At 34.8% G+C, this 72,089-nt stretch overlaps 1 protein-coding gene, 1 non-coding gene and 1 pseudogene across 4 annotated transcripts; 1 reads left to right on the forward strand and 2 right to left on the reverse strand.

Moving 5' to 3' along the window:
* The first annotated feature begins 15,954 nt into the window (after positions 1-15,954).
* On the forward strand, positions 15,955-31,347 carry LOC107630500 (myosin-17). 3 transcript variants are annotated; one of them, XM_088509626.1, is made up of 40 exons: positions 15,955-16,148; positions 16,306-16,366; positions 17,454-17,582; positions 17,942-18,085; positions 18,174-18,319; positions 18,390-18,546; positions 18,716-18,774; positions 19,242-19,401; positions 19,513-19,662; positions 19,747-19,883; positions 19,984-20,130; positions 21,219-21,320; positions 21,393-21,450; positions 21,534-21,635; positions 21,898-21,935; positions 22,125-22,251; positions 22,357-22,527; positions 23,682-23,813; positions 23,929-24,038; positions 24,159-24,219; positions 24,753-24,930; positions 25,248-25,453; positions 25,604-25,723; positions 25,825-25,923; positions 26,007-26,228; positions 26,714-26,853; positions 27,481-27,598; positions 27,667-27,717; positions 27,827-27,904; positions 28,030-28,200; positions 28,307-28,462; positions 28,560-28,763; positions 29,500-29,637; positions 29,720-29,790; positions 29,895-29,994; positions 30,072-30,128; positions 30,235-30,291; positions 30,382-30,462; positions 30,615-30,697; positions 30,791-31,347. In XM_088509626.1, the coding sequence occupies exons 2-40, from the start codon at positions 16,364-16,366 to the stop codon at positions 30,912-30,914; spliced, it is 4,587 nt and encodes a 1,528-aa protein (XP_088365752.1). In that variant the 5' UTR covers positions 15,955-16,148; positions 16,306-16,363; the 3' UTR covers positions 30,915-31,347. The 3 variants fall into 3 exon arrangements, 2 of the variants coding, with proteins under 2 accessions (XP_088365752.1, XP_016189132.1); XR_002359341.2 differs by having other exon boundaries at positions 15,980-16,366; positions 30,598-30,697; XM_016333646.3 differs by having other exon boundaries at positions 15,980-16,366.
* A 17,633-nt stretch (positions 31,348-48,980) lies between these two features.
* LOC148570535 (uncharacterized) lies at positions 48,981-51,521 on the reverse strand (annotated as a pseudogene).
* Positions 51,522-60,598: 9,077 nt separating this feature from the next.
* On the reverse strand, positions 60,599-60,706 carry LOC148570536 (small nucleolar RNA R71). The gene has a single exon (XR_015908464.1). It is a non-coding gene; the product is annotated as a small nucleolar RNA R71 (small nucleolar RNA).
* Between the last annotated feature and the right edge of the window lie 11,383 nt (positions 60,707-72,089).

Here is a 72,089-nt window from a genome sequence, read left to right on the forward strand (position 1 = left end):
TTGTTTGTTTTGCTTGAGTGTGTATTGTTTTGGTTTGCTTAACTTTTTAACTCTGCTTATCTGCTACTTGTTCTACTTGCTATAATTGCTTCTCTACCTGTGTTTTCCTTGCTTGAATTGTATGTGTATGTTTTCTGAGAAACTCCTCTTGGCAGAGGTGTGAGGGGAGTTGTTCCACTGGTGATTCAGAGGATTGAATGAGACAGAAAGTGAAGTGTTAAGTTAAAGTTAGATTTAGAACTTGAAAACTTTAGATAACTTACTTAATTTCTGGTTTAGTTGAATCTACACGCTTAAATATGAGTTTTGGAGTTCTAGGAATACCTATGGCTTTGCCGAGACCTTTTATATTAACTATGTAGGCACATTTACCATGCTGAGAACCTCCGGTTCTCATTCCATACATATTTCTGTTGTTTTTCAGATGCAGGTCGAGAGGCACCACGTTGAGCGTCTGGAGACCTTCCTTACAAGCGAAGAATTATCTTTTGGACTGTCATATTTTGTTTTAGGATATGTATATATATTTGTAGAATCTTTGCATGTGTATTTTGTGTTTTGTCCTTCCTAGAGGTTGACTTGGAGATACAGGTGTTTATTTTGTAATTTGTGTTTTATTTTGGGGTTGTATATATATATATATATATACTCTGGCCGGCCTTAACTTCGTAGGTTGAGTCTAGAGCTTGATACTTGTGTTTTGGAACTCTGATATGTATATTATGTTTTTAGCTTTCTTTTTATCTTACTTATCTGTTTTACGAATATCCATGTGAGTGTGACACAATTTTCTGTTTATCATTTTTGTTTAGCTTATTCTTCAAGGCTCCTAGATATGATTTCTTTCAACTATATTTATGTACGTATCTTTTATTTTAGAGGTTGTAATACCTTGCCACCTCTGCTTTACGACTTAAGCGTAAGGCTCTGTGTGGTAGGGTTTTACAAAACTCATGGTCAAAGGGATGAAAATTCATAGTGAAAAGGGAAAACAAAAACAAAAACTATTAAGAAACAAAGAGATAAAATCCTAACTACTAACTCAAACAAGCAAACAAACAAAGAGCAAACTATTCACAATATTAACATATATACAATAACCAATAACAACCACACATTGCAATTTCCCGACAATGGCGCCAAAAACTTGATTATAGGATTTATGCTGATCTAGAATTTCTCAATGATGTTCATGAACGGTGCATCTGATCTAATAATTTATCATACATTTCCCACTTTTTTAGATGGTGCTGCTTTGATTTGGTTTTTTAGCTTACCTACAGGTTCTATATCTAGCTTTGATGAGTTTGCAGACCTATTCATCAATAATTTTGCAACTTCAAAAATTTATGTGCATGACTCGAACTATCTCAGCATCATAAAGCAAGGACAACACATGAAAGCCTTAAAGACTACATGTTGAGGTTCACCAAGGTGGCCATGGAGATACCAAACCTTAACCCAGAGGTATACTTTCATGCACTAAAGAGTGGACTACACCTTGAAAAGTTTTAGAAAACTATAGCAGTGACAAAGCCAAAAATACTAACTGAATTCTGTGAAAAAGTAGCAAATCAAATAAAGATAGAAGAGCTCCGACAAATCTGGAGAGCAGAGAAACCAAATCCTAGCCGAGAAGAAGATAAATGAAACAAACATCAAAACAACAAGGATGAAATGAAGCCATTCAAATTAACTCCTAAGTTCGACATGTACACACCCTTCAACACAAAAAGGAAGACATCATCAATGACATCCTGCACTTTAAATTGATCAAACCTCCAAACAAGGCTAGAACCTACCATGACCAGCGTTATAGCAAAGCTGACTCGTCAAAGCCTTTTGGACAAATACATTGACGAACAGCGAAGAAACACATCAAAACTCGGCCAACCCTCAAACACAAATAAAAATCATAAAGATATAAGAAATAAGGTAACCAAAACCCTAATCAACCCCGTGGTATTATTAATTGCATTTCTAATGGTTTCGCAAGTGGAGGCAAAAATAAATCTGCCAAGAAGAGGTCATATAGGTCCATGATGTCAGTAACTAAATCTGAGCTAATCTCAACCACCAAATTAACAATTCCAAAGATAACATTCAAACCTTCAGACTTCAAAGTAGTGGATAAAAATCTCGAGGACCCTGTAGTCATCTCGCTTCAAGTAGGATATCTATTGGTGAAAAAAGTCCTTTTAGACCTAGGAAGCAATGCGGATGTGCCATGCTACTCCACATACCAAAAAATAAAGTTACGTGATAATTCTCTTTAATACATGGTCATATATGGTTGAAAACAACACTAGGTAAATACCCAAATTGTAAAACCCTAGATATACAATACTTAGTTGTTAACTGTCAAAGCCCATATAATATTATTCTAGGGCGGCCTTCTTTAAATACATTTGATGCTGTTGTTTCTACTGTACACTTGGGCGTCAAATTTTATACGCCAGATGACACAGTTGTCACAGTCCATGCTGACCAGAAGAAAAATTGACAATGTTATAATGCGAACCTCAAGATAAACCCCCAAAGGCAACCAAACAGGCAGTCCATAAAACTTTCAACTAGAGCTGGACTCTAAATCAGATATACAAGATCGACCTATACTAACAGATACTTCGACCAAAGTGATACTGGTAGAGGATGAAAATAAATACACTGATATAGGAGATGTACTAAATGAACCAGGAAAAGAATAACTATAGATTGGAAACACAACAAAACACCCAAAGATCATCGGACGAGATGTATATGTTTTGCAAACTTTAGAAGGCAATACTCTAACTAGTACATGGAGCATCTCTTACCCAAAGATATATTACAGCTAAGTTCATAAGTCGAGACACGGTGATGTACTCTTTTTTCAACTACTTGGATTTTATCTCATATTGGGTTTTACTGGGAGAGGTTTTAGCAAGGCACACCTTCCACACCTTCAATCCCTCTATTAAATAATACTTTCTATTTTACTATATTATTATTATTATTATTATTATTATTATTATTATTATTATTATTCCTCTTCATGTCTCTTTAATGTTACAAATACAAACCAACCTATAAGAAAAAGGATAACCCATGCTTATCGGCATCATATATGCTATTACCCCCAACCAAATTTCAAATCAACATATTACGTCAGTCGTATGATAATTGCTATAAAATAACCTACTCTCCCAAATTAGTCAAACAACTTAGCGGCAATCAATACTACCTATTTGACTTATTAAAAATGGTCCTCATCGATTACTACTAATCATACCTATTCAATCCTGCAATTTCAAGAATAACACACATCAATTACCTTATCTTTTATAATATCTATACTTATCTATAGATATTCGCAAAAGAAAATCATCGTTTACTTCTCTACATTTTTATTCTTATCATTATTTCTATATATTTTCTAATTTGGCGAAACTCATACTGACCTATAAGTTGAAACAACAACTCTCTTTTTCGCAACATATTTTAGAATAACAAAACAATCATCATGCTAACAATCAAAACACGATGTTCATCCAAATCACTTCAAATATTAAAATTGTTCTCAAACAAACAAACATGCCATATTTGACCGAGTTAAACTCAGGTCATAAGTCTACCAAAATACTACAATTAAAACTCATCCAATAGCATCTATTTAAACAGAAACAAAAAATATATTCTTTCATATAGAACAAACATTAGGGGACTACCACATTTTCATCCCGACCTTCTTGATCTTGATCATCATCAACCAGCTAACTATTAATGATCATCTTGCATGGGTCCATGGCAGCAAAATCCACAGTCAGTGCAATAAACCTCGCCTGCTCCATAGCTCTATCAAATCTAGAGGTAAACATTTCTAATCCATGGTTTTTCTTGCCATTCTCCAAACCCTTCTTTTCTATAGTCAACTCCATCGCTCTTGTCTTCAAATTGACTTTATCTTCATCCATCTTTTTCAACTTTTTCTCTAATAGTAACATCTTCTCCCTCAAACCTTTCATTTTCTCATCTTTCAATCCTATCTGCTCCAAAGTGATCCAGAGTTTTTTGTTTTCTTTTTATAAATTCTACCACATAAGTTGCTCCTTACTTTCCTTGTCAAAAGCATATCTTTGCATGTCTCAATTCTTGAGTTCAACCAATAGACAGCAACCGACCTCACATAACCTACAAATAAAAAGCAATTGCCTTTACAGTCTCATTACAACATAATAAACAACTTAATACATTATAAACAATACTTACATGCAAGTATTGAGCTATACCAACATCACCCATATCATGAACTAGTTTCACATCAATAGGGCATTGTCCATATTCATCAGCCATCAACATAAAAGAAAAGTGCTCAAACTGAATGGATGAAGGATCATTATATCCTTTATACCTATGAAGTTCCTTTTGATTTTTGGTAAATCTTTTCATTTCTACAAAACTGACCTCTTTTTCTGTAATTTTAGAATAAGCTAGATCCACAATTTTATCCTTATGAATATCAATCTCCACTTTTTTCTTTTCAAGCAATATTTTTCTTTTGAGCTATAGGCTGATCAACTTCAGCCCATCCCTCTACCTTCACATTTTTAGTAGATTCTTCTCTCTCCACATTCTTTGATCTAGAATGCACAAAGATTGCTGGCAGTGACTTTCGGCACTTTTTTCCATTCATAACATAACGCAACATTTATTCAATTTCAAATACTCAAAGCGTTCGAAGCAATATCATTTTTCACACTAATTATCTATATAGTTGGTCACAACATCCCCCATCCGTATCCCACTCTAGCAATTCGATAACATATAATAACCTAGAAGATGTTACATTATTCACTAGAAATTCTGCAATCACTTCATCTTTATACATCATCTTCTCCATGCCTATGATTTTTTGAGGAGTTAGGAACTAATAAATAAATTTTTTTTAATAAATACTTATCTATATAGAACAAAAATTCTTCTTTCAGTGACTTTACTTTCACATACATAACTTTAAACCCCTTGAATGATGACTTATACAAACTAAAAATTGTCTTATTAAGAGTACTAGCAAAATTTACCCATACCCCTCTTTCACACCCTTAGCCTAGAAAAGAGCAAAAAACAGCTCTAAAGAGGGCTCCACCTCCAAATGTTCTATCATAATTTCAAAACCCCCTCCCCCCCCCCGAATGCTCATGCATTTAGGTGCAACTACGATGATGCATAATTCAGTTGGATAAGAACACCGCATTCAAACGGAGTGAAAGGAGACTTCACCCCTAGTTCCACAAACAAGCAGGTATACGCATAAAAAAACTCATAACCCTCATTCCTATGATATACTCTATTAGATACATTACATGAAAATAATTTAACTTTGATATCTTCACCTCTTCTAACCCACTTATAACTACCTAGTCGTCTGAAAATTTTCTTATCATTAAACCAAGACACATAATCCCTCACAGACAAACCTACCCACGAGTAAGAATCACCACTATTGGAAACAAACTCCTTGTCTACCACTTTATCGTCCTTACCCTTTCCTTTTTTCTTTCCCATTATAACAGTTACTAAACAAAAAATAGAGAAGAAGAAGATAAAGCAAAACAGAAGGTTATGAACTCCACTAATCTTTCCTATTCATATTTTCTGAAATCTCCAAAACCTAAGAGTCCTAAGCGTTGGAAAATTGGAGGATAATAAACCCAAAATCCACTCCAGCCCAGCAAAACATACAACCCCTGAAATCAACGATCACGATGATCACTGTTTCACCTACAGATGCTATCACACCATTGATCTATTCCCCACTAACATAGGAAAAGTAATCGGCCTTGGTAACTATAACAGGTAACTACAAGTAATAATTACGGTTATCTTTTTATTTCTTGTTAATTTCAAATATAACTTATTTTCTACAATTATCTCTTACTTCCAAAAAATTCTATCATTGTATTTCTATTGAGACAAATTGACCTTAGGGATGTATCATTCTATTAAATAACCGATTTATAGGTCGGGATATTTCATGAAATCTCAACCTGCTCCATAGAAATGCTCTCCTAGGTCAAGGTTGGGGTTATGATTCGTTAGATAGAACACGGTTATACCATCCCTACAAATCAATTATTTTGATAAGAAACGTGTTTATTATTATGATAGAAAAAGATTAGATAAGAACTAAGAAACAGAATTCTACCGAAAGAGGAGGTTGTTACAAGTAACCTTTGCACTACACTAAGTGACTAAAAGATTTGGTCAAATAAATTAACCGCACCATGATACAACTTAAACCTAATTCACTCTATATAAACAGTCGTTCAAAACAAAGAGAGGTATGCTATTTACTCTGAATAACACTACACTCATCTCTTACTCATACTTATTTGAGCATTAGAATAACTTTGTAAGTGCACACCACCGCTGTTTCTCTCAAAGTCGATGTATACCTCTTTCACTTTAGGCGAAAGAGAGCTTATTCTCTAAATAGGACGAGTTATACCTACTGTCAGACTTACTACGCAAAAATAGAGTGAAAATAAAATAATTATGTAAAATTTCTGTGGGATATATGGGCTTTTTATTTAAATAAATAAATGCTTTTAAACATTTACAAAAATAGAAAAAGTTGCATATTTATGCTATAAATACCATTTCGCAATATCAATTGTGTTGACAAGTTATATAACACTTCGCATTACGGGGTTGCTAATGAGATGTTATTTATTTATTTATTTATTTATTTTATACCAAAGGGAGCCATTTTCGTAACCAAGTTGTGGTTTGGGACAATTTTTGTTGAATTCAAATTGCAATAGTGTATCACAAACTCATACCCAAATGAGCATATAATAGAAAATATATGTTTTTATTTGGGGTGGGGGATGGAGTGAAACAAATATTTAAGTAACTATACTCGTCTTAAATATTTATGTGTTGTCTTATTTTTTTATTTTATTATTTATGAGTATTTTAATTTTCGCTCCATAAATAAACTTACGAGTGTATATCTACCTTGTACCCGCTTCATTCTGTCCCACCTTGGAACCTAATTGATTTATAATTTTTTTTAGAAAAATTGATAACATAAAATTAAACAAATTAAACTGAACTAATCTGTTCCAAACATGATTAAATACTTTATAAGCGTAATTAAGTATAAAGATAATATTAAATTATTCACAACTACATATAGTATACAGAAATAAGTAAATCTTACTCATAAATAATACACACATATACACATACGAGGCGGGGCAGGGTGGGTAATGGGATGGGCGACCATTATCTATACCACTCTATACCTAAACAAAAATAAATAGGTTTTACCTAAATACATCTCATACCTAGTCAACTGTTGAAAATACCCACCCGTTAGTTTGGGTCTATCCGAATTTTTATCCCTAAGTTTAGTTGAGAATTAGTACAAATTTTGTAATCCTAGCGACACTCCCTATAAAGAGAAGAGGTTAAAAATTTTGTGATGCATGAACAATGGCATAATTAGATGAAAAATTATAACACTGATAATTCTGACTATAAAAAAATTAAAATTAACTTGTAATTATAACTTATAAGAGATGAATTCCAATAAACAAATATGATCATAATTTTAAGAAATTATTTATGCTTTCTTCTTTTTCTTTTTTATAAATAGAAGTGGTTTATGCAAGAAGGAGTGGAATGGATGAGAGAAGAGAGAATTTGGAAAAGGAATTAGGAGATTGGAGGTGGTGGAGACGAGTATTGAAAATTAGGAATGAGATGTGGTTAGAGTTTGGGAGTGATTAGGTTAGGTTAGAAAGGTAATTTAGAAATTTTAATAGTTTTTTAGAGTTTAAATATTTTTATCTACTAAAACCAATCTTTCATGGTTATAAGTTAGTTTTAATTCTTTTATGGTCAAATTTATTAGTGTTATAATCATTTATGGTTGGTTTTGGTACTTTTTTTATATATATATATATATATATATATACATACATGTAATAGGCTAATGAGTTTGTATTAATAGAATAATCTTACCAAGCTAAAGAAATTAGAGTTAATAAATTTGGGTCATCTTAGTGATTAACGAATATATCAAATTGTGTATAGGTATCTAGATAAGTTTACTAGTCGAGGATTTCGGTACAAGATATTTTGGATTGAAAATTATATACACGTTTCAATGATGTTCAATTATCATTGCCGAAATTCAGAGTAATGAAGTATAGAGTTATATATCCAAGTTGAAGATGTGGTGGGTAGCTCAAGTGGTTTCATTCTCAGTGTTGGTGTTGAATATTCTGATATTTACATTCAAATGCATGGTTTAATCTAATCAGATGATCATCAACATTATGGCATTTATGCAACTTAGGTCTAAGAGCAGTCCTTTTGAAATGATATTGTTATTGAAATACTTGTTAATTTTTTATCTAATAAGGATGGAAAAGTTCTACAAATAGATTCTTCGAGTGATAGTGATGATGAAGAGGTTGTTCTAGAGACTCAGACAATCTTTGTTCCAAGAATGATAAAAGCTTTGGCAATACCACCACTTCAATCTGCCCACTATGGTGGCCAAAATATAGAGATTCCAAGTCATTATCTCTCATTCAACTTAGAGGCAATGCATTTCAAAAAAGATATTATCGTACAAAGTATTTCTTTAAATAAAGTAAAACTAAACTTGAGGTTGGGTTAAAATTTTCTAACAAATTGGTCATATTACTTGCTGTCAAGAACTACAACTTTTGTCAAGCAGCTAAATTCAAGATGGAATTGAGTCAGATCATATTCGAAAGTATAACAACTCACATATGTGTTAGTCAACATCTATGCCCCAAGATCATTGATAACAATGTCATATGCAAAGCAATCTAAGAATGGTGAAAACTTATGTGATATTGTAATGGTTCCAATAAGGTGCTACAAAGGTCTATCGAGGCAACTTATAAGTATGACTTACAACTTACAAGAATTTTCTCTTCAATCTCTGAAACCTCACCAGGTCTCCTCGTTGGACGATCTTGTAATCGGAGGGGCGTAGAACTTCTCTCAGCTAAGCTAAAATAGACACTAATTAGGATTGAGAATAAATATTCAAATAAATAAAAAACTTATTTGTTGGGATGGACTCGAAAAGACACGATTTGTGGTTAAATTCTCCTAGTAATTTTGGCATAGTCAAGTTGTAAAAGAAGAAAAACACTGACACCAATAGTGATAAACCTAGGGGCAGGGGAAACAAAATTTTGAGAAGAAAAAACGTTAGTTTCTGCAATTAACCTGCATCACTACCTATAAGTATGAGGTACCATTGTTACTACCTAATCACTTAGCTTGGAAAATGGCTAGCACCAAACCAATATACACAAAACGCTAATGCCTATGCAAAGTGGCACCTCATGATCGAAGAATCATCATTGTACTACGCACCCTTAGTCGACAAAGACAACAAAATCTTCTCTCTCCTCTGCATCGGCAACATCCGTTGCAAGGTCAAATTCCTCGATCTTCAAGACCTAATCTTGGAATCTCAACTATATAGCATCAAAAATCTCAATTTCGAGCTTGTCAACCTCTAGTTTTAGAGTGGGTTCATCCTCCTCGCCGATTAGAGTGGTTGCTACTTCAAGATTATTCTTAGGAAGTTTTCTTCTTTTGTTTGTTTTTATATGTCTTGTGCTTTTCTATTTTTTGTTTTCTTTTACTTTTTATTCTCTTCTTAAGTTTTTTGTCATTTAAAAAATAGAAGAATCATTTTGTCAAAAAAATTAAAAAGAATGAATTTAAACAAAGAATCATTTCTTCTTATCCTATATGTTGCAGTGGTGAAAGGTTCAGGAAGAGAAATTGGAAGAGCTTCACACTGAAGAGTTGTGACCAAAGAGCTACGAGCTTTCTCTTTCAATTTGAAAATGAAATCACATTAACATTCTAACTAACTGATACAAATACAAGCCTAATTATAAATACACCCTAACTACTACATAACAACCTCATAACTAATTGTGCCATGTCAGCATCACTAAGCTAACTAATTCTACTAATACAGCTACTCATCATCCTAACTAATTTCACCCTCTCTCAAGTAACACCCCATCTTAAGCTAGAATCGATGTTGTCTATCATTCCAAGCTTGCTTTGACAAGAGTGAAACTGATTAGGTGCCAATGCCTTGGTTAGAATGTCGGCCACTTGATTGGTGGTAGAGATAGGTAGTAGATTGGTGACTTGTTCTAGCCATTTGTCTCTTACGATGTGACAATCCATCTTTATATGTTTGGTTTTCTCATGGAATACTGGATTAGCAGCAATGTGCAGTGCTGATTAGCTATCACAGTAAATTCCAATGGGTTTACTTAGCTTCACCTTCAAATCTTGCAGCACATGAGCGATCCATTGTGCCTCGCGAGTGGCCATGGCTGAAGCTCTATATTTAACTTCACAAGAGGAACTGGCAACTGTACTTTGTTTCTTACTTTTTTAGGATATGATCGAAGCACCAATGAAGAAGCAATACCCTGAAATTGATCTTCTTATGTTCGGACACGTACCCCAATCACTGTAGTTAAAACCAGTGGGTGTGAGATCTGTGCCAACTGCAAACATCAATCCCTTTGTTTGTGTGACTTTCAAGTATGTTAGAACTTTCAACCCTGCCTCAAAGTGCATGTCTGTGGGGCATTCCAGGTACTGACTTAACTTTCCAATAGCATATCTAATCTCTGGCCTAGTGTTGGTCAAATAGAGTAGCTTTCCAACCAATCTTCTGTATTTTGAGTTTGATGACAGTAGTGTCCTTGAAATTTTGGTCAATTTGCTGGTGTAGTCCATGGGGTGTCAAAGCTGGTTTAGCATTGAGCAACTCATATTCTTTTAAGAGATCAAAACAGTACTTCTTTTGATGCATTGGAATCCCCCTCTTGCTGCGACACACCTCCAAACCAAGAAAGAAGTTTAATTCACCAATATCTTTGATTTTGAACAAATGATGCAGGTGTTGTTTGATGAAGTTGATTTCGACAATGTCATTACCTGCAACAACGAAGTCATCTACATAAACCAAGATTACTGTAAAGCCATAATTAGTCGATTTGGTGAAGAGACTGTAGTCACTTCGAGACTGATGATAACCAATTGAGAGGAGGGTGGAAGTGAGCTTGGTGTTCCACTGACAGCTGGCCTGTTTCAGGCCATAGAGAGAACGGTTTAATTTGTAAACCAAGTGTGAATCAAAGAGGGAAAGTCCTGGAAGAGGCCATGCAAGAAGGCTGTGTTGACATCTAATTAGTGCACAATCCAACCCTTCATAGCAGCAATAGAGATCAGGATTCGAAGGGTGGTTATTTTTACAACAGGGCTGAAGGTTTCAAAATAGTGCCCCCCAGTAGTTTAAGTGAAGCCTTGCGCCACTAATCTGGCTTTGTATCTCTCAATGGTTCCATCTGCATTGAGTTTGAGTTTGAACACCCATTTGCACCCCACAGTCTTTTTTCCAACTGGAAGAGGTGTTAGAGTCTAAGTTTGATTTTCTTTTAGAGCATTTAATTCCACATTAATTGTTTATCTCCATTTTGGGTCAATGACAACCTCAGCATAGCACTTGGGTTCAGTGTGTATTGGCTGTGAGGTTGTTTGATTGATGTATTCAGTAGAGGACTCAAATAATGGTATAAGAGGCAAAGGTGAATCTAGTATTACTGACTCAAACAATAATAGGGTGGAATGCTCAAAGAAATTATGTTTTAAGTCATGAATCAGTTCAAATTGATGTTCAAATAATTTTTCATGAAAAAATTGTGTTGAATGAGTTTTGTTAAACTCTGGTATAGCTGATGAAATGGATGAAGTTACCATGCATTGAAAATCAGCAAGATATGTTGGTTTTTTTGTTTCTCTAGTAGATCTTCTTAGTGGTTGTGTGATGTGAGGTTGTATTGATGTATGACTTTGTTGCAGTGGTGGAGGAAAATTAGAATGAGATGTTGATGTATGATCTAAGGATGTTGGAATGGATGTTCTAGATGTAGATGAATTTAGTTGTGCATGTTGCCTTTCAATGGCAATGCAGATAGGGTCAGCAAATGCATAGAGATCATGAATGCAAAAATCTGGATGAAACTCATTATTAACCTTTTCATGCTGTACAGTTTCTTGAATTACAGAAGATAATAAAAATTCATAGAACACATTATTTCTTGAGATAAAGATATCTCAACTACTGAGATCATAAAGTAGATTCCCTTTAACTCCTTCTTTAATGCCAAGATAAACACATATTTTTGCTCTTTTGTCTAATTTGCTTCTATTTCTATAGTTCACCAGTGTGGATACATACATCAAACACCTAAAAATTCTGGAGCAAGAGATATCTGGTATTTTATCATACAAAATTTGATAAAGGGAAAAATTGTGTAAAATACTGTTGGAAATTCTTTTTATCAAATGAATTGACTGTACCACAGCATAATTCTAGAATTTCTTTGGCAAGTTGGAGTGAAACATCAGTGATCTTGTGATTTTCAAGATGTGCTGATGTTTTTTTCTCAAGTATACCATTTTGTTGAGGTGTCTAAACACATAATTTTTTATGTATAATCCCTTTTGAAGCATAGAAAGCATTTAGTTTAAATCAGGTCCATTATCTGTTCTAATCTTCTTATTGATGGCGCCAAATTGAGTTTCAATCAATTTGACAAAATTTTGAACTAATACAGCAGCTTCACCTTTTCCTTTCATGAAATAGGTCCAACTGAACCTGCTTTTATTTTCTACTACAATCAAGAAGTACTTAAAACCAAGAATTAAAACAGTATTTATTGGGCTCCAAATGTCAATATGTACAATGTCAAATATGTGTTTGCTTTGAGTAATTCTTGGTACAAAGGGACTTCTCTTTTGCTTGGCATAGTGACAAGAATCACATGTCTTATTACAGTACGAAAATTGTAAATCAGTGTATGTCTTTTGCATTTCTTTTATTCTATGATTTTGCAAATGCCCTAACCTAATATGCCATAATGCAGAATGATCAAGAGATGATGACTGAAGTGTTATTACATTGATGCATGCTGAATGTGGTGTAGCTTGAACAGGTTAAAGATTCTCAAATGCATATAGTCCATTTCTCTGATTAGCTACACCAATTGTCTTCAAGGTTTTCTTTTCCTGAATTGCAAAACCATTTTCATAAAAAAGTAGTTGACATTTAAAGTCTGAGGTTAATTTTAAAACAGAAATTAAATTGAATTTAAAAGTTGGAATATAGAAAACATGAAACAGTTATAAATTGTTATGAAAAATGACGGTTCCTGCCAGGTTTGCAACTATTTTTGTTCCATATGGCATGTTGATAATGACAGGGTTAATTTTGTAGATTCTTTGGAAAGACTTGTGTGAGTAGGCCACATGATTTGTAGCTCCTGAGTCAATGACCCAAAAAGTTGGGCTAAAAACTGATAATGATATGATGTATGATATACCTTTGTTGGATGGGTAAGGTAGTGGTGCATATCTAATTAATGCTATGCCTTGGTGTGTGAAACATTACCCATGTTCAATTGTCTTTCTTGTTGTAAGACAGAGGCAAACACTGACTCTAGCTTGGGCATAGGCCTCATTAGCATGATCTAAGATCTTATAGTGGAGAATCAATCACTCAAACCTCTTAAGAACTTTACCACTTGGGATTCCTCTTTATAACCCCTCATGATGCTAAGCTCACAAGTACAGATATCCATGCATCTCGAGCAGTTTGGAAAAGGTCGAAAATTTTCTAATTCTTCCCAAATCGTCTTCAATTGTGTATAGTAGTCTGTCACGGATAGCTCTCATTGCTTACTTGCAAACATTTCCTCTTCAAGTTCAGCAATTTTGTACATATCTCCTTGGCATAGTAGCGTTGGTTCAGTTCTTTCCATAGTTCCTCTACTGAGTTGATCCAAAGGACACTCTTTGTTATGTTAGACTCAATGAATGATTGATCCATTATACCACGTATGTATTGCATCTGTTCCATACGTCATACAAGGGATCTTCTTCACCCGGTCGCTGTAGTGAACCATCAATGAACTTGATCTTGTTTTTTTCTCTTAATGCTCTCCACATTGCTCTCTCCCATACTTGGTAGTTGTTTTGTTCCAACATAATAGGAATTAAAACTGTGCCTGAGCTTTCTATTGAAGGCAAGAAAAAAGGGCTTATTGGATCTAACAACGGATTTTGCTGATTTCTATTTGAATTTGTCTGCATTTGACTTAGATGACTTAAGAGACTCGCCAGTGTCTGCAAATCAATCGTTGGATTTTTCTCTGATGTCATTCTTCAATCGGATTCGATCTTCTTCCTAAGATTTGCTAGTCGAAAATGTTCACTTGAAATTTTGATTCTTGTTCAAGTGACACAAATCTCATTAGTCACTATTGTGTGAATCTCAAAGAAAGAGAAAAGAAAAATAGAAGAAAGAAGAATTAAGAAAGAAAATTGTGAGAGAAAGTGGAATCGAGAAAGAAAGAAAAATTGAGAAATCGATAAAACTTTTAGAATTAAGAAGTGACCAGAATCACTGTAATTTCTGTTAGTTCAACTTTCGAAGCTCAATTCTTTCAGATTTCTTCCCTCCATGCTCACCGCACCATATTGAAGTGGTGAAGGGTTCAAGAAAAAAAAATTAGAAGAGTTTCACGCTAAAGAATTATGATCAAAGAGCTACCAACTTTCTTTTTCATTCTGAAAATAAAATCACATTAACATTCTAATACAATTACAAGCTTAACTATAAATACAACTTAGCTACTGCATAACAACCTCATAACTAAGGTAGCGTTTGGTGGAAAGACAGAGACGGAAAGACTGAGACTGAGAGACAGAGACTAAGAGACAGGGATTGAAATAAATCTCAGTATTCTGTTTGGTGCAAAATGGGAGACAGGAATTGAAACAAGAATGAAACTCTAATTTAATTTGCACAAAGGGTAAAATTGGAATTAATTAATTGAAATGAAAGTATTTTAGGTATAAAATGTTATTAAAGTTTCAGTCTCCATCTCTAAAAATTTCAGTCCCCTGTGTCCCTACTTTTTGGAGGTACTGAAATACTGAAATTTTAGAGACAGAGACAGAAATTTTAGTACCAGTCTCTGAACTAACAAATACGATACTGAATCTCAGTCTCTCAATTTCTGTCTCAGTACCTCAAAACAAACGCTACCTAAGTGTGCCATATTAGCATCACTAAACTAACTAATTCTACTAATACGGCTTACTCATCATCCTAACTAATTTCACCCTCTCTCAAATAACACTATATATTTTCCATATTATAAATTATACTAAAACATAATAAAATTAACGAAAATTACCGATAATATTTCAATATAAAAAAATTAGCCTCAATTTTGACCTCCTTTTCTTAATTCATGTGATGTAATCTGTGCACAATTTGAAATTACGTTACAATTTCACGATGAGCTGCTGGTTTGCTACGTGTCTTTGTAAACCTTGTGTTAGTGAGTTATGACATGGTTTTGTCGTACTTTTTCGTTCTCTAAGACCAAGACTGAGACCTTTTTCTTGTCAGAGTTACAAAATTGTGACTTCAAATACTTATATTATAAAATACATTTTTTCCCTCTTCCTATAAATGAATACATCACTAACTCACTATTTTTTTTTTTATCAAAAATAAAAAATTCAAACTCACAATTTTTTAATTGAATATAGAAAGATTATACCATTTAAGTTATAATTTACTGGCTACTCATTATTCCTTAATAAATAAATATTTAAATTAATCAACATCTCAAATGTAAAAAAATCAACCACTATAAAACAAGACAACCACAATTTCGCTGTTTATTATTTTGTGTATTTTCATTTTGCATGTCATTAAATGCCCAGCCCATGCCATCTCACAATCACAACAAATTGATTTTCGACGCAAGTAATTTTTTTGTTTTCAAAATAAAATAATTAAATAACTAATGATTTAAAATTAAAAAATTATAAAGATAGCAAAGGAGAAAGACGCAGCGGCAGCAACAAAACAGAGGCTGCAGAAGCTTGAAGTCTTGAAACTTTTGCGAGTGTGTTCCAGTGACCAAATTATGACCGAATTAAAAAACTGACATAAAAACTAGACTCTCTCTGATACCCTTTCTCTTTCTATAACCTTGGTTTATATCCCTCTGATTAATTATTAATTATATTATTATTTACTCGTTATTGTTATCGTCTAGTTCCACCGCTTCAAAATTTTCACCTTCTTCTCCTTCTCTCTCAATTCGATTCCCTTCACTTCTCCGATCTGACTCGCCGAGTTCCGTTTCTCAGCTGGATTCGGTTCGGCCTCGGATGAGTTGACTCGGAAGATCGCTCCGCGTTTATCGCCATGGTAACTCGTCTTTTTTCTTCTGATCACGTGCCGAATATTTTGATTGGTTGTTGAATTTGCTTTGACTATTGGAGCTGCGGCGTTGAAAATCTTGGACCCGCAGATTATATTTAATTTTGAACTGTTCTTTTTATTATTATTATTATTATTATTATTATTATTATTATTATTATTATTATTATTATTATATGTGTGAGCTTGGGATGTGTGTGTGATTCTGTTTCATAACTAGATGCTTCGACATTCGCGTGTTTCCGGCGAATTTTTGAACTTTATTTTTAATTGAAGAAATGAAGGAAAATTGTGATACTGGATAATTGGATATATTTGCATTGCTAAGTGATCGATGATCGTGTGCGATGTTAGATTGTAGTGACTGGTGAATACATATAGATATGAGAGATGGTACTTTTTGTATATAGTTGAGTATTGTTAGAAAGATTAGTAATTCGAAATAGAATTGAGAGTTCGAAACCTGAGCTTAGACTTTTCCACCTAATCCTACTAATCCAAATGAAGTCGTTGGCGTTGGAGGGAAACTAAAACTTAGAGTAAACAAGTTATATTAACAATTTCACCAACAAGAAGTAACCATTTGAAATGAACTAGTGTTTCATGTGTGATATGGATATAATTTGATGATCAAGATGCAGTTTCAATTTTCCTGAAAGTTACACGTATAAAGCCATAAAGGTGGGCAATAAATTTTATATCTTATATTCCAGTCAGACTAAATTTTAAAAGCTAGTTCATGTTAGAATGAAATCCTAATCACTTATGAAATATCAAGGTTATCTAGGACTCAGAGGGCAATATTGGATTTTATCATCCTTGCCCCCCAGTGCCCAGGATTAGACAACTACTTAATCCATACAAATTTATGTAGGTCTTCTAGGAATATTAAGCTTAACAGGAAATAATATTATATTATTATATAATGTTTTAAATTTTTCAATATCTAATTTATAGCTTGTATCTAATTCTTTTGAAATTAGTATGTTTCTACTGGTTGATGCTGTGGAATGGCAGCACTGGTTCTCTTGATTTATATATCCGCTTGCAGTGTCTAATGTGTTTGCTGTTGCAGTCTGCATCAGTGAACATCATTGTAGGGTCTCATGTCTGGGTTGAAGATCCCACAGAAGCATGGATTGATGGAGAAGTTTCTAAGATCAGTGGCGAAGAAGTGCATGTTCGCTTGACAAATGGGAAAACGGTTAGTCAAATCACCTATACTCGGTGTGTGAAAATTGTCCAGCAGATTTTTTACTTTATAATTTTATATACTGTTTTTATGTTATTGTATCTTTATATTCAGTACTAATCTGGCTGGGTTAGATCACTTTCAGGATTTGTGTTTTAGGCAAGGGCTTTCTTGAATTGCTTAAATGTCTCATTTGCTATATCATCTAATCAATTGTGCCTTGGCTATTTACTTTATTTCTTTAGTTACAGAAATCCTAACTTATCCGTATATAATTAATATGACTATGTTTTTGTTGTTTAACCCTGTAAATAGAGAAATCAGCATACGGCTTTCAATGATAATTTAAAATGCCGAAAATCTGGTTTCAGGCTGTCAAAACTATCTCCAAGGTTTTTCCCAAGGATAATGAAGCTCCTCCTGGAGGTGTAGATGACATGACAAAACTCTCATACTTGCATGAGCCAGGAGTTCTACATAACTTGGCAACCAGATACGAACTCAATGAAATCTATGTAAGATACACATATTTCCATTATTCTGTTTAGTGCTGAAATAGTTTGTATAACCAACCAACCTGCTTCTCCTCTAACATTGTTGTAGACTTATACTGGCAATATCTTGATTGCGGTGAACCCATTTCAAAGGTTACCGCATCTATATGATACACATATGATGGAACAATATAAAGGTGCTACATTTGGAGAGTTGAGTCCCCATGTTTTTGCAGTTGCAGAAGTTGCATACAGGTAACTAAAGATGCTTGTGTCATTGGCTTTCTGTTACATGGTTTACTTATTTCATGTTTAAATTTGTTAGGGCGATGATCAATGAAGGAAAAAGTAACTCAATCCTGGTTAGTGGTGAGAGTGGCGCTGGTAAGACAGAGACAACAAAGATGCTTATGCGATATCTTGCTTACCTTGGGGGCCGTTCTGGAGTAGAAGGGCGTACAGTTGAACAACAAGTTCTAGAAGTATGATGAAGCCTCAATTTTTCTCTGATATTCCATCTTTTGCATGTCTCTCAGGATGTTCAACCTGAATTAATATTTCCTTCTTGCAAACTTTATTAATTATATAGGGATTCTTGTAAGCATGGAAACTGTTTCATTACTTTTGTTTCTGTATTTTGTTTACTGGCAGTCTAATCCAGTTCTTGAAGCATTTGGCAATGCAAAAACAGTTAGGAACAATAATTCAAGGTGAGACTATTTAACACTCTGTGGTATTTTCAAATAAACTATGTCAAAAAAAAAAAAAAAAAGAATTTATGGGAGGTGATTCTGATTGTTTTACTTTAACAAGTGAAGAGACATTGTATATTTTTCATAATTTTTTACTCTGTTCAAACCATGGTCACTAATGGTAGGCGAATAAGATGGTTCGGATAAGTTCATCAGTAGTTTATATTAGAATTTAGGGTTCTGCTTGTTAGTATTATGTTGCACAATACTATACAGTTGCATAGGGCAGGCAGCCTCATGCTTTAGCTCCCACAATGTGCTGTGTGCAGGGAAGGTTTTGACCTATTATGTGGGTGAAATAGGCATCCTTACCTTGCCCTGTTTGGAAACCATGTGAAATATAATAATATAAGTAAAAGTGGATTATATATTTTTTCTTGTTCATAAATCATATTCTATATAACAGCCCTGATATTGACATGCAGTCGTTTTGGTAAATTTGTTGAGATCCAATTTGACAACAAGGGAAGGATATCTGGTGCAGCTATAAGAACTTACTTGCTCGAAAGGTCCCGTGTTTGTCAAATCTCAGATCCTGAGAGAAACTACCATTGCTTTTATCTTCTTTGTGCAGCTCCAACTGAGGTTAAAATCCTCTTGCTTGATGTTGAAACATGCACCCTTTTGCGTTTTCCCCAGTGATTGGATCATATCTTTTTAGGAGTCCTATTTAGTGATTTAACTCTTTTTTTGTAGGTAAAAGAGAAGTATAAGTTGGGAAATCCTAGTTCATTCCATTACTTAAATCAATCCAAATGCTATGAACTGGATGGAGTTGATGATACCAATGAGTATATTGCAACTCGTAGGGCAATGGATGTTGTTGGAATCAGTGAGGAAGAGCAAGTTAGTCCTCTTGAACCATTTTTGTTAATGCAATGAAAAATTTCCATTGGAGGTTGATTTATTGATGTTAGCTATATGTTTCAGGAGGCAATTTTTAGGGTTGTTGCAGCAATACTGCACCTTGGAAATGTTGAATTTTCAAAAGGAGAGGAGATTGATTCGTCTGTCATCAAAGATGAGAAGTCTAGGTTCCATCTTATTACAACTGCCGAACTTCTCCAGTACGCCTCCAATATACTAATTTTGTGAATTTTATATTCATTTATGTACTGTGGACTCATTGATATATTCTGGACAGTTTAACATATATAATTATTGTAGGTGTGATGCTAAGAGCTTGGAGGATGCACTGATCAAGCGTGTCATGATAACACCCGAGGAAGTCATTACGAGAACCCTGGATCCTGTTGCAGCTGTTGGTAGCAGGGATGCATTAGCTAAAACCATTTATTCTCGTTTGTTTGATTGGTAATGAACTGTGAAGACTGTTTCTATTTGTCTGTGTGCAATGTAGTCTCATATAGATCCAGTCTCTGTGTGCAAGAAATAGGGAATTTTTTTTAATTATTTAATGTAAGAGAACTACTACAATTAGCTATAACTCAAGTCATTACATTTTACAGTCATTAAACAGTTCTTTTCTTGCATAAGGACTAAATTTTCCTGAATGTGTTTGAATAGAGTATTTAAAATTTTGAAGAATTTAAAATATTATGTAGTTAAATTGTCATAATTCAATTACATGCAATTTTAAAATGGTGAATTCTAGTATGCATATGTTTATGATGGCTATAGTGACTATGCAAGTATTTTAAAAAATTAAAGTCACATTTTTTTTCCATTTTGGTAACACTTTTTTTTTAGCAACACTTTTTAAAAAGTGCTGCTAAATAATAACAAATGTTACTTTAATTTTAGCAACACTTTTTGAAACATTATAGCCATTATAGCATAGACATACTAGAATCACCCTTTTAAAATATCTTGTTTGTATGTGCAACAAGAAAATGTGAAATGGGATATACATGTGGCAAGTTTCAGAACAATTATCTCCTTCTTACAACCAATCAAATTTTAAAGGAAGAGAAGATAAACAAAATAAAAATTTTGAGAATTCCCTCTCTTATGAGGGTGCCTTAAGTTCTTTGTTTTGAACTAAGCAAAATACCTCATAAAAATGCTTGGGATTTGTAAAATTCTTTTTATCAACATCTAAACAAATGATATCCTGTTAAAGGATTTAAAATACTCTTAATAAATACATTCCCTCCTTTAAATTCTTTATCCGAATGCACTCTCATTTTAAATTTGTTTATCTATTATGAATATGGCTGATTAGATACAAGTGTAACGTAAAAGAATGAAATAATTTTTCTAATTGTTGGAATAAACTCGCAATAGCTCATTGAACTTTTTTGTTATTGGTTGTTCATGAGGAACATAAGGTTATGTGAATGGATCAATACTATCTTTGTATTTTATTAAACAAAAAAAATCAATGGCTTCTCTAAATTTCACTTCTAGATTCTTATTTGACTTCTCACTGTTGTTTTTAGGCTTGTGGAGAAGATTAATAATTCAATTGGGCAAGATCCAATTTCAAAGTCTATCATTGGAGTTCTTGATATCTATGGGTTTGAAAGTTTTAAGTTCAATAGGTAAGCTAGCTTTCATCTGGGCGTATATTGTTTGTATATGGTCTTGCATCTGATAAGTTTGTTCCCTTGAAGTTTTGAGCAGTTCTGTATCAATTTTACTAATGAAAAGCTGCAACAACATTTTAATCAGGTTTGGCATTCTCAAACCTATTATGTTATGCAATGCAATTCATTCCTTCTCTCGATATATCTCCCCCTGACTTAATGTTGCAGCATGTCTTTAAAATGGAACAAGAAGAATACAGCAAGGAAGAGATTGACTGGAGCTACATAGAGTTTGTTGACAACCAAGATGTTTTGGATCTAATTGAGAAGGTATTTTACATTTTACCACTGCTTACTGCACTGTTATTTTCTTTTATACTGTTTGAAGTATGTAGTTTGTTTATTACCAGTTAACATATAGTAATAATGTATTTTTTTGAAAAAAAAATATATTGTAAATTCATGGCATATCAAATATTACATAAGTGTTTCTGTAATTTTTCCTCAATGGCATACTTCACGTAAATACCATCTGTGTTACTCCCTCACAGGAAGTTCATGCAATGATGCTTGCGTTTTTTAATCTTTGCAGAAACCTGGAGGAATAATTGCACTCCTCGATGAGGCCTGGTATGTGGCTGATAGTAATATCTTTGGTTTTCTAAATATACTTTCTGTACTCACTTCATTTAGTATCTTAGTTTTATACTTTAGTGCTATTCCCAATTTGTTGTCACTAGGATATGTAGGGAACATGCATCAGGTATTGCCTGGACATTGTAGTTTTGTTGGACTCATATCAGTTTGGCTTTGACACAGTATGTTCCCTAAGTCCACACATGAAACATTTGCTCAGAAGTTGTACCAGACATTCAACAAAAACAAGCGTTTTATCAAACCAAAACTTTCAAGGACTAGTTTTACCATATCTCATTATGCAGGAGAGGTATGTAAGCTTGTCCTTTTTCTTGATAAACTTTGTGACATGTAGTTGTAACTTTTGGTTCAACATTTTTTCTCCAAATTTTTTACTTCTATTTTTATTTTCCAGGTGACATATCTGGCTGATATGTTTCTTGACAAAAACAAGGATTATGTGGTTGCAGAACATCAGGATCTGCTGACAGCCTCAAGATGCTCATTTGTGGCAGGTCTATTCCCCCCTTCTTCACAGGAGTCTTCAAAATCATCCAAGTTCTCCTCAATTGGGTCTCGCTTTAAGGTATTGTTTTACTTGTTACTTCCTTTTTTTGAGATCTTTCTTGAAGCAAGTAAAGTTTAACTTATTTCAGCATTTGCCGCTTACTTTTGGAGAAACTCTATTCCCACATTTGGTAATTGTTGTAGAAGGACACAGATAGAGAAATAAGCAAAATGTGTTTGTCATGAGACAATGTTTGCCCAATTTTTCATTCACCCAAAGACTAGGAATAGAGAGACAAGGACGGAGACTCGATTTTTTTTCTTGTCTCTGTTTCTTGTCTTCGTAATTTCTATCCTGAGACACTTATCAAATATGAACTATGATTCCCTTGCATTAGGGTGAAAGAATAAATAGATAGGGATCTTATGTTCAGTGTCACGGCCATGTTCATCTAGAATAGATTAAAACTTACGTAGTTAGTTGAAAAACATAGAAAGAAGGATTAGAAGATATCTTCTTAAAATGAGCACAAGTATTGTTGACACTAGAACATCTCAATGAAGGGGATTTTAATCTCTTTGACTAGATGCACTAAGTTATTTATGTAAAACACCAGGAGTGATGCCATAATAAAAAACTATATCCTAAAGTATGTACGTTGGCTTGATTTTAAGCAAATACTTGAAACTTGAGCAAATATTGCATTTTACTATCAATCTTTTGCTTTTATGTTGGCAAAATGTATTAATTTAATTTTCACATGACCTCCATAGATGCAGTTGGCCCTTCCTTATTATAACAATGATCATGAAATAAACATGTCATTGCAGTCCTAACAGTTTAATCTTTTAAGTCAACTCAGTTTCTATAACTGCAATTCTGACAGAGAACTGAGAGATCATATTCCAATATTAACTACCAGTCCAAGATATTCATGATTGTAACTTAGATGGTGGATTTTATTTCTGTTGGTTGTCTGAAGTTTCATTAGCACGTACTGAGATCAAACTTTGATTCTACATGCCGTCAACTCTGTATTTTTATTTTTATTTTTAAAGTTCTGGTTTCCCTCATTAAAGAAAGTAACCATGATGATGTAGGGTAGGTGTGCATTCCATTGTTAACCTCATCTGAATCATGATAATAAAATCCTTGACATCCCTGTTGTAAGTATCTGGAAAATTTTGCTCTTATGTTCTGTGACAAGTGACACATGTTTCTGAAAAGTGCAGCTACAACTTCAGTCATTGATGGAAACCCTAAGTTCAACCGAACCTCACTATATCAGATGTGTGAAGCCAAACAATGTCCTCAAGCCTGCTATTTTTGAAAATCTGAACATTATTCAACAATTACGCTGTGGTGTGAGTATATGGTGTATATTTGTCAATATTAGCTTTCCTTTTAATTAACATGCAAGGAGAAACTTCAATGGCAGCCATTTACAGTTGGTGATTGTTTATTTGTTATTTGCTTTAGGGTGTCCTCGAGGCTATTAGAATCAGCTGTGCAGGATATCCTACTAGACGGACCTTTTATGAGTTTCTTAATCGATTTGGTGTTCTTGCCCCTGAAGTTCTAGATGGAAAGTAAATTAAACCTCCTAGTTTCTCTCTTTTTTTTTTCTATCTCCAAATTGGCAAATGGGTTTCTACATTGTATTTCAAGAAACTTGTCTTATTTTTCTGTTTCTAATTTTTCTTTTTCAGCTTTGATGACAAGGTTGCATGTCAAAGGATCCTTGATAAAATGGGTATGAAAGGTTATCAGGTAATTAACTACTACTTGAAAAATGAGTTTCTTAGCCAAGCTATACTATGCTAAATAAATGATAATATTCACATATATGTCGATCATTGAATTGATCTATAACCAATACATGGTAGTTTGGGTTCCCAGGAAAACTTTTCTGGATAACAGAGCATGGGTATGATATTGCAGCATCTGGAGTGCCCAAATGTTTTGATATTCTTATGGAACCTGTTGGAATAACTTTTCACTATATCATGTTGTATACTTGTCCAGGATTGATGGTTGGATAGAGATGTATAAAGTTAATTGCATGATAGAACAGTTCTTATGTCATCTACTTCATTGAAAGTTTTGGTTCGGATATTTCTCCATAATTTCTCACTTTATTCTTATGGCACTTGAATTTCTATTTGAATTTTTTTTTTTTTTGTTATCCTTATTTCTTGAAGATTAATTTTTGTATCTGGTAAGTTAGTGAACACAAGGAAGTTTATATAGGCAAATGGATTTGTAAACTCCAAAATCACGCAAGAGTTACTGTGGTCTGACAGATAGGCAAGACCAAGGTTTTCCTGAGAGCTGGTCAAATGGCCGAGTTGGATGCAAGAAGAGCAGAAGTTCTTGGAAATGCAGCCAGAATCATTCAGAGACAAATAAGAACTCATGTTGCACGGAAGGAATTCTTTGAATTGCGTCAAGCTGCAGTTTGTTTGCAATCTAATTTGCGAGGTATCATTGAGTTGTCATGCATGTACAATATTAATGTTGTGAATTATGTAAATGTGTTTAGTGTCGTTAGGTTCTTTAATCCTTTATTCTTAAAATTGATTCTTCTTTCTTACTCGGTGAACCTACATTTCATATTTCATCTTTCATCAAATCATCATGAATATTCTCTTTGGGCTTTCAAGAAGTTATCCTGCATTTGAATATTTGGGTTTTCTCCCTAAAGCATATTCCTTTCAACCTATGGGTTTATCTATATGAATATTATGAATATACTTCTATTTCAATATATTCTCATGGTTATTTTCAATAACAAATAGGTATATTGTCTCGGAAGCTATATGAGCAGTTGCGTCGCAACGCAGCAGCTTTGAAAATAGAGAAGAACTTTAAAGGATTCCTTGCCAGGAAATCTTACATAACAGCCCGATCATCCGCAATCACATTGCAGACAGGTTTAAGGGCTATGAAGGCTCGCAAGGAGTTTAGATTTCGGAAGCAAACTAAGGCTGCTATTCTTATCCAGGTGTTCTTGCTGACCTTTCGCATTGTTTATTGACTAAAATTATCATGCAACTTTTTTATTTGTCCTTGCCTTAGTGGTCTCTTGCGATATCTCTTCAGTCTCATTTCATTTTTTTCCTTTTTTTTTTCTGGTGATGAAAAATCTCTTCAGGCTCATTTAAGAGGGCATATTGCACATTCTTACTATAAAGGACTGCAAAAGGCAGCAATTGTTACCCAATGTGGTTGGAGAAGAAGGGTTGCTAGGAGGGAACTTAGAAAGCTTAAAATGGTTTGAATTGTGCTCTTGTTTTTTATGGTGGTTGATTAGTCCTATACATTGTTTTACAAGATGTTACTGTGGTGAATAACAATTTACATAACTTCATTTAGGCTGCAAGAGAAACAGGGGCCCTTCAAGATGCAAAGAACAAACTAGAAAAGCGTGTTGAAGAACTCACATGGCGTTTACAAATTGAGAAGCGATTAAGGGTAACCACATTATATGATATAATATGAAATTGTGATTTTTGTCACCCATAAGAACGTGCCAATCTTGTTTTATTTGATAACAGACTGATTTGGAGGAGGAAAAAGCACAAGACATTGCCAAGTTAAAAGATGCTGTGCGTTCAATGCAAATTCAAGTAGAAGAAGCAAATGCCATGGTCCTCAAAGAGCGTGAGGCAGCTCGGAAAGCCATTGAAGAAGTGCCTCCAGTTATTAAGGAGACTCCTGTTATAATTCAAGATACTCTGAAGATGAATTCCTTGATAGCTGAAGTCAGTAAGTTGAAGGTAACCAATCTTTGATTATGCAATTAACACTTTATATACTTATCATTTTACTTGTCATGAGTGTCCAGAATGTTCCTCATGAGTTTCTTTTTTTAAAGGAAAATGGATGCTTTCTTTAAGAAAGCCAGCAATCTATCAATTGTTAATTGCTTTTCCTCCATGCTGCTAACTTCTTTTTCTGATTGATCGTCTTGTTTTTCCTGAATTCCTTGATCTCATTCACCTCCCACCAAATTTATTGATTATAGTCAGATGGTTCATCCTGCCATGGGTGAATTCAACTAAAATTGGAATCATCTAGCTTCTATTGTTACACTTAGTTTCTATTTGCTTGGATGCGATGGATTTAAACTCTTGAGCTAGAGAAAAGGGACAGAAGCTGTTATCACTGATTTATATTAGGAACCTTAAAATTTATTATATTGGCCAGAAATGACTGGGAATGTATTCAGTGTCCTGATCTAATCTCTTCACGTTTCATACAGGAATCACTGCTATTGGAGAGGAAGGATAAAGAAGAGGCAAGAAAGGCTCAGTCTGAAGCTGAAGCTAGAAACGTCGAGCTGGTTAAGAAAGTTGATGATTACCAGGGCAAGGTGGTTCAACTCCAAGAAATGATTCAAAGGTTAGTAAAATTCTTTAGGTGTAAAGTTCTATATAGTTACTATTGCTTCTTTACTAATTACTTGCAGCTTACACTTCTTCCTGAGAAGAAAAGCCCATTTGGTTGTGTAAAGTTCCCATTCTATACTTTCCATAAATTGCATTGAAAATTCGGAGATGGATTTCCATTGTCTAGCTGGGTCAAGATAAGCATCTTGGCGCCTGGTTTCATATGTCATCACATTTCTTCCATGATAATATCATTCATTGGCCTCTGGAGTTAAGAAAGTATAAGAGAAAGGGGAAGTCATCTTTCCATTTACTTTTGGCCTTTTAGGGGTGTATACATTTTTGGTGCCATGAAGGTTCATCATTATTCCCTGTCCAATTTCATAGTTATCAGTTCTCAATTCTAGAAATTCCAATGGCCAAACTGCATCTCATTTTTCCAAAGAGTGACTGTTCTAAAAATTATTACTAGCATGTTTAGGATTTTGTTTGTTGTAGATCTTTGCTTTTATCTACTTCTTTCTTGGTATGCGTCTGGATGCATTATGCCCTTCTAGCTCTTTCCATTCACAATAATCCTCCAAGGAGTAGTCTTATACATGCATTTAAGTTTTCTTCAAAAACACACTCTATGATATAGGTTGGAGGACAAAATCTCGAATGCAGAATCAGAAAATCAAGTGCTTCGTCAGCAAGCTCTAGCTGCATCTCCAACTGGAAAATCTCTATCTGCAAGATCAAAGACAACAATTATTCAAGTAAGAAACAAAATGATGTCATTTTGCTTGCGATATGAAGATTTAATATTTTTGTGCACAATATGCAGAGGACACCAGAAAATGGGAAAGCCATAAATGGTGGTGGAAAAATTGGATCGGTGAGATGAACTGTTTGCTTTGATGGATATATCTTTGTCTTCTTTCCTTCTCCTTTTTGTCCTTCTCTCTTTCTTTGGTAACTTGTAACATGTTTTCCATGTGTTTCAGGATTTGACTCTTGTATCAAATATACGTGAACCTGAATCTGAGGGAAAACCACAAAAACATCTAAATGAGAAACAGCAAGTGAGTGGCTAGCTAGATACAACTAAAAATATGTACATGTGATATCTATATAAGATTATCTTTGCAAATTTCAGTCCTTTTCTCCATTGTGTCTCCATACTTCTTAAAATTTGACTCTTTTTCAGGAAAACCAGGAGCTGTTGATCAAATGTATCTCACAAGATTTGGGATTTTCTAGGGGCAAACCTGTTGCTGCTTGTCTTATATATAAATGTCTTCTTCACTGGAGATCATTTGAAGCTGAACGAACAAGTGTCTTTGACCGTATCATTCAATCAATTGCTTCAGTTGTTGAGGTAGCTTGCTCATTTCTTGAATGATGCAGTGCCTTTGCAAGTACTTCTATCTATTTCTGGAAACACTTGAAATATTTAACTAACAGTAGCTTCTGCATTATTGAAGGCTCAGGATGATAATAACATAATAGCATATTGGTTGTCTAATACATCTACTTTGTTGTCACTACTTCAATGCACTCTCAAAGCAAGTGGAGCAGCTAGCTTAACACCCCAACGGCGGAGAACGGCATCGTCTTCTATGTTCGGAAGAATGTCTCAAGTATGAAGTAACGGCATATCCTTTGTGGAACTACTTTTGCCTGAATATTTTGTCGTCTTTTCTCTTTTTGTTATTCTTTTCTCCTCCACAATTACAGGGGCTAAGAGCGTCTCCCCAAAGTGCCGTGTCAGTTCAAAATAATAGAGGGGTTGGCAGATTGGATGATTTGCAGCAAGTGGAAGCAAAATATCCAGCACTTCTGTTTAAGCAACAGCTCACTGCTTTCCTGGAAAAAGTATATGGAATGATAAGAGACAATCTGAAAAAAGAGATATCGCCGTTACTTGGATTGTGCATCCAGGTAGATTGTTAATAATAATTTATATGAAACATGAAAACAACCACCAGTCAGTTATTGTTACATTTATAATCAAACTTCATTAACGATATAATCAAAACTAGATTCACACATATAATCAGCAATATGATCATACTTGTTTAACATATATATAATCAAACTTCATAAACAATATAACCAAGCTAAATTCATATTTATAATCAAAATACCAATAAATATTCTAAAATAGTAGTGGCTGATTGTTTATCATGGAAATGGTTGATTATTCCACTTTGAAAATGTTTATTTACTCAGATGCTAAAACTTTGATACTTCTGCTGTGAAAGTTTGATTTTTTTTTTTAATTATTTATTATTCTACTAGAAAAATATGGGTGAAACGTGAATAAATATATACATACAAATATGGGTGATACTTCATCATCATCATCATCATCATCTTCATCTTCATCTTCATCTTCTCTGGTTACTATTTGTAGCAATATGAAATCAAATGAAGTGGACAATTGAATATCATGTTATTTGACTTTTAGTGGTAATCCAAACATGAGAAGAGAAAATTCAATCCTAGACTGACTTCTTTGCATATCTTGAAAACGAAAATTTATTTTATAATGCTTAAAGTATTAGTTACATGCATGCAATGCAAGTAGTGAAAGATGTGGCTAATATTTCCAATTATTTGAGTAACTTATCCAGGTTTTTTATTTATCTTTTTATCATGATGAAAACAACTGTAGGCTCCAAGGACCTCACGGCAAAGTTTAGTGAAAGGACGTGCACGTGCTAATGCAGTTGCTCAACAAGCTTTAATTGCTCACTGGCAAAGTATTGTGAACGGCTTAAACAATGCTCTAAAGATAATGAAAGAAAATTATGTGGGTTCTAAAGCTTGACGATTAAATTACACAGTTTCATTGCCCGAGTAAAATCTTAATTAATCAAGTTTTGGCTTTATAGGTGCCCCCTTTCTTGGTCCGTAAGGTGTTCACTCAGATATTCTCTTTCATTAATGTTCAATTATTCAACAGGTAAGCTCCCTCCACTGTATATGTATGTGTATCTTCATATTACATGTCAAATTGCTGCAACAAGAATGCTAACATTTTGATGTATTTAATTTGATCACTGCCAGTCTTTTGTTGCGTCGTGAGTGTTGTTCATTCAGCAATGGAGAGTATGTAAAGGCAGGATTGGGTGAATTAGAGAGATGGTGTATTGAGGCCACTGATGAGGTGGGCACCAATCAAACCATTTGAGACCATTCCTTCTATTCCATATTTATATCATAACCTGAATTTGTCATGCACAGTATGTTGGCTCAGCCTGGGAGGAACTGAAACATATTGGGCAGGCTGTCGGATTCCTAGTAAGTCAGTTTTACGGAATCTTGAATTCAGATTCAAACAAACAAACAAACAAACAAACAAACAAAAATCAATATTTCTCATCTTCCATTCAATTTTTAATCTCAGGTGTTGCATCAGAAACCCAAAAAGACATTTAATGAAGTAACAAAGGAGCTCTGCCCAGTGAGTGTCCTCTTTCCAATTTATAGCTACCTGTAAATTGATATACCCCAATTCGATTCTCTTCCTACTTATGATATTTTGGTCTCGCAGGTTCTCAGTATACAACAGTTATACAGAATCAGTACTATGTACTGGGACGACAAATACGGCACACATAGTGTGTCTTCAGAAGTAAGTTAAGATTGAGTTTAGTGAGACTGCCATGTTTATAACATTTTAATTTCTAGCTGAATGCACAACTTTTTCCCAATTCTTAAGTAGAAACTAGAAACGCAACTAAATGAGATAAATATCAATGCGGAGCAGCTCACCTTGTTATGCAGGTTATTACGAACATGAGAGCCATCATGTCTGAGGACACCAACAATGCTGTCAGCAGTTCTTTCCTATTAGATGATGATTCCAGGTATGACATATAACAACAATTTACCATTTCGTTGCCTATCTTCTTATTATTGGTAATAACTTTTATCTCAAACCATTGAATACGTGGATGCAGCATTCCATTTTCAGTGGATGACATTTCCAAATCAATGCAGCAAATAGAAGTAGCAGATGTGGAGCCACCTCCAATGATCCGTGATAACTCGGGATTTGGGTTCTTACTGGCACGCTCTAAGTGAAATACAAAAAGCCAGTTATTCTTATTGCCTCTGGTGCTCTAGCTAGTGGCTGTTGTCCTACAATGCACTATACAAAAGTTGCGAGTGCTGATACTTTTGTGCATACATATATATAGCATTGTTGTGTGTAAATTATATTTATTTCACCAACCCTGGCTTCTATTATTGGTTTGTTGCCGGGGTTGATTCTTTTTTTTAAAAAAAAAAAAACCTGCACGTTTCATCAACAGCAGGTTTATTTTTTATTTTATTATTTTATTTTTGAGAAAGCCATGTCACAATTGAGGTGACATGGCTACATAAGTAGAGGCTGGTCTGGGATACCTGCCTAATTTCTGATTCTTGATGGTATTTCAAGTTATAAGTGAGTGTAACTAGTTACTCTAATAATTTTGGAGGGCATTTTTGTTTATCATTACTTTTGTTCTGCACAGGTGCAATTTTTTTTTATTAACTATTTTTATGGCCGAGTTAAATCATAGTTGACTCTGGAACTGTACAGATGATATATCTTGTTGAAGGATTTTGGAGAACCAACATTCAGGGGACTACGGACTACCACACTTTTCAGTTTCAAATTTTGCTATTTTCACATGTGACTTATAGTTTGTCTGTATTTATGTCTTGGTGAGTTTTTTTCTTCATGCTTTACCTAATTATCTCATTTGTCAGTCTCCCTTTGCAATTTTACTTCCGGTAAATACCAATGAATACCTGTAAGTATCCCAAAATTACACTTCATTCTATTATGGGATTTTTTTATTATTATTTTTTGTGAAATTACATTAATCTCGAAAGATTAAATGATATTTATACGTGAGGATAATGTCATTAGTGGCTAGTTAGAATGGTAGTTCTCTGGTTAGAATAGATGAAAGTAATTAGTTTTTCAGTTAGTGCTAAGCTGAAAAGTTTGTTGCGTTGCAATTTTGGGAGGGCATTTCAGTTAGAAGCTAGACATTAGTTTATAGATATTTAAACATTAATGAGAATAGAGTTTTTCCGTAGGCAGTATATAAAATAGAGGTGACTTGCAAGCTTTCTTAGGCTTAGAAGTAGCTCGAAGAAAGAGGGGAATGGTGTTAAAGTATTGCCTCTATCTACTTAAGGAGTATGGATTACTTGAAGTAAAATCAGTACCAACTCCAATGGATTACACAACTCAGCATTAAAAGAATTCAGGACTTCTTTATGCTCAACATTTGAAGATAGAAGGTTGGAAGACTCTTGTATTTGACCAATACTAGACCTAATATTGGATATACAGTTAGAAGATTAAGTCAATTCATTGCCTATTCCACAACAAAATTGCTATTTGTACACCAAAATCAATGTGTATTTGTATTCCAACATGTATTTTACACTAGTGGCTGACTTTAGTGGCTGATTTTTGTGTACACGTAGCATAACTCATTCCACAAACAAGCATTTTAGAGCTGCAATTAAACTGTTAAGGTACCTCAAAGGGGCACTGGCTCTTGGATTGATATTTTCATCTCAAAGACCCAAACAGATTTAGAGCCAACTGGTTTTTCAGATAGTGATTGGGAAATATGCCCAAATAATATAAGGTCTTTATCATGCTATTTTTTCTTCTTAGGAGCCTCAGTTGTTTCTTGGAGTAAGAAACAAAACATTGTAGCAAGCTCAGCGTGTAAAGCATAATAAAAGGCATCAGTTATAAGAGAAGCTCAATGGATCATCCATATTCTGCAAGAAGTAAGCATCAAGCTGGAGAAGCCGACTACTATATACTGTGACAGCCAGTCTACACTACATATTGCCGCCAATCCAGTTTTGTACGAAAGAACAAACACAGAGAGATGGACTGCCACATAAGTGAGGGATAAATGGCAAGAGTAGGTCAGAAAGCTTTTGCCAGTTTCAATGGTTAATCAAACCACAGACATGCTAACCAAAGCATTGGCCCATGGCCCCAAGTATGTTTTAGAAGTGTCATAGCAAACTGGGAATGGTGAATGGATGTATCTGATTCAAGCTTGAGACGGGGGTATCACATTATTGGCTTGTTAGAATGATCGTTCTATGGTTACAATAGATGAAAGTGGCTAGTTATTTAGTTAGTGCCCGAGCTGACAAGTTCGTCACATTGCAGCTTTGGACGGGATTTTTGTTAGAAACTAGAAGTTGGTTAGTAGATACGTACACATAGTAGAATGAGAATAGATTGCTATGAAGTATATAGGATACGTTTCAGTGTCCCACTTGATTAGAGAGAAAAGAGACCAGAAACTTTGAACACCCTCACATCTTCTCATCCCTTCCGTCATATCATCTAAAGATTCAATTTGGTTCCTCATTCTCAGCACCATTTAATTTGTCATGTTTTGCACTAATTTTTATCTATTATATTCTTTACAAAGCCACATTTCACAAAAGATAGGAGATTAATGTTACATTTTGATGAAATACAGAGTATCGAGTCGAGTGTTTTCTAAGCTTTATGAAAGGTTAGCATATATTTTTATAACCTAAAGTTGATTGTCGATCAGCAGAAGACGGTACGAGAAAATGCCACGTAAACGATTCACTTTGACAACTATAAAATAAAGAGAAAAATATCAAATGCTTATCCGAAAGATTCTAACGCTGATAAATTGGTACTTTTTGTTATTGACAAAATGATTCTGGAAAGATTTTAAAATTTGGCAAAAAGTGACTAACTTTCAATTACAATTAAGTTACCTGGAGTTAAGGTTTAGGAGTAATGTGTCAGTTAACAATTATCATAATTACAAAAATTACTTATTTTCAATTTTTACAATTTAAAAAACATCCCAATTTCGATTTTCTAAAAATCCTAGTTTTCTTTTTTCTCTTCTTCTTCCTTAATTCCCTCACTGCATATTCCCAGCAATTTCCTTTTCCTTTTCCCTTCGTCACTCATTCTGCTTTCCTTTCCTTCGGTCCCTTTAGGTTCATCTCTATCTCTTTCTGTTGCTACATCCTCGGCCGAGATCTGAGCAATCGGACTCTGGATGAGTAGGATGATACCTTTGGAACGAGAGCTTCTGGTTCTTCACTTGCTTGTTTTGGTTTTGATTTTGATTCTTTAGACTTTGGATCTGATAATTGTTATTACCACTGCTATGAATCCTTATTAGAATTCCAAGCAGAACTTTCTGCGTGGCCAAGGATGACAGATTTGAGGGCAGGGTTGGGAATCACTGTGGAGAAATCAGCGGTGGTTCCATCAGAGAGTTGAGGGGTAAAGTTGAGATCTTTGCATGATTGTATACATTCGTTCGAAGGAGTTGTTAAGGTGTTAATGTTGGTGTTATTAAGATAAGGAATTTGAAAGAACATGGATTCCATATTTCCATGGTTTTCTGAAACTTTTCAGAATTAGGGAGATAACAGGAAATAATAACAACATAATAAGGAGCAAGTTTTGATTTTTGAGAAAGGGATTGATTGAGTTTGGGTGAAAGAATGAGGATGGAAGTGGATTTTGGCCTTTAAAGGGGGTTTTGGATTAGGGTTTTCGTTGACACGTCACCTCCTAAACCTTAACTCCAGTAACTCAATTAACGATTGTCACTTTTGTCAAATTTTAAAATTTTTCGGGGAGCATTTTGTCAATAACAAAGATTAGGTATCATTTTGTCAGTGTCAGAATCTTTCGGATATCAATTTGGTATTTATCTCTAAAATAAAATGATTGAAATTCATAACAAATTCAAGATACATCTCTCATATTTTCAAAGCAGCTATGGGTATAATTGTCAAAATGAGTTCTTCATATATATTTAATATGAAAAAAGAGAAAAATTTAGACTAGATAGAAAACAATCTGTCGTTTAGGTCAAAATGCTCTGCTAGGGTTTTGTTTTCTTAATAGTGTCTGTGTCGTGTAGATCAACGCTTCATTATTAATTTGGTGAACTGTAATTATGATTAGTCTTTCTACCACGTCTCTCATACCTTGCATGGTAAACACAAGAAGCACAATGCAGGAAAATCCTATAGAGAGTGACAAAGAGAGGGAAGGGCTGATCTCGTTGGAGAAAGAAGACATAAGGAAGGGAGCCATTGCATGTGCGATAGCCTGATGGCAAACTATTTGTAGCAAAATCATTCTCTGTGGGGACAATGGCGGGGTGCTTTGAAAGCCATCTGAGGGAAATAACCAATTTCCCTTTTTTTTATAAGAATTTGGACGTCATGAGGATCAAGAAGCGGTCTCCATGGCTATTCAAGGATTATGCTTTGCATGTTTGGCACCGAAGAAAAGGAGTAATGATGGAAGACCACGAATTCAATAGCATCTCGGTATGGGTGCAATTTTGGGGCCTCCAAGAGAACTTCAAAACTCTGGAGGTTGCCAAGAAGCTGGGAAGAGGGATTCGCAAGGTGGTGGAAGTGGGCTTTTTCAATGTGAAGGGGAGGGAGACACGGAGAACGAAGGATAGGGTGGAGGTGCATGATGACAGAATTGTTAGACTCCCTGCCAGCCTGTTTGGAATGCATCTGATTTGAAATCATAGATAAATTGAATTCTATTCCTTGCTTTGGAATAGAAAAAAAACATGAAGTTGAATTCCGGTGAGAATTCCAATTCTCATTTTACTCTCATTTACAAATCAGACCTATTTTGGTCTAATTTAAAAATCAATTCTCACCTAAATCTCACTTAAACTGTGCAATATCAAAAATACCCCTATCCAAATTATAATATTCCATAATCCCTTCACTTTCTTAAACCATATTTTGCTTATTTGTTGGAGGATTGAAGCTGCACACCGTGAAGCCCTGTTCGTGTTCGTCAGGGTTGTTCTCTACTTTCACCATTCTCTGACAAGGTGCAAGCTCTTTGTTGCAGTGCCGTGAAGCCTTCCTCTTCGAGCAACGCAAACTCTTCACTTTGTCAATTGCTAGGAGCTGGAATTAGAGGTAAGGGAATGTTGATTACTTTGGCAAAAATTTGTTACCCATACTCTAGATTTGTGTATTTGTTTAATGTGCACAATTTGTTTGATGAAATGTCTAATTTGATTTCTAGTTCCATAAATTGTCATGATTTTTTGGCTTGTTATTCCTAATGGTCATAATCTTCAATCTTTGTTTTTATTTTGAGCACGCGATTCCAATCTGTTTGATGACTGATCACTTCTTCATGCTCATACCCACAACAACTTATGATTTTATTTTTAGCCCGCGGTTCTCATGTATAATTGGTTTTGTTGCTACTATTTGGTGATTGTTATAGTGTGGTGTATTATTTTATGTAAATCACAGGCTATTTCATTATAGATTATTTTGTTGCTCCCATGTTAAATTGGATAGGACTCAATTAAAAAATCGTTCTCGATAAAAGATATTTTGACACATGGATTACAAATTTGGATGGAATGGCTATTTTGTTTTGAGCCTTTTACTGTTAATTAATTTTCAAGGCTTTTGTATGGGTTTGTGATTGTGATGTCATCCCTTTCATGCGATGGTTCTTTTGGGTATAAGAGGAAACTAAGTTTCTTTCTTTAAACATGTATCCTTTTCCTATCCAATGCAATGTCATTCCGTTTCTTTATTATCATCAACATACCGTTTCTTTATTACTTTGATATTATGTAGGTATCTAATATGATAGAATCTGAAATAAATGCAATTTTAGCCATAGTTATTTTTGCGGGCTATTTGGCTTGTATGCGATATATGATTCGGCAAATGTCTTGTATTGAAAGATCAATCACCCAATCTCAATGTCATAGTAGAGAACAAATACGTCGAGAATTGATTGCTCAATTAGAAACACATTATAACTCACGTTCTATAATACGTATGAGTTATGATGCTTTCACTAGATTAGTTGCAATACTTCATCAATGAGGGCTTCTTAGAGATAACCAATATAGTATTGTTGAAGAGCAAGTGGCAAAGTTTTTACATATTTTAAGTGGTCATTCAAGTACTCAGGCAGAAGGTTTTTTCTTTCGTCGGTCTACTGAGACTATTAGTCGATATTTTCACCAAGTCAGAGGATCAATTTTTAGTTCAAGTGAACGGCTCAACTGTCCCACCCGAAATATTCAATAGTGGAGGAAGATTTTATCCTTACTTCAAGGTATATTTTTTGTATAAATATAAACTTTTTAATAAATTTTTATACTAACACATGGTCGTAACTATTAATTTATGTTGAAACTTTAGAATTGTATTGGTGCTTTGGATGGAACACATATCCGAGTTAAGGTTCCTAAAGAAGATGTGTCAAGGTATAGAGGAAGAAAAGATTTTCCTACCATGAATGTATTGGCAGCTTGCACATTTGATTTGAAATTTACTTATGTCTTACCTGGGTGGGAGGGCTCTGCTTCAGATTCAAGAATTTTAGAAAATGCAATTCATAATGAAGATAATCTAAATGTTCCTCAAAGTATTTTGTCATTTTTCCAAATATAAATTTGTTGTTATTGTATGTTTTTAAAAAGCTTATAATATTTACATATGTATTTTACAATTTGTTTTAGGTAAATTTTACCTAGCTGATGCTGGTTATATGTTGAGGTCGGGGTTCATCACTCCATATCGAAGTACTCGATATCATTTAAGGGAATATTCTCAACATCCTCCTGAAAATCCAAAAGAGCTGTTTAACTTAAGACATTCTTCATTGCACAATGCAATTGAAAGAGCTTTTGGTGTCTTGAAGAATAGATTTCCAATCCTGTCAGAGATGTCTAGATATAATGTAGACACAGTCAGTGAAATCATCATAGCTTGTTGTATTTTGCATAATTTCTTAATGGATTTTGATCCTGATGAAGAAATTATTGCACAAGTTGATAGAGATCTAATGAATAATGTACCTGAAGATAGAGCAAGTCGTGAAAACATCACTAGAGGGGAAGATCGATGAATGGGAGAGATTTTGAGGGATACTATAGCCGCGAAAATGTGGAATAATTATATTCGTAGACAACATTAATTTCTTATTATTTTGTGTACGTGTGAACATTTGTTTATTCTGGTTGCTTTGAATTGAACATGAGTTTATGTATTAGTTAAATTTAAATATATCATATACTCTTGTTATTTGTGAAATAAGTTAAATACTTCAATTTTATGTAATGTATTTGTTTAATAAATTGTTGTTTATTATTTTAATTTAGATTTATTGTAATAATTGTACTTCTACTTTTTTTACTTGTGATATAACAATAGGTGGTGATATGGATTTTGAAAAAGTTAGTGATATTGAAGGAAAAAATGAGTGTGATACCTACTTTAAATGGACCATGGAAATGGATGGCTTAATGCTTGAAGTTCTTAAGGAGCAAAAGAATAAGGGTCAAAAGGAAGATAGAGCTTTTTCGGCTGAATCTTATAGAAAGGTGGTGGAGGAAATTAATGAGAAATTTTCTGTGAGCATTAATAAGAGTAAAGTTCTAAATCGTTTGAAGACTCTCAAGGAACAAATGGTTTTAGCAAAAGAAATTAATCAAAAGAGCGGGGTAGGATGGAATGATACAACCAAAATATTTGAAGCTACACTTGATGTGTGAAAATCTTTATGCTCAGTATGTATATTTTCTTTATATATATATATATATATATTTGTCTATTTTAATATTAATATTATTTATTTTATTTGATATTTTGATATGAATTATTTTATTGATTTTTGTATAGGCAAATCCTAAGTTTAAAGCTATTAGAGGAAAACATCTTTATCACTTGGAAATTCTTAAAGAGATTTATGATAAAGATATAGCAAATGGAATGCGGGTTGAGACCGGTAAACAAAAAGTGAGAAGATGGGAAAAGGAAGATATATACGTTAATATTGATGACATTGATGAAATGCAAGCAAACAATGAGGTGCATTTGGAGAATTTTAATCCCTTTGATTATGAAAGTATGCCAGCAAGCCTAACCTCACAAACTCCACCATCATCTATTCCATCGGTGTCTAATACCTCATCTGCTAAAGGTAAAAAAAGAAAAGTGGCAATAATAGACGAGTATTTCCAAGATATGAAAGACATGACTATGGCAATGAAAGATATTGCAAATGCTATCATAAGTTCGCATCCTGAAGTTTGGAAGACATCTGATATGAGGGAAGCTTTAACTAAATTAGGTTTGCAAGGCCGCTCATTTTTTGAAGCTCTTGAATGGCTTGTTACTCATCCTACTCTTCTTGGAGTATTTTTTGGCTTACCAGAAGAGCTTCGTCTTGAATGGTTGAGGGGAAAATTAGATTTTGAGTTTTAGAAATTTGTGGCAATGTTTTTAGATTTACACTAATGTTCCTTTTTTATGTTATACTTACTATGATGAAATCTCTACTGTTTAGACTTTTATGTTATGTTTAGCGTGATGGAAACTCAAAACTTCTATGAGGGTCATGTGAGGTTGATTTATTGATATAGATTATGAGTATTTTGTTTTAAATTAAACTTTGTTATGTTTATGGCTTATGGGGTTATCTCATTTTTAATTTTATTGTTTTTTAACAAAAACATGATCATATCAAATGAGTGTCATAATCACACACAAATAAGATTATAGGAAAAAAAATGAAAAAGTTATGAGGAGATGATTTTTTTTAAAAATAATTTAAATTTTTCATTTTTAAAAAAATTTCACCTATCATGATTTCATGGGTGAGATGGATCTAATTGGTGAGGTTGTGTTAGACCAATTTTACTTATAAGTGATTTATATAATTATATTATCTAATTTAATTGATAAATAAAATTATACTTAATATTTATTGAGGGGTAAAAATGTCTTAGAGAAATAAGTAATTCATCAAGTCATTCCAAACAATGGAATTCAATTCTATCTCATTAAATGAGTTAGTTGTTCCAAACTATGGAATTGAATTCTAATTCCATCATTTAAAGGTGTCCAAACAGGCTGTGGGTTGCGGGTCCAGATAAAACCCTGTTGGATGTGATTGTTAGGTATGAAAGGCAAGGGACTATTTGTACTACAGTGCCCAAGTAGGCCATGATCACAAGACTTGTCCTACTTCCATGGAAGACTCTAAGGAGAATCAGATGAGAAAAGATAAAATCGGTAAGTGGGTGAGAGCAGATTAAATTGGTGTGAAGGTTGAGCCAAATGACAATAGCAGAAACACGGGAGAGACTGCAGACCAAGTGATAAGAAAATAAGAATGAAGAACGAATAGATAACAAAAGATACGGACGAATTAAAGGGAATAACAAAAGATACGGACAAATTAAAGGGAATAGCAAAAGACACAGACGAAATTGGAAGGAATAAGAAAAGACACAGCGAAAACACAAAGATAGATAAAGGAGTTTTCTTATTAGAACTTTAAGAAACCTATTCTTAACAACATAGGTCACAGGAAGGGTTTTTTCTATTAGACCTTCAAAGAACCTATTCTTGACAACTTAGATCAAAGGGCTGAAAATCGCAAGAACTAACACTACAGAATTACCTTAGGTTGAATCCTTCAAATTTCTTCATGTAAAGTAAAAAAAAATCATTCACCTCATTTGAATACACATTGAAAAACTTGCATAAGAAACCATAAAAATTTATTCATAAAAAATTGTGTAGATTGTCTCACAAAAAGTGTTTAAATAGACCTCTAACAGATTAGCCTAAAAGAAAAGGTAACTTAATCTGAATTTTCTAAAAATAAGATAACTAATTTAAATCAGATTTGATCTTATTGAATTAGATTAGATTTAATTTAAATTTAAAATTTTAAAGATATGATAACCAATTTAAATCATATGTGATCTTATTAGATTAGATCAGATTTGATTTAAATTTAAAACACGTAAAAATACTACAAAACAAAACAAAAACAAATCAAATCTTTTGATAACCCTAACAATAAATCAAATTTAATTCTAATAAACTAAATTCGAATTTATGTCTTCCCAATGGACTTGAAAGAAAATTTTGAACTTCTTGTTGTCCTCCCTTAGCTCAATGAGCCTTATAATTGTTGCTATTTCAGCACTATTATTTTTTAGACGAATTCTTGATCTCCTTGATATCCAAAGCCGACATGGTATAATTCTTCTAGTATTTAGATCTTTGAACGTAACAAGATTACCATTTTATCCCTTAGCTCTAAAATGCCAAAAATACCTTTTTTGAGTACATATCATTCTCTCCCTCTTCAAAAGGATTCATCCTCCAATCTGCATATATATCAAAAGGAGACAAATTAGATACACTAAACACAATTGGACTATAATACCTACAAAAAAAATATTTTTGCTAGAATTGTCCTTGATAATCTCCATCACTTGGAATGGACTATTAGTACGCGGAATCGTGATTACACTTTAATTATGTAAAGTTCATTGCTCTTTCTTTCCCGGGAAATGGCGCCAAAAACATGATGCCAAAACCACGGTTCACAACTCCGTGTAACTGACCAGCAAGTGCACTGGGTCGTCCAAGTAATACCTTACGTGAGTAAGGGTCGAATCCCACGGAGATTGTTGGTATAAAGCAAGCTATGGTCACCTTGCAAGTCTCAGTTAGGCAGATATAAATTGATAATGGTGTTTTCGAATAATAATTAATAGAATAGGGATAGAAATACTTATGTAATTCATTGGTGAGAATTTCAGATAAGCGAATGGAGATGCTTTCGTTCCTCTGAACCTCTGCTTTCCTGCTATCTTCATCCAATCAGTCTTACTCCTTTCCATGGCTGGCTTTATGTGATACATCACCACTGTCAATGGCTACTTTCGGTCATCTCTCGGGAAAATGATCCAATGCCCTGTCACGGCACGGCTAATCGTCTGGAGGCATCACCCTTGTCAATGGCTTCATCTTATCCTCTCAGTGAAAATGGTCAACGCACCCTGTCACGGCACGGCTATTCATCTGTCGGTTCTCGATCATGCTGGAATAGGATTTACTATCCTTTTGCGTCTGTCACTAACGCCCTGCAATCGCGAGTTTGGAGCTCGTCACAGTCATTCATTCATTGAATCCTACTTGGAATACCACAGACAAGGTTTAGACTTTCCGGATTCTCTTGAATGCTGCCATCATTCTAGCTTACGCCACGAAGATTCTGATTAAGAGATCTAAGAGATACTCATTCAGTCGAAGGTAGAACGGAAGTGGTTGTCAGGCACGCGTTCATAGGGAATGATGATGATTGTCACGTTCATCACATTCAGATTGAAGTACGAATGAATATCTTAGAAGCGAAATAAGATGAATTGAATAGAAAACAGTAGTACTTTGCATTAATCTTTGAGGAACAGCAGAGCTCCACACCTTAATCTATGGAGTGTAGAAACTCTACCGTGAAAATACATAAGTGAAAGGTCCAGGCATGGCCGAGATGGCCAGCCCCCAAAACGTGATCAATAGATCAAAAGATAATCCTAAGATGTCTAGTACAATAGTAAAAGGTCCTATTTATAATAAACTAGTCACTAGGGTTTACATGAGTAAGTAATTGATGCATAAATTCACTTCCGGGACCCACTTGGTGTGTGCTTGGGCTGAGCTTTAACTTTCCACGTGCAGAGGCCATTTGTGGAGTTGAACGCCAGGTTTTGATTCATTTCTGGCGTTCAATTCTGGTTTTGGATCCTTTTCTAGCGCTGGACGCCAGAATTGGGCAGAGAGCTGGCGTTGAACGCCAGTTTGCGTCATCTATTCTTGGCCAAAGTATGGACTATTATATATTGATGGAAAGCCCTGGATGTCTACTTTCCAATGCAATTGGAAGCGCGCCATTTCGAGTTCTGTAGCTCCAGAAAATATACTTTGAGTGCAGGGAGGTCAGAATCCAACAGCATCAGCAGTCCTTCTTCAACCTCTGAATCTGATTTCTGCTCAAGTCCCTCAATTTCAGCCAGAAAATACCTGAAATCACAGAAAAACACACAAACTCATAGTAAAGTACAGAATTGTGAATTCAACATAAAAACTAATGAAAACGTCCCTAAAAGTAACTAGATCCTACTAAAAACATACTAAAAACAATGCCAAAAAGCGTATAAATTATCCGCTCATCAACTATCTTCTCTAGAAAGTGTTGTTTTCCTGAATAAGAAGCTCTTCTTCCGTCCAAAGAATCCAAATTAATCTTTTGGTTTAAATATCATGATTTGATGGCTCTTCTTCATCCACTGAATTGTGCTTATGTCCTTCATGTGTGCAAGTTCAATATTTTGAACTTTTTTTTTTACCATCTAAAGTAACACCATTACTTAAGGACAAAAACAATAATACCAAAATAGTCAAAAACTTAAAAACATTCAGAGATTCACAAAGATCACAACTAATAGAGTTATGAAAATATTCAATGTTTTGCACAGAATTATCCAAAATAGGCCTAACATACAAGATATGCTCATCCAAACCACTAGCATAAATTAGCACATGAACAAACTCTTTAGGAAACAATTAAAAAATGTGCGTAGAATCTTTAATATTTTGACTTACAATTAGAAATATAATTATATGAAATCTATTCACAGAAAAATTAATGATATCTGTACGTATTCTAACCCTAGGCAAACCAAGCACAAAATTCATAGAAATATCAATCTATGTATGAATAGGAATAAGTAGAAGAAAGCACAAGATATTCGAGAAAGCTTGAGATTAAACTTTTTTACATGCAATAAAATTATAATAACAACACTCATACGTCTATGATATATAGATAACATATGAATTTCTTTTTATTCTACTATGGAACTTTACATCAATATTCCCACAAGCAATAGATATAGAATGAAAATCAGATTTAGTTACATAAAAATACTTCATATAGTCAAATATTAAGAAGAGTAAAACCCCACCCCGATCCCTAACCATTTACGAAAAGGACCTGGCGCCCCCTTACCATTAGAAAATAACAATGCAACCCTTATCCATTCTCTCCATGTGACCGAAAGGACCCTCTTGTAGGTTTTCGGGTAAATGGTGACCGGAAAAGCCTACGTGTATCGGTCACTCTTATACATGGACTGACTATAGTTGATAGGACAAAAAGCCTGTACACAGTCATAAAAAATATTGCAATTTTGATTCCATTTCTTGAAAAGAGCAAACCCAAATGTTAATGTGAACCCTAGATATCAAACCCTACCTTTAGTGATGAACATGGAAGAGCATTCATCATGTTCAATCCGTCGTCCATGGAAAGAGAAGTCGATGGACTCTTCAACTGACAACTCTGGCAATGTTGGCATGGCAAGGAAGAAGTTCACACATCCAACGTGCAATTGTGGAGCTTATGCGATTCTTTTTTAATATACCACATTAAATAACCTAAATAGGTTGTTCTTTGATTACAGTTATTTCAAGGTACCATTAGTATTCACTCCATCTTACAATCTTCTCTGTAATTAGGTTGATTAAAAATAATTATTCGTAGAGTAAAGTATCGTTTTTGTCCCCAACGTTTGGGGTAAGTCCTAAAGTTGTCCCTAACATTTCAATCGTCCTATTTAAGTCCCTAACATTTCAAAATTGACTCAATGTTGTCCTGCCGTTAGGGATCCGTTAACGAAATTGACGGTGGGACAAAATTGAGACGATTTTGAAACGTTAGGGACTTAAATAGGACGAAAACGTTAGGGACAAAAACGATACATAAAAATAAATTTTAATTTAATTTTATCTTTCAATAATATTAATTTTTTACTGTACATAGTATTCAATTATTTTTTAATTACATCTAAATAAATTACACTTAATCACATTACTTTTATTTTAAATAAATTTAATTTTTTATAATTTTAAAGAAGTTTAATATATTAGAGACAAAATGTATAATTTATATTTTATTGTATACGTATTATTTTTTTCTTTTCTGCAAGTTTATATACTAGTCATTCTACAAACATTTCATGATAACTAAAAATATTTAAGAGTAAAATTATAAAAAAATTAATTTATTTAAAATGAAAGTAATATGATTAAGTGTAATTTACTTAGATGTGATTAAAAAATAATTGAATACTATGTATAGTAAAAAAATGATATTATTGAAGGATAAAATTAAAATTTATTTCTATGTATCTTTTTTGTTCCTAACATTTTCGTCCTATTTAAGTCCCTAACGTTTCAAAATTGTCTCAATTTTGTCCCGTCGTCAATTCTGTTAACGGATCCCTAACGACAGGACAACATTGAGTCAGTTTTGAAACTTTGGAGACTTAAATAGGATGATTGAAACGTTAGGGATAACTTTGGGACTTACCCCAAACGTTGGGTACAAAAACGATACTTTACTCTTATTCGTAATTGTAGACTCCTTCAACACATTGCAAATATTTTAAGTGGCTGAGTCTGACTATACGATGGTGAAAGTGTAGAAGATGGAAGTTCATGGTAGATTAAAGGAGTCAGAGAACAAAATTAAAGAAATTGAGATTAAGCTATATGATGGAGTTTAAAGAAGAAGTTACACAAGATAAAATGGATGTATCATCATGGCATTTTTCATTGCCGTTGCTCTTGGATTTTTTTTACTGCACTTCAATCTAATAGGATGTAAAAAATTATAACTTATTTTGGGTATTAATATTATATGTTAGATGCACATTAAGGATGGTAACTGAGATGTAAAAATTGTTGGATTTTGATGATGGAAAGATTGTTGTGAGTTAAATTGCAAGTAAGAATGTGATTTATGGTCTTTTAGTATTTTTCACTATTTTGAATTGAAGTGACAATTTTTTTGTGTTTTGTTATTTGAAGTGTGTTTTCATACAATTTCATTGAATCAAGAATAAAGCGAATTCAATAAGCAATGAAAATCTCTAGCTTGAAACACAAATATTTAATATATAGAAAGTTGCAAACTACTTACGGCATGTAACATCTCACAAAGGCAACACCTACATGCCAATACATAGTATCCCCTGGTAACTAAATAAAGTGTTCAAGTACTAGAAGTTCCAAAATACTTAACCAATACTATGCATAGTTTGCATTCAGACATGAATTACAAAATACTATCCAATTTGATCAATACTATATATCCAAAATACTAGCCATAACTATCTAGTCCTCATTTTTTTGTGGAGCTTTGGAAGGTAGTGCAGTGGAGCCAAATTTTTTAAAGTTTGGTGGTGCTCCGAAGCTTGGTCCCATGATTCCTTGTTTGAGTCCTGGTGTTGGGATGAATTGGAACATCCTAGCTGCTGTGCCAGCACTAGTTGCTGCCTGTGTCTCGAGAGAAATTTCAATGGACTTAGTTGATCTTGTAGCAATCTTGGTTGGGTTAATAGGGCTTGGTTTGTGGGCACAGTGGGTGGAAGTAACGGCCCATGAACTTGAGGTGTCAATGACTTACGAATTGGATGCTTCTTCCTGAATGGAGCAGAAATCTGTGGGCTGTTGATCATATTTTGCAAGACATGATTGCTTGTAGCTGTGGTTGGGTCTAGGGCCGTTGGATTAGGTATAGCTGGGTTTGGTGCAAGTGATCCATTACCATTTTCACTACTATATTCATTGATGTTTTGAGCCTTTTTTTTTTGACAAAACATAATGTGAATTAGAATCTGAGCATGACATTAAAAATTCAGTTACAATGTTAGGTTTTTCACTACTATTACCTCATTTGTAGGAGTAGACTGTGACACTGAAATTTCTTCTCCTATTTGTTGAAGTGTCATTAGAGTAACATTTCTTGTTAACTTCTTATGCTTCCTTGCTTTGGCCTATAATTTTTGCACAATATTAGGTATCCTATTTTAAGTCACACCATAATTTAATAACATAAATGAGTCATAAACTAACCACAGGATCTAGTACTGCAGATGGAGCAGCACCAGATTTAGGTGCAATATTAGCTGGGTTATCACCCTGTAAACGATAATAAGACATTTAGGAGACACACAAATCCCTCATTAAACCATTTCTAAGACACATGAAGCCATCATTAAACCATTTGCAAGACACATAAACCCCTTCAATACTTACATTATAAGACATTTAAATCCCTGTAAATACTAATACTAGCCTAATTATTATACTTTTGATTGTCTTGCCTTCTTCTTCTTTGGTTGCCAATTGAAATTACTTGAAGCTCCCTTACATGTCTTATAATAGTGACCCTTTTTTTCTCACTTGCTACATGTCATCTCGAAGGCCTTCTTCACTTTGTTCCCTGTTAATTGGCTCTCAAACACAGGATCAATAGTTCTTCTCTTCCTAAGACGACCAGGGGATCTTTTGATGGCAGGTGCCACTAACCTAAAAGCATCTGATGTCTCCCAAAATTCTTCACTATTTACCAAGGTTTTGAAAACCGGACCGGCCTTAACGCTTAAAACCAGTCTGTAAAAAATTGGTGAAAAAATCGGTCAAACCAGTAGTTAACCGGTGAACCGACTGAACCAGTCAGTTTTTTCGAAGGCCCGGTTCTCTCATTCACATCAAAACGGTGCCGTTTTGATTTTTTTTTTTAAAAAAAAAGAGAAAACAAAACACGAGAAGACCCCCCAAATACCCCTCTCCCTTCTCGCTCATTCTCAGTCTCACTTTTACTGGCAAAATCCCTAATTTCAAAGGTGGCAGCTTTGGAGAGGAGCAGAAGAATGATCGGAGCCCTCGGAAGCGGCGGAGGAAGGAGGCAGTGGAGCTGTGTCTAAGGTTGATGTGCATGGATTGTTCTCATTGTTTCAGTGTCTCTCTCACTCCCAGTCTCAGCCGCCGCCACTCTTCTCCTCACTGTCTCTGTGCTCGTTGTGAAGCCCGCCTCTGTCCTCGCCGTCGTCGGCTGTCTCTTTCTCATTGTCAAAATTCCTCTGTCTTGGAGCCATCTCTCTCTCTCTCTCTCTCTCTCTCTCTCTCTCTCTGTGTGTGTGTGTATCGAGCACCACGCTCTGCGAAGCGCGAACATACCCGTTCCGCATTGGACTCTTCGCCGTCACCATGAGTTCTTCAATCCTCGTCGTTCCTCAACATCTTCTTCGTGGTCTTCTTTATTTTCACTGACTTTCTCCCTTTTTACTTTAGTTTTTGATTGTTTCCTCTGTTTGTGTGGAATGAGTCATTGATTATTTGTTAATTTTATTTATTCTGATTTCTGAGTTGCTTCACTTGTTTGTTGCTGTTTTTTTTATTATCAGTTGATAGTGCTATGATGCACTTCACTACATTGTTTATGGAAATTCGTAATCTTCTCCATGTTTCTGTTAATGGAATACAGTGGTAACAGAGTATAGAGAATAAATGTTGAAAACTAGTGATCACATTGTGGAATTCTATATTCTGTAATGTATTCTTCTAATTATCCTCCTAATTTTGATATAATTTTGGATCCTGGATTTTGAATGCTGAATTGAATTTTGGTATAATTTTATAATGCTGAACAGAATTGATATAATTTTGGATTTTAAATTGCCGTAATTCTGAATTTTACTGTAATTGTTGTATTGGCTGAGGTTTTTATTTTGCTCTAATGGCTGAGAAGTTGGGTTTTAATGGGGCAGGGGATAGTTTGTTTTGCACATCTTGAGAAAATGTTGCTATTGAGATTGGTTCATAGCTATTTCTAATTAGTAATTTGGCATTAATTGAGTGAGTTTTGTCTAATTAAATAATTATTGATATTATTATTGATTGTTGGTGATTGTTGATTGAATATGGATATAGTATTTTATGCCATGATTTCTTTTAGTTATAAATTGTAATATTTGAATTTGAATGTAGAATTTTAATGATGAGATGAGATTTAGTTTAGTTAGTAGGTGGGTTATGAAATTTTAAATTTTATTATTATATGAATGATTGAAACAATTTAGAAGAATACATTACAGAATATAGAATTCAAATTGTGGAACTAAACATGATGTATCTTTAATTTATGCCATGATTTCACATTGTGGAATTCACATTGTTGCTGATTAAGTTGTAGTATATTGTATTTTTAATAATTTTATTTTATATTTAACGAAACCGGTTTGACCATGGTTCAACCGCGGTTGGACCATTGAACCAATGAACCAGTTACTCGATCGGTTCAATGACCGGTTCGATTGTCGCAACCTTGCTATTTACAGGTTGAATTGTTATACCATAAGTGGCACACATGGCATCCATGGTAAGTCACTCATGCACAAAATCTCCAGGCTTCAAGTTAAGCTTCCACAGCCTAGAGATTACAGCAACTACATGTTTACATGGTATGCCTGCAACAAATTGCCTTATTGGAAATCTCAACATTAATGTAGATAATAGTAACTACAAATTACTAGTACTAGAGAATTACCAGTAAGCTGCCATAGGTTACAAGTGCAGGCCTTTTCCTTTAGATTCATTCCAAGCTTGCTTTGGCGTCTTTGAACCTCAAAGATAACTCTTTCATCATCTCTAGTCCACTCTACTGTCCACTTAGTGCTTCCAGGCTTAATGAATTCATCCAACCTTTGCTGTTGCACAGAGCCAATTTTCCATGATAATTACTTAGCATCTTCTTATGTCCAGCCAGTTTTCTCATTATATAACACCTTGAAGCCTCACACATTGTCAAAATTGGCTTGCTCTTATACTCCACAATCTTAACATTCTAAACCTCACACATATTGTTAGTGATGTTATCAACCTTCGGATAGTGAGAGAATTGACTTTTAGTCCATGCAGATTCACGAAATTTGGAGAGATACTCCCCGGCTGGCTGGTTCACCGATTTCAACTTGTCCATATTTGCACGAAACTCAGGAGTTGTTGTACTCCTTGCACATTGCCACACTAGTCCCTTGGATTGTTTGTCTTTTCATTGCTTAACAAAATATTTCCAGATGTGGAGGACACAGTTCCTGTGATGCGCCCGTGGCATAACTTCTTGAAGAGCAACCTCCAATTCTTTCCACACAATAGGCACACAATCGTTGGATTAATAATTCAGATTGGGTATCAAATAAAACAACACATAAAATAAAATTCAGTATCAACACAATAATTAACACATAAATACTTAACAAACCTTCTGTTGATCAGAAATAAAATTCTAACCAAATTCAGTGCATGAGCTTAGGTTCTCCTGGAAGAGAGTTAGAAACCACCTTCATGTTTCAGTACATTCACTGTCAACCACAACATAAGCAATTACGAAGAAGTGGTTGTTAGCATCTTGAGCCATGACTGAAAGGAGGTGGCCACCAAAATAACCCTTTAGGTGACAGCCATCTAGCCCAATTAAAAGATGACATCCTGCCTTGAATCCACGTTTGCATGCATCCAATGATATGTATAGCTTGTCAAACACAGGTGGTGATTCAGGTTGGGGGATGACATCCACTATAGTTGTTGACTCTGGATTACTCCTATGAAGCTCACACAAGTAATTTCTAACCTCCCTAAATTGCTCCTTTTCATTTCATATAACCTTCTCTCTAGCTGTTTAGGGTGGGTATGGACATTATAGTCCTCTTTCATGTGCTCTAAAGTTTCCTTAGGTGATAGTTACGGCTGTGTGACCAACCTCTTCACTAGCTTGCTTGTAACCCATGATCTACTTTCCATGTTGCTTGTAAGATTTTTACCACAAGTGTGCTCCTTAACATATGTTTTAACTTGAAAACACAGTTCCTGGCTGTTCCAGGAAGTTAGGATTAGCCAAGAACAACCCTTTTCAGCACACTTTGCTCTCACTTTATGCTTTTCATTTTTTATATACTCTAACTCTTTTCCTTCAAAAACAAACATGTCCTTCAATGATTTCTTGAATTGTGCCATAGTGTCAAAAATTTCTCCAACTTCGAAATCCACTTCACCATAACTAGTGTCATCATCAAATTCATGAAATTTAGGCTTTCTGACTTCATCATCAGAAGAAATTCGAGATTTGAATGCTTCTAATTCATATTGATATGGCTTGTCAATATCAGAATCTACCTCCTCCACTATGGGCTCATCATTGGCCCCTGTTCTAGACACTTCATTTGGACTTTGAACCTCACCCATAATGTCATTACAATTTGGACCCTTGTCTCTAGCATGTTGCCCTTGCCTTGGCCCATTCACAGCCTCATCCCTATCCAAAATATTCTTCTTGTCTTCTCCATATATCTCTTATTATTCTTCTTCTTGGTTTTAGGAGATAGGCCATCATCATCATTAACTTTTTTCTTCACAGGTGTCATAGTCTTTTTCTCAGGCGTTGCTCTCTTCTTCTTAGGTGTCATTTTCTTTTTGGGTGTGTCCTTCTTACTCTTGTTCCTGGACCTATTCCTTGAGCTTAACTCCGCACTACTACTGTTGCTGAGTGTCTCATAACCACGTGGGGGAGGCTTATAAGCCTCATATTCAGTGCTCTCATAACCATCATTAGTGGAGGAATCACTCAACTCTACAGGAACATCTCCTGCTTCATTCACAACTGGTTGGCTCACAGGATGATCAAAATACATATATAACTCACCGGTTTTCAAATTTGCTATCTTGTTATCACACATCTGGTTAATTTCTTTGTCACCTTTCAAAATGTGGAGGCTAGACTCTAGGTCAGGGGCAGTGGGGTCTTGCCAATACATAATCTTGTACTCTGTATCCTAGACCTCTGAAAATCTCCTCTAAATCCTTAAAATTAACAAAGTCAATGTCCAACTTGGGGAATCGCTCCACTTTACCATCAAGGTATTAGAGCATTCCATTGTCGTCTCTTTCAAACCACCCCCATGGTGAAACACCGGTATAATTTCAACATACATCTGCAATATATAAAGTTTACTGAGTGTGGCACAAATAAATTATAATTAACAGACATTAATATACCCAAAACAGACAAAAAAAAGCTTTACTTGAAGTAATAATCCAACCCTAATGAAAGTGACTGTTCTTCACAAATGTAAAATAATACACATATCATACTTTATGGTGGTTCATGAGAAGAATACTTGCTTCAAATAAACAAATGAAGGACCACAATGATGTGGTTTACAAACGGTTGAAGAAACTAGCCTCGAAGAACGGAAGTACGGCTCCGTCAACAACACATCACCACCCGTGTCAGCAAATGCCACGTTACTGCGTAGTTATCTCGTCCTCGCTGGCTCTCCTTCATCGTCGTTTCTGGTGGAAATTCTGACAGTCTCTAAGGTTTATAGTAATTTTATGTGTGAGATGAGGGCAAAGAGTGAGAGTGTGTGATATGTTAGGGAGGGAATGAGGAATGTATCTTAAAATTTGATTCTATGGTGCATCAAAACGGTAACATTTTTTATGATTGTGCAGCGACCTAGTTGTCTCATCAAATTATTTGAATCCACGTTAGAGAGTTACCGTTACACGTAGGATTTCTCGGTTAGATTTCACAGAAGAACTATTATAGGGTCCTTTCGGTCACATGGAGAGAATGGATAAGGGTAGCATTGTTATTGTCTAATGGTCAGTGACGTCAGGTCCTTTTCGTAAATGGTTAGGGACCGGGGTGGAGTTTTACTCTATTAAGAATCACTACAAAACAAACACAATTTTATAGGAGTTTTATAACAGAGATTCTAAAACACTCCTTCAAATTAATTAAGAGAACAAGATTTTTTTTCTTGATTTTGGTTCTTAATTTACAGCAAATTCTAATCTCAAATAACAGGAGTTACAAAACTCCCAAAATTAAAATCTTATTACTCCAAAGCTCTTTACTAATTTCACTCTTTTCTTTTTATTTTTTTACATCCCGCCAAATCGAATTCTCATTTTTGCAAAACTGCAAAATTGTTCTCGTCACTTTTCCCAGCCCTATGTTCTTCTCCAGTCACCATCTATCCTTGATCTCAATCCCTATCCTCGTTGACCCAGTCTCAGCTCTCTGTCGGTTTCTCTAGCCTCTACCCTCAACCTCCAGCCTCGACATCCCCGACTCCAGTCTCGTCGCCTCTTCCTTGTCGGCCCGCCATGTCCTCTTGTCTCTTTCTTGTTGGTCTTTTGCGTCCTTATCGCCTCCTCCTCGTTGGTTTCTGTCTCTTATCAACAGATATCAGTTTCAGATGGAGATACTTCAGGTAATAACATTTATTTTGGGTTCTTGGTTTATGATTTTGATTTATGGCTTTCTGATGAGTTTATTCTGATGAGTTTATTATGAGTTTATTATGATGTTGTTTCAGCTTTGATAGTTAACCAATGCTACTTTGTGAACTTGTATGATGGAGTGCAATGGCTTGGGTTAGAGTGATTTTATTTTATTTTCTATTGTTATTCTTTTTGCTTTTGTTTTGGGCTGTTGAACTGTAACTTGACAGCTGTATCCTCGCTTCTTCAAAAGTATAAGATTGATCCAAAACAAATTGGACGCGTGGAAGTTGGTAGTGAAACAGCCATTGATAAAAGCAAATCCATTAAGAACCTTCGTTATGCAACTCTTTGAGGTATCTCTATCTCATTGTCTGTTTTAGTTTTGAGTGTCGACCATAAGAAACAAATAGCATACTAATAGGGACTCACTTTAAAAGATTGTAGACCTTTCTGCTTATAATATTTAAATATTAACTTATGTTGAATTTTATAAACATAGAAGCTTGTAATAGCACTCCCTATAGCCCTATCCCTTGCCACTTTTCTCCCAATTATTATTTTTTGAAATATAGATGAGCCAAAATTCAAAAGGATAAAACGGAAGGAAACATATCTGTATGTGCTTATGTGATTCCTGCATCTTATATTAACTCATGTAACAATCAGGAGAGAGGTAATATTGACATCAAAGGTGTTGATTCAACAAATGCATGCTATGGTGGAACAACAACTCTGTTCAATTGCATGAATTGGGTGGAGAGTAGTTCATGGGATGGTCGCTATGGACTTGTCATATGTGCAAATGGCACAGTATGAACTTGAAACTATTTCATGAAAATCCAAGCACTTGTCACTTGTGACTAGTATTTTGTAGAAAAATGATACTAACTTGAAGAAAAATGTGGTTGTGAAAGAACTTAAAATCATAGAAATTCCTAGCTAATGCAAGTTAGATGTATTTCTGACCTTGCAATTTCCTAGAATCACCATTTTATGTTTGAATTGGCTGTGAAATTTTTGTGGCACAACCTCAACTTATAATTCAATTCTATAATCTGCATGTTTATAAGTGAATTTCACCATGTTTTGCTCATTGATAGTACAAAATTAACTTCACAGGACAATATTTTAGAAAGGCAGTATATAGCCAGATTTCTTATTTAAAAGTGTCTTCATGGTTCAGTGCTAATTTAAATTGTTAACTTCACAGGAGATCATGTTCATAGTTTTAAATAATTATTAACTTTTTTATCGTGAATTTTAATGCTCATTTGTATATTTCTTTTTGTGCAGGAACTGCTAGTGACAACCAAATTGGCAATCCTATACTATGTTTGATTAAATTGGTTTTATTTTTTTATCAATCCTTTGATCTCAATGTAAATTTTATGTCTAATTTTGTGAGAATGACATAGCAGAAGATTGTTTTAAAATCGCTATATTTGATTGGCTTGTTTGATATTATCAATGTTTGAATCTGTTCTGACTTCTTTTTTTTTTTAAATATTGGGTCACTAATTTGTGGGGGTTCTAAACTCCCGTAATTTTTTTTTTAAATTTTGGCTTACCAAATTGTGAGGGTTTTAAATCGCTACAAAGCTGGAAAAAACTGCCGCTAATTGCAGGGGTCAACAACTGCCGTAATTAAATAGCAGGACACGTAACTGCGTCAATTTTTCGAACCAACATAACACTTTTTACGGGAGTCAAAAACTACTGCAAATTTGAAAAAATGGCCGCAAATTAGCTTTTTTTTTTTGTAGTGAATTTAGGAGTAAGAGTTATGATCAAATCATACCTTATGAACAACTCATTAGCAACTACATTCTCATCACCTTGTTCTATCACATATGAAAAATAATCCAACAATTTAGTCCACTTTGCATACCTTTTGTTCAATATCCCTTGAAAAAAGTTTGGAATTAGTTGTCTTTATTTCTTTTCATCCATATTAATGCGTCCATAATTTACCAATGAATCTGCAATTTCTTTATCTAATCCAATAAGAAAGCGTCGCATAAGAACTTCATGACCCTTTTTAACATTAGTCTTGGCCATCAAATATATAAATTTATTGTGGTACTCTTTTACTGATTTGGAACCTTGTTTCAACTTACGAAACTTTTCAAGAAACTCGTTGTGGTATGATGATGGCATAAACCAGTTTCTCATAATTTTCTTCATATTCTCCCAACTGCATATTCGTCTTTTTTCATACCTTCTTGTAGATCTTCCTAACTCATTCCACCAAATATGAGCATCATCGAAAAATCTTGCTTCTACCATCCGAATCTTCTTTTTCCTCTGAAAGGATGTAACGTGGAAAAATTGACTCTACCTTCCTTTTCCATTCAAAATAAATTTCAAGATCATTCCTCTCTTTAAATGTAGAAATTTTCAACCTAAAACCCTTTCTTGCATATGAAATTCTTTCATCATCGTTATCACAATCTTCAATTCTCATTGTTCCTAATTTGAAAATCTAAAAAAGGATAAAAAGGACCTCACATCGCTCTTCTCACGTGTATCACTCGAATTAGGTCACTCGTATTTATGTAAGAACCAGAGTTTTCACGTAAAATCGTTCTAATAAAATGATAATTTTTAAGTGCCCGAAGTAGATTCAAAATTTAGAAGTTTTCATTTGAAATTATAAAGGTGAAATTTGAATTCAATAGATTTTTCTGAGTTGGAAAATATATCTTTTGCGAAAGAATTTTGTAAAAATGTGTACTGGAGTTTAACCCGACAGTACCGACTCTAGACTGTCCAGTACCGTATTTTGAGAAAAATAAGATTTTGAAAGTTGATTTTTTGTTTTAAAAGGACAAAAATATTTTAGAATTGAAAACCGGGCACTAATCTTAAAGGTTTTAGCCCAAAGTGGGCCAAACGGACCTAAAACGCTAACGGATTGGACCGGGACCCAAACTGGGCCCAAGGCACAACATATATAAGTGAGTTAAATGAGCAACTTAGCTCATTTTCACCCTCCAAAAAGAGAGAGAGGCGCGGTTTGAGAGAAGAGAGGAGAAGAGGTGATGTTACTATTCATCATCACCTTCCGGGAGCCATAACTTGAGCTACGGAACTTCGATTGACAAGCCGTTTGCGGCCACGCGAAGCTCTCAATGAGGTTTTCATTTCTATCTAATTTTTGCTGGTAAGATTTCAAAAGTCATACCCCAGTTTCCTGCCCTAACTTTCTGCATTTTTGGGGTTTGGTTTTTGAGTAAGTTTTGTGGTTTTGATTGTTTAGGTGAACTCTAATAGCGAGTAATTGTTGGATTTTACCCCTAATCTCATTGGGTAAGGTAAGTATCTTCAAACTCTTGTGGTTTGATTTTTTGGGTTGGCCATAATGTTGATTCTTGGTATGTTATGTGTATAGCTTGATAGTTGGTGAGTTTTGGAAGTGGTGTTGGTGCTTGAGGCTTGTTGATCTTGTTGGAATCAAGCTTTGGGTGTTTGCGCATATTGGGAATTGGCCAAGGTATGGTTTCAGTTTTCTTTATGTAATATGTAATGTTTTGTGAACCTTAGGCAAGTTGACCTTAAGATAGGATTTGATATTTGGGTGTATGTTTGATTGTATGTGATTTTGATGTTTGAAGATAAGTTGTATGGTGGTGATGATGATATAGAGTTTTGGAATGTGGAATATATGAATTTTGATGTTGATTGTTGGTAATTAATGACTATGAAGATTAATGATGAATGTTGTGTGATGAGCGGATAATTTATACGCTTTTTGGCATTGTTTTTAGTATGTTTTTAGTAGGATCTAGTTACTTTTAGGGATGTTTTCATTAGTTTTTATGTCAAATTCACATTTCTGGACTTTACTATGAGTTTGTGTGTTTTTCTGTGATTTCAGGTATTTTCTGGCTGAAATTGAGGGACTTGAGCAAAAATCAGATTCAGAGGTTGAAGAAGGACTGCTGATGCTGTTGGATTCTGACCTCCCTTCACTCAAAGTGGATTTTCTGGAGCTACAGAACTCGAAATGGCGCGCTTCCAATTGCGTTGGAAAGTAGACATCCAGGGCTTTCCAGCAATGTATAATAGTCCATAGTTTGCCCAAGTTTAGATGACGTAAACTGGCATTCAACGCCAGCTCTCTGCCCAATTCTGGCGTCCAGCGCCAGAAACAAGCTGCAAAGTGGAGTTCAACGCCCAAACTGGCACAAAAGGTGGCATTCAACTCCAAGAAGGACCTCTACACGTGTAGACTTCAAGCTCAGCCCAAGCACACACCAAGTGGGCCCCAGAAGTGGATTTATGCATCAATTACTTACTTCTGTAAACCCTAGTGACTAGTTTATTATAAATAGAACTTTTTATCATTGTATTCGCAGTCTTGGTTACTCCGGTTCCCCTCTGGGGCCGAGACCAATGAACTCCATTATCACTTATGTATTTTAAATGGTAGAGTTTCTGCACTCCATAGATTAAGGTGTGGAGCTCTGCTGTTCCTCAAGGATTAATGCAAAGTACTACTGTTTTCCATTCAATTCAATTCAACTTATTCCGCTTCTAAGATATTCATTCGCACTTCAACCTGAATGTGATGAATGTGACAATCATCATCATTCTCTACGAACGCGTGCCTGACAACCACTTCCGTTCTACATTAGACTGAATGAGTATCTCTTAGATTACTAATACAGGGGACCGAGTCCGAGATATTGGGATCTTCGTGGTATAAACTAGATTGATGGCGGCATTCATGAGAATCCGGAAAGTCTAAACCTTGTCCGTGGTATTCCGAGTAGGATTCTGGGATTGAATGACTTTGACGAGCGTCAAACTCGCGAGTGCTGGGCGTAGTGACAGACGCAAAAGGATAGTAAATCCTATTCCAGTATGATCGAGAACCTCCAGATGATTAGCCATGCAGTGACAGCGCATCGGACCATTTTCACAAGGAGGAATAGGATGCAACCAACGACAAAGGTGATGCCTCCAGACGATTAGCCGTGCTGTGACAGAGCATTTGGATCATTTTCCCGAGAGAGATCGAAAGTAGCCATTGGCACCGGTGACATCCTTACATAAAGCCAGCCATAGAAAGGAGTAAGATTGATTGGATGAGGATAGCAGGAAAGCAGAGGTTCAGAGGAACGAAAGCATCTCTACTCGCTTATCTGAAATTCTAACCAATGAATTACATAAGTATTTCTATCCTTATTTTAGTATTATTTTCGAAAATCCCATTACTATTTTATATCTGCCTGACTGAGATTTACAAGGTGACCATAGCTTGCTTCATACCAACAATCTCCGTGGGATTCGACCCTTACTCACGTAAGGTATTACTTGGACGACCCAGTGCACTTGCTGGTTAGTTGTGCGAAGTTGTGAACCATGGTATTGGCATCATGTTTTTGGCGCCATTACCAGGGAAAGAAAGAGCAATGAATTTTACATAATCAAAGTGTAATCACAATTTCTGCGCACCAAGTTTTTGGTGCCGTTGCCAGGAATTGTTCGAGTTTGGACAACTAACGGTTCATCTTGTTGCTCAGATTAGGTGAATTTTCTTTTTGTTTTCTTTTCAAAAATTTTTCAAAAATCTTTCAAAATTTTCTCCTTTGTTTTCGAAAAAAAAAATTTTTTTTAAATAAAAATGTTTTCAAAAATAAATTATTCTATGGCTTCAAAACTTTCAAGAATGAATTCTAGAGTTTCATGGTAACATGTTGAATCCTATCTGGCTAAAAAGCCATACCCAAAATCCTTTGGGATTGGTCTTCAACTAATCACCTCAATGGATGTAAATCCATTCTAAAGCTTGAATGGCTATTAAGCCATGTCTGACCCTTTGATTGGAGCTTTAGACTAAAGAGCACAAGATTCCTGGAATTCATATTAAAGATTTTGAAATCATTATTTTTGTTTTTTCAAATAATTTTCGAAAAAAATACAAAAAAATTAGAAAATCATAAAAATCAAAAGTATTTTTTGTGTTCTTGTTTGAGTCTTGAGTCATGTTATAAGTTTGGTGTCAATTGCATGTGCATCTTGCATTTTTCGAAAAAATCATGCATTCATAGTGTTCTTCATGATCTTCAAGTTGTTCTTGGTAAGTCTTCTTGTTTGATCTTTGCATTTGCATGTTTTGTGTCTTTTCTTGTTTTTCATATGCATTCTTGAATTCTTAGTGTCTAAGCATTAAAGAATTCTAAGTTTGGTGTCTTGCATGTTTTCTTTGCATTAAAAAAAATTTTTCAAAAATGTGTTCTTGATGTTCATCATGATCTTTATAGTGTTCTTGGTGTTCATCTTGACATTCATAGCATTCTTGCATGCATTCATTGTTTTAATCCATAACTTTCATGCATTGCATCATTTTTCTTGTTTTTCTCTCTCTTCATTAAAAATTCAAAAATCAAAAAAATATCTTTCCCTTTTTCTCTCTCAAAATTTCAAAAATTAGATTTGACTTTTTCAAAAATTTTTAAAATCTAGTTGTTTTTATGAGTCAAATCAAATTTTCAATTTAAAAATCTTATCTTTTTCAAAAATCAAATCTTTTTCATTTTTCTTAGTTATTTTCGAAAATTATAAAAATATTTTTCAAAAATCTTTTTCTTATTTTTATATCAAATTTTCGAAAATAACAATAACAATTAATGTCTTGATTCAAAAATTTCAAGTTTGTTACTTACTTGTTAAGAAAGATTCAAACTTTAAGTTCTAGAATCATATCTTGTGATTTCTTGTGAATCAAGTCATTAATTGTGATTTTAAAAATCAAATCTTTTTTCAAAAAAACTAATTTTTATAATATCTTTTCTAACTTCCTAACTTCTTATCTTTTCAAAATTTGTTTCAACTAACTAACTAACTTTTTGTTTGTTTCTTATCTTTTTCAAAACCACCTAACTAACTCTCTCTCTCTCTAATTTTCGAAAATATCTTCCCTCTTTTTCAAAATTTCTTTTTAATTAACTAATTATTTCAATTTTTAAAATCTTAATTTTCGAAAACTACTAACCTTTTTCAAAAACTATTTTCGAAAATTACTAACTCTTTTTCAAAAATTATTTTCGAAAATTTCCTCTCTCTCTTTTCTTCTCCTTTTCTTCCACTCACCTAAAGGGAACCTCTATACTTGGGTAAAAAGGATCCCTATTATTATTATTATTATTTTTCTGTGCCCTCTTCTTTGTCATATGAGCAGGAGCAAGGACAAGAACACCCTTGTTGAAGCAGATCCAGAACATGAAAGGACTCTGAAGAGGAAACTAAGAGAAGCTAAATTACAACTATCCAGCAAGCACCTGTCAAAAATTTTCGAACAGGAAGAGGAGATGGCAGCCGAAAATAATAATAATGCAAGGAGGATGCTTGGTGACTTTACTGCACCTAATTCCAATTTACATGGAAGAAGCATCTCCATTCCTGCCATTGGAGCAAACAATTTTGAGCTTAAACCTCAATTAGTTTCTCTGATGCAGCAGAACTGCAAGTTTCAGGGACTTCCATCTGAAGATCATTTTCAGTTCTTAACTGAATTCTTGCAGATATGTGATACTGTTAAGACTAATAGAGTAGATCCTGAAGTCTACAGGCTCATGCTTTTCCCTTTTGCTGTAAGAGACAAAGCTAGAGTGTGGTTGGACTCTCAACCCAAAGACAGCCTGAACTCTTGGGATAAGCTGGTCACGGCTTTCTTAGCCAAGTTCTTTCCTCCTCAAAAGCTGAGCAAGCTTAGAGTGGATGTTCAAACCTTCAGACAGAAAGAAGGTGAATCCCTCTATGAAGCTTGGGAAAGATACAAACAGTTGACCAAAAAGTGTCCTTCTGACATGCTTTCAGAATGGACCATCCTGGATATATTCTATGATGGTTTATCTGAGCTATCAAAGATGTCATTGGATACTTCTACAGGTGGATCCATTCACCTAAAGAAAACGCCTGCAGAAGCTCAAGAACTCATTGACATGGTTGCAAATAACCAGTTCATGTACACTTCTGAAAGGAATCCTGTAAATAATGGGACGCCTATGAAGAAGGGAGTTCTTGAAGTTGATACTCTGAATGCCATATTGGCTCAGAACAAAATATTGACTCAGCAAGTCAATATGATTTCTCAGAGTCTGAATGGAGTGCAAGCTGCATCCAACAGTACTCAAGAGGCTTCTTATGAAGAAGAAGCTTATGATCCTGAAAATCTTGTAATAGCAGAGGTGAATTACTTAGGTGAACCTTATGGAAACACCTATAATCCATCATGGAGAAATCATCCAAATCTCTCATGGAAGGATTAAAGGCCTCAACAAGGCTTTAATAATGGTTTTTGGCATTGTTTTTAGTATGTTTTTAGTAGGATCTAGTTACTTTTAGGGATGTTTTCATTAGTTTTTATGTTAAATTCACATTTCTGGACTTTACTATGAGTTTGTGTGTTTTTCTGTGATTTCAGGTATTTTCTGGCTGAAATTGAGGGACTTGAGCAAAAATCAGATTCAGAGGTTGAAGAAGGACTGCTGATGCTGTTGGATTCTGACCTCCCTTCACTCAAAGTAGATTTTTTGGAGCTACAGAACTCGAAATGGAGTGCTTCAAATTGCGTTGGAAAGTAGACATCCAGGGCTTTCCAGCAATGTATAATAGTCCATAGTTTGCCCAAGTTTAGACGACGCAAACTGGCGTTCAACGCCAGCTCTCTGCCCAATTCTGGCGTCCAGCGCCAGAAACAAGCTGCAAAGTGGAGTTCAACGCCCAAACTGGCACAAAAGGTGGCATTCAACTCCAAGAAGGACCTCTACACGTGTAGATTTTAAGCTCAGTCCAAGCACACACCAAGTGGGCCCCGGAAGTGGATTTATGCATCAATTACTTACTTCTGTAAACCCTAGTGACTAGTTTATTATAAATAGAACTTTTTATCATTGTATTCGCAGTCTTGGTTACTCCGGTTCCCCTCTGGAGCCAAGACCAATGAATTCCATTATCACTTATGTATTTTCAACGGTAGAGTTTCTGCACTCCATAGATTAAGGTGTGGAGCTCTGCTGTTCCTCAAGGATTAATGCAAAGTACTACTGTTTTCCATTCAATTCAATTCAACTTATTCCGCTTCTAAGATATTCATTCACACTTCAACCTGAATGTGATAAACGTGACAATCATCATCATTCCCTACGAACGCGTGCCTGACAACCACTTCCGTTCTACATTAGACTGAATGAGTATCTCTTAGATTACTAATATAGGGGACCGAGTCCGAGATATTGGGATCTTCGTGGTATAAGCTAGATTGATGGCGGCATTCATGAGAATCCGAAAAGTCTAAACCTTGTCCATGGTATTCCGAGTAGGATTCTGGGATTGAATGACTATGACAAGCTTCAAACTCGCGAGTGCTGGGTGTAGTGACAGACGCAAAAGGATAGTAAATCCTATTCCAGTATGATCGAGAACCTCCAGATGATTAGCCATGCAGTGACAGCGCATCGGACCATTTTCACAAGGAGGAATAGGATGCAACCAACGACAAAGGTGATGCCTCCAGACGATTAGCCGTGCTGTGACAGAGCATTTGGATCATTTTCCCGAGAGAGATCAAAAGTAGCCATTGGCACCGGTGACATCCTTACATAAAGCCAGCCATAGAAAGGAGTAAGATTGATTGGATGAGGATAGCAGGAAAGCAGAGGTTCAGAAGAACGAAAGCATCTCTACTCGCTTATCTGAAATTCTAACCAATGAATTACATAAGTATTTCTATCCTTATTTTAGTATTATTTTCGAAAACCCCATTACTATTTTATATCTGCCTGACTGAGATTTACAAGGTGACCATAGCTTGCTTCATACCAACAATCTCTGTGGGATTCGACCCTTACTCACGTAAGGTATTACTTGGACGACCCAGTGCACTTGCTGGTTAGTTGTGCGAAGTTGTGAACCATGGTATTGGCATCATGTTTTTAGCGCCATTACCAGGGAAAGAAAGAGCAATGAATTTTACATAATCAAAGTGTAATCACAATTTTTGCACACCATTGTGATTTATTATTGTTTATGAGGATTGTGGAAAAGTGAATGTTGATAATGGTTACTAATGTTGAGATTAATTGAGAAGGAGTATGAATATTAATGTTGATGACAATTGGTGAAGGATGTGAGTTTCATGAGAATAATGTGAGGAGTAAACACTTTGATGAATTTGGATAATGTTAGATATTGTTTGGTGATGATTATTGAAATTGATGAGGATTTGTAGTGGTTGTTGATGTTGTTGTTGTTGGTTGATGATGATTATAAGTGTTTATGATGGTTTTGGATGTTGATGATTAAGGGTGTTGATGGTGTTGAATGGTGTAATTGGGATATTTTAGATGGTTGAGTTGGGAGAGGAATGGTATGGAATTTTATGTTGTTTAGGTATTGCTTGGGTTGTGATTGGTTTGGTTTTGGATTGAGAGTTTTGGTAAAATTGAGGTTTTGAGACTTTTGATAAAAACAGATTTTTGATGAACTATGACAGATCATAACTTGAGCCTCAGTTTTCAAAACTTGTTGAAATTTGCTTTAAAATAAAGTTTATTGAAAACTATTTAAATGGATATAAAGTTTGTAGGAAATGGATCTTTGTAGAGGAAGTTATGATCATTCAAACTTTGGTGTCAAAAATCTGAATTCTGTGCATGCTACAGAATTTGTGATTTCTGGTTTGTGTGCGCATGCACAGCCTTATGCGCACGCACACCCTCTGTGAGTTTTTGAACCTGTGCGCACGCACACACAGGGGAAGGCTTGCTGTTGAGAGCGCTAGCACGACCTGTGCGCGCACACAACCAACGAAGTTTTGCAACCTGTGCGCACGCACAGCCCTATGCGCACGCACACGTTGGAAGTGCACTCTGTTGAGGGCGTTCACATGCCTTGTGCGGATGAACAGAGTTGAAAATTTTACTACCTGTGCGTACACACACCTCTATGCGTACGCAAACATTTTGAAAACTTTCCTGGGCGTGCGCATGCACACCCTTGTGCATACACACAGGCCCTGTTTTTCAACTAAATTCTTATTTTTAACTGTTTCACATTCCCAACTAGCTTGTAAACTTCTGTGATACCTATTTAAGACTCTTTGGCTTATTTTTTTTGGGTATCAAAACATGGGAAAGGTCCTAGTAGATTTAATTTGGGTATTACTTTGAAAAGTTAGAGAACAGAGGTTTAGGCTTCTGGTGTATTGAGGATGAGTTTGGTTGAGCGAGAAAGAAGAGTAGTGAACTTGGTAATTACTGACAACAAAATGAGAAACTGAAAAACCGATGAGTTCGGAATGAAAAATTATGAGTTGATGATGGTTATGATGAGTTAAGAACTTGGAAAGGAATGATGAAGAAATTACTGGATTATATGAAAGTGTGCGGAACCTATATCTCCGGCATAGCAGATTTCTCTGCTGCATGACTAGTTGTTGTTAAAAGTGTGCCAGGCACTATATCCTTGGAATGTTGAGAATTGATAATTGAAAGTGATTTGAGATGAGAAATGGTGATGACTGGTGATGCTTTGAGGTCGATGGACTTGTTGGATGTGGATAGTGTGCCAGGCACTATATCCTTGGAATGATTTATAATGAAAGAGATGTTGTTGTTGTTTTCCTTCTTTGCCGCAAGAGTGTGCCAGGCACTATATCCTTGGGTTAAGCATGTGAGTGTATCCGGCACTATATCCGTGGGCAGATAGAGTGTGCCTGGCACTATATCCGTGGGTCAATAAAGTGTGCCTGGCATTATATCCGTGTGCGTGGCAGAAAAGGCTGCATTCGGAAGGATGTGTCAGGTTGGTATTTACGGACCGACAAGTGATATCACAACCAATAGGACAGAAATTCATCATATGCATCTCTTATGTGCTTGTTTGCTTTGATTACTTGAGTTTGCCTAATTGTATAATATGCCTACTTGCTTCTTGAATTACTTGTTATATATGATTACTACATGTGTATTACCTGCGTGCATTAATTGTGATTGTCTGGTACTGAGGAGGTTAGGTAGGCGATGGCGATGGGATCGCACGGAGGTTAGGTTGGCGAAGGCTGTGGGATATAGCGGTGTGATTAGTATTAGTTAGAATTTTCCTAAGTTTAGATAACCTTGTTTACGGTTTAAGTTCTTTATTTATTTATTTTATTCTAAGCTTGAATATCCGTATGCGATGTGAAGTTCTAGGATTGCCTTCGACGTCCCGGAGCCTTACATCTTACATTATTGGGCACTGTTACCATACTAAGAACCTCCGGTTCTCATTCCATACTTTGTTGTTGTTTTTCAGATGCAAGTCGTAATTCACCTCGGTGAAATTGCGGACGTGGTAGCAGAGCCGAGTATGGATTCTTCCTGGTTTATTTCTGTTTTATGTTGTTGTATTACTTTCTCTCACCCTTTTTGTTTTAGACTTTATGGCCTTAGAGGCTTACTTGAAAGATAAGTTGTATAAGCAGTTTTAGCTCCAAAACTCTATATTTCTCTGGTTGTAACTAGTCGGCTTAAACTCCGAAAGCTGCGGCTAGTTTTCTATGATTATTATACTCTTATATCTATATATATGTTCCATTCTTTTGCATCTATACCTTGTATCTTATGCGTTAGCTTCGTGTGAACGTTTCGCGCTTTTATAATTTTGTCTTTGAGCTTAATCCTTCATCGGGCTTCTAGAATATATTATTTCCTTCTATATATAAATATATATAAGCCTTAGAATTGTCGTAACTTTTGATTAACCTTTGCTTTACGGCTAGAGGTAAGGCTTAGGGTAATTATGGTGTTACAATTTACACTCAATTTGTGACTTTATCCTCTTTCGAGCTCACCATTCTTGTCTTTTTTCACTCTTGGATTACTTTAACAAGTTGCACGTCAGAAATCAAGGAATAGAGACAACTAAGATAAACTTAATGATAGAAACTTTTTGATTTGACAAAAAACAAAAATCAGATTATATGACAGGACACAAAATAAAGATAGTTTCTAGAGTTATAGAGATACTAGAAGAATTTTCAATCCCAATTGATATCCTAGAGTAATTTGAAACTTATAAAATTTTGGATACTTAAATATTGAAATCAACAATCTTTGTTGATTATATTACATTCTCTTCTTTTTTTTTTCAAACTTTTTCTTTTTTTGTGTTTCTTTTTTTTTTTTTACGAATTTAGTATAGTAAAATTGAAGACATAAAAGATAAAACAAAAAAACTAGACAAAGGTTTTCTTTTTTTGGAATTTTTTATTTTTTTAATGTGACTCTAAAGTAAAATTGCAGAAATAGAAACTAAAACAAAGAGACTAAACAAAAACCTTAGAACGTGTAGATAAATAAGAATTTTTCTATAACCTGTAACTGATACCAGATAATAAGAAAATAAGAACGAAGAACGAAAGGATAAGAAAATATATGGACAAATTAAAGGGAATAACAAAAGACACAGACAAAATTGAAAGAAATAAGAAAAAACATAGTAGAAACATAAAAAGATAAATAAAAGAATTTTTCTACTAGACCCCTAAGAAACCTGCTCTTAGCAACCTAGGTCATAGGAAGGGTTTTTCCTACTAGACCTTCAAAGAACATGTCCTTGAGAACCTAGATCAAATGGTTGAAAATTGAAAGAACTAATACTAAAGAATTACCTTAGGTTGGATCCTTCAAATTTTTTCATTCAACAAGCAAAAGAAATCAATCATCTCACTTGAATACACATTGAAAAATATGCATAAAGTAATCATGAAAATTTATTCATCAAAACTTGTGTAAATTGTCTCACAAAAAGTGTTTAAATAGACCCCTAACAGATTTGCCTAAAAGATAAGATAAAACTTAATTTAAATCTCATAAAGATAAGATAACTATTTAAATCAGATTTGATCTTATTGGATTAGATCATATTTGATTTAAATTTAAAATTCTAAAGATATGATAACCAATTTAAATTGTGTGTGATCTCATTAGATTAGATCAAGTTTGATTTAAATTTAAAACACCTGAAAATACTAATAAACAAAATAAACCAAATCAAATCTTTTGATAACCCTAACAACAAATCAAATTTAATTCTAATAGAATAAATTCGAATTTATGTCTTCCCAATAAACTTGAAGAAAATTTTTGGGCTTCTTGTTGTCCTCGCTTAGTCCAATGGGTCTTATGATTATCGCCATTTCAGCACTACTATTTTTGAGACAAATTCCTGGTCTCATTGATGTCAAAGACAGGCATGGTATAATTCATCTAGTATTCAGATCTTTGAACATGACAAGATTACCATTTTATTCTTTAGCTCTAAAATACTAAAAATACCCTTTTGAACACATATTACCAAGGTAGTGGGGTTGTGAGGCGTAAAAAATTTCTACTAAATTGTCTGATTGAGAGATTTTCAAGCCTCAGTGTTAAAGACGACAAGAAGAAGAGAGGATACAAACTATCACAAAGGAAACAAAGTAACTCAAATACAAATCTTAAGTAATGAAAACCAAGCTAAATTTGATAAAAGCCCTAACGCATCATTAAATACAAAAGGTATCCTCATTGAAATTCAAAACATTAATGTCACTACTTTTGTTTATTCAAGCTAGTTTAAGAGGATGAAAAGGATGGCTTGTAGTGGGTAGGAAGGGATGGAGAATGTTATCGGGGCAAAAATGAAGGGCTGAAAATGAGGTGGATGGAGTTTAAGTGAGTAATGCTAGTTTTAATGAAAAGAGGATGGAGGATTATGGAGCATGTTAGCCGTGCAATGGCACCCAAAGCACCATGAGAGTCCTTACATGAAACTATCAGGAGTTTGGAGAAACCCCTAATAGTCCATAATTTGAAATGGATTTGTCAATCCTACTCTTCCGAGATGATTTTTATATGTGAACAAAAAATCAATCTTGCAACCTAAAAAGGAAAATTAGAGTATGTCGTTATTCTCAATTTTTAATCATTGAACTAATTGGCTTGGCGGGTGGGGGGGGGGAGGGGGATGGTGTTATTAGCATGGAAGGAGTATATGGAAGTGAAAATATTAGGGCACAATTCTTACAACATATCAATTTTAGTCAAAGATGCTACAAACAATCAAGAATGGAGACTGGTGGGTGTTCATCTCAGCACTGCTGAGCATACCCAATTAGTGCAATACTAGGAATTAGCAGCTCTTCTTCTATTTGAAGGCAATGTAGTAATCATGGGAAAGTTTAACACAATCAAGAATTAACCCTAGATTTACACTTCTATTGAAAATTTTAATTGTTTTGTTGATGATAATTATCTCGTAGATCTTGGTATGAATGAACAACACTATATTTAGTCTAACCAAAGGATGGCAGGAGAGCTAATTAGAGAGCAGTTGAATCGAGTCATGGATGGGATTTAATGGAGGGGTCTATATGATATGGTTGTGGTGAGGAAATTAGTGAAAACAGTTTGGATCATACTCCTCTATTGTTAGATATCAATCCCCCAAAATGGCCTACTAAGAGGCGATTCAAGTTTTAGGAGAGGAGGTGTGGTGTGGAAGAGATTCGAAAGATAATTATGGAGGCATAGAGGACGGCTATTGAAGGTTCCCCTATGTATTCACGGGCTTAAAAACTAAAATTGTATAGGCATAAACTAGTGTAGTGGCAACAACACAACTGAACCAACTCCAAAAAAACAATTGAAAATATATGTAGAGAGCAAACAACAAAAAGAGGGTTGAAGGTATGATGGGAGGAGGTGTGATAGATGAATTGGAGGCAAAATTGAAGAATACTACAACAAAGAAGAGAGTTACTGGAAGACGAAATCAATGCAAATGACTTCGCGAGGGGGACTGAAATACTAAGTACTTCCATCATAAGTTCCAGTCTAGAAATTAGAGAAATAAAATCTGGCGATTAGTTGGAGCGAATGGTGAAGTAGCCTCGAAACCAGATAGCATTGCTCAGGTAACGAAAAACTATTTCAAAGGAATATTTTCAGCCACTAATCAGGAGGACTCGAACCCTCTGTTTAAGGGTTTTACACTTACAGTTACAACTCACATGAACCGTAGACTCCGGAGACCAGTGACTAAGGAGGAGACCTAGAGAGCCATGTTTAGTAGTTGTGCTCAGAATTCTCCGAGAGACAATGGTTTTATAGCCAAATTCTTCCAATTCTAATGGGAGATAACATGAGAAAATATTTTTAGAGCAATGAAAAGTTTCTTCGACAGTGGTAGAATGTTAAATAGTTTTAACCACATCTAAATATGCTTACTCCAAAAGATTCCAGATGACAGAGATATAGAGATATGTCACAGATTTGACCTATTAGTCTTTCTTCAGTTTTTGACCTATTAGTCTCACTTCAGGTGTTCGGCTGTCAATCATCTGCTCTTTACGAATGATTTTATCATATATAGTAAGACTACAGATGAATTATACAATAATATTTTGGAACTGCTCTATGCCTACAAAGCAATCAGTGGCCAGAAAGTAAATCTCAACAAGTTTGTAGTTTACTTTAGTCAGAATGCATTCTCTATACTCAGACAGCAATTGGCGGATAAAACTGAACATAAAGCATATTGGAGCTCAGGATAAATATCTCGGCCTACCTTCAATTGTTCACAGATTGAAAAAGAATACTTTTGGAATTATCAAAGATAAAGTAAAAACAAAATTCAGGCTTGAAAAAGGATTCTTTTATTCCTGTGTATACTATGTCTTACTTTAAGCTGCTAGACACTCTTCTAGATAAAATTCACAGAATATTAAACAGTTTTGGTGGGGGAAACGGGATGAGAAACGGAAGATGGTATGGATTAGTTGGAACAAGATGACCAAACCTAAAAGGAGGGAGGATTATGTTTTAAGGACCTGAAAGCTCAAAATTTAGCGTTGTGAGAAAACAATTTTGGAGATTGACTACCAATCCTAACTCTCAGCTCAATTGTATACTTAAAGGAAAATACTTCCAATATAATTCACCACTAACAATTCAAAAGGGGGTTCACTAGTCCTGGAGATGGCAAAGTCTATTAGAAAACTGCAAGGTAGTGGAAAAAGAAATGCGTTGGAGTATTGGATCTGGGGAAGAGGTTAGCATTTGGCAAGACCCATGGTTTCCCCTTTACCCATTTCAAATTACTACCAATAATGATACCGGGATGTCGCTTGGGTCACCAATCTTGGCGAAGTTAACAGCCCCACTATGGTGAAAGTAGTCAAGAACCCACCTTGTTGGCTAAGCCAAGGATGCACCTCTTACTCTCAAAGAGTCTAGAGGAAAATAAGCACACAGCTTATTTAAATATATAACTCAATCAATTCAATTCTATTTCATAAATAAAAGGTACATGAGTTATTTATACTAGTGGGAGAAGGAAAAGCCTTCATAACTTGAACGATTTGGAACTAATACATAACATAAAGTTCACTATCATAAATAATATGGGACTTGTATTCTCTTATTATAATTAACTAATATAATTAACCTACTAACTCTAGTTGCTCCCGCTTCATTCTCCCTGGGTTGAAAGAACTCTTGCGTGAAAAGACTTGTGACCGCAGATGATCGATCTCATTGATGAATCCACACCAACAGATCCTATTCGTGACTCGACACCAAAGAATCGCACTCACAAATCAGATAAAATTTTACAAGATCCGTGGCAGCAGACGATCTTATTGACGAATCCGCACCAAAAGATCCCGTTAGCGAATCAACGCCAAAAACCTGCACCCATAAATCAAATAAAATTCTACTAAAGCAAGGTTAAGGCCGCAAGGACCGACCTTGCTCTGATACCAAACTGATGCCGGGACATTGCTTGGGCCACCAATCTTGGCGAGGTTAACAACCCTACTATGGTGAAAGTAGCCAAGAACCCACCTTGGTTGGCCAAGACAAGGATGCACCTCTTACTCTCAAAGAGGCTAGAGGAAAATAAGCACACAGCTTATTTCATATTCAAATCAACTTCAACTCTATTTCATAAATAAAAGGTACATGAGTTATTTATACTAGTAGGAGAAGGAAAAGCCTTCATAACTTGGACGATGTGGGACTAATACATAACATAAAGTTTACTATCCTAAATAATATGGGAATTGTATTCCCTTATTATAATTAACCTACTAACTCTACTTGCTCATGCGTCAAATAACAATCAGAATACAGATATATCGAGTTAAGAACTTACTAACGGTAGAACGCAGGTGGAATCATGAACTGATTAACACTGCTTTTGCCCTAGAAATCGCTTCTCGAATCCTTGCTACATCTGTGAACAATGAAGGCAGAGACAATAATTTGGTCCTAGAACAAGAAACAACAATATGATATAACATCAGGTTACTTAATGGCCTATGGGTTTTCACATGCCTCAATCGAGCATTTCCCCCAAATTATGCATAATACAACCATATGAAAGAGAATTTGAGGCCTAAAAATCATTCAAAAATCAAAATATTTGTTTGGAAAGCGATGCATGAAAAGCAACCAGGGTTGAGCTTGATTCATCAAAAGTTTCCTTCGACCCCCCTGCCGTCTCCACTGTGGAAATAAAGCAGAATCAATAAACCACTGTCTTTAACGATGTGGCCCAACTGGAGATGTCTATAGAATGTCACCCCCTTGCGGCACTCCCTATCCAACAGTAGTTTTGTTATAACCGAAGAGAAGGAAAAAAAAAAACAGAAAGAAGGAGGGACTTAGTGAGTCACATGACTCACTCCCCTCCCCAGCTGCAATTATTTCTTTCTCCTGGAACCCTTCCTTCTCTTCTCAATCTCATTTCTTCTTTCTTTCTCTTTTCTCCTTCTTCTTCATCTCTTCCATCTTCTCATATCTTCTTCTTGCAATTACATACTATTATCAAACTCACTTTTATCATCTTACTTCCTTTCTTTCCCCTACTCTATCTCTATTTATTCAAAATCTAAGTTTTTCATAACCCCCAAATCAAGAAGTTCATCTTAATGAGTGAAGTCCGATTATTATTGACGCTTCAAGGTAACTCTTTGACTCAATAATTAACTATATTTTTAATATTTGTAATCTCTGTATTTATGGGTATACATAAATCCGAACTAGGGTTATTAGGGTTAGAAAATTTGTGACTTTTGTCAAAGTGAGTAAGATCATGTTAATTGACAATATTAGTAGCTCACAAACATCATTATTGTCATATTTTTAGAGTTGTAAAGTTATTGGACAT

This window comes from Arachis ipaensis, chromosome B3 (genome assembly GCF_059453495.1).
Source record: "Arachis ipaensis isolate K30076 ecotype BB chromosome B3, ASM5945349v1, whole genome shotgun sequence".
NCBI lineage: Eukaryota > Viridiplantae > Streptophyta > Magnoliopsida > Fabales > Fabaceae > Arachis > Arachis ipaensis.

Coding starts and splice junctions, on each gene's coding strand:
- LOC107630500 (XM_088509626.1), top strand. Junction 18,775..19,241: donor GTTAGGAACAATAATTCAAG/GTGAGACTATTT, acceptor ATTGACATGCAG/TCGTTTTGGTAAATTTGTTG. Junction 21,321..21,392: donor GAAAGTTTTAAGTTCAATAG/GTAAGCTAGCTT, acceptor GTTCCCTTGAAG/TTTTGAGCAGTTCTGTATCA.